Below are 72,089 nucleotides of genomic sequence, written 5' to 3'. Positions count from 1 at the left end.
AGGGAGTGTCTTGTAAGCTGCCAATCATGAAACTCCAAAGGCTGCTTGTCAGTATGAATGATATAAACCAACTCCCATGCCTCTGCGACATTCAGAATGAAAGATATACCTCTTTGGATTTTGGTTGCTAGGGTACTCTGTTTGGTTGCTATGGGGTTACTTGGCAGCTGCTAATGATGAAACTGCAAAGGCTTCTTGTTAGTATAAATGATATAAACCAACTCCCATCTCTATACGATGTTCTGATACAGAGATATACGTTTTGCTAAACGGTTGCTAGGGTACTCTGTTTGGTTGCTAGGGAGTGGCTTGGCAGCTGCCAATGATGAAACTGCAAAGGCTTCTTGTCACTATGAATTATATAAACCAACTCCCATTTCTCTGTGACATTCAGAATGGAAGATATACCTCTTTGGATTTTGGTTGGTAGTGTACTCTGTTTGGTTGCTATGGAGTAGCTTGGCAGACACCAATCATGAAACTCCAAATGCTGCTTGTCAGTATGAATGAAATAAACCAACTCCCATGCCTCTGAGACATTCAGAATGGAAGATATGCCTCTTTGGATTTTGGTTGCTAGCGTAATCTGTTTGGTTGCTATGGAGTTGCTTGACAGCTGCCAATGATGAAACTGCAAAGGCTTCTTGTCACTATGAATGATATAAACCAACTCCCATGCCTCTGTGACATTCAGAATGGAAGATATCCCTCTTTGGATTTTGGTTGTTAAGGTGCTCGACATTGGTTGCTAGGGAGGGGCTAGGAAGTGTTGAGGTGATTCATGATTGGCTGTTTGCTGCCCCGAGTCAACTGAGACCACCCCCATGTTTCTATGACAATTCAGTCCGGAGATATCCCTTTGATCTCTTTCAATGGAAGTCTATGGGACTTGTTGCTAAGGTGCTCTAAATGGTTGCTAGGGCGTGGCTTGATAGCTTCACCATGATCCTGAGAGACTGATTGGTCGTCTGAGTAAAATGAGCCCGCCCCCTTGTCTCTATGACACTGTGATCCAGAGCTACGTTCAATACAAAATCCCTATGCAATGTGTAGGACGGCCCATGAAATGTACATGGGCCTACACCATTGTAAGTCAATGGGAAACTTTGGGACGCTCCTGCCCCCCAGGGGTGCAACTTTTACCCCATTGTGAGGTATGTTTTTACAGAGCCTGTCAGCCTCTTCAATTGTGGCAAATCACACGTTTCTCCGAAATCCTCGCTCAGAGCTACGAGTGGTCAAAGTTCGTTGCAATGTTAAGTCAATGGGACTTTTTTGGCTTTTCGTTCGCACCTGGGGCGAACACTGTACCCCCGATCTCTTAGAAAAGTCAGTGGACACTTCTCCTCAATAGGCCGCACGATTTGACGCCTCATTCATGGGTCTGTGACAAAAGCTGCGGGAGGAGGAGTGCCCCAAAATTTTTCCCGGAATAGTAAGAATGTAATACTAGAAAAATTTCAATGGGGAACCTTTGGGACGCTCCTGCCCCCCAGGGGTGCAACTTTTACCCCATTGTGAGGTATGTTCTTACAGAGCCTGTCAGCCTCTTCAAATGTGGCAAATCACACGTTTCTCCGAAATCCTCGCTCAGAGCTACGAGTGGTCAAAGTTCGTCGCAATGTTAAGTCAATGGGACTTTTTTGGCCGCTTTTTCGCCCCTGGGGCGAACACCGCACCCCCGATCGCTTATAAAAGTCATAGCACACCTCTCCTTAATGAGCCGGTCGATTTGACACCTCACTCAGGGGTCTGTGACAAACGGTGCGGGGCGAGTTACGCGCCAAACTTTTGTCCGGAATAATAAGAAAAATAATAATAATAAGTATGAGCAATAACAATAGTGATGCCTTGCTTTCAGCAAGCACCACTAATAAGTATGAGCAATAACAATAGTGATGCCTTGCTTTCAGCAAGCACCACTAATAACTAGAATGTACATTTCCTGAAGAAAATGTGAAGTGGTGCTTGCAGTGGCAAAACTCACCACTCGGTTGCTAAAGTGCGTTTAGCTAGTTTTTAGCAAGATTATAACAAAATTATCATCATGCTAGCATTATAAGCATGTGACTAACATAATGCTAGCATGTTGCTAGCATGATGCTAAAATGATTAGCATGTTGCTAGCATCATGCTAGCATGTTTTTAGCAAAAGCTAACGTGAATGTAGCTAGCATGATTAGCATGTTGTTAGCATGATGCTAGCATTTTTTAACAAGATGCTAACATGTTGTCCAAATAAATCATAAATCATACCATGATTTACCATGTTCAAGTATGATTTACTATGATTCTAGCATGATTTACCATAGTTTACCATGATTTAGTCAAAAGAGCCAAGTCCCATCTCTATACTATGTTTTGATGCAGAGATATACGTTTTGCTAAACGGTTGCTAGGGTACTCTTTTTGGTTGTTATGGAGTTGCTTGACAGCTGCCAATGATGAAACTGCAAAGGCTTCTTGACACTTTGAATGATATAAACCAACTCCCATGCCTCTGTGACATTCAGAATGGAAGATATCCCTTTTTGGATTTTGGTTGCTAAGGTGCTCGACAATGGTTGCTATGGAGGGGCTAGGAAGTGTTGAGGTGATTCATGATTGGCCGTTTGCTGCCCCGAGTCAAATGAGACCACCCTCGTGTTTGTATGACAATTCAGTCTGGAGATATCCCTTTGATCTATTTCAATGGAAGTCTATGGGACTTGTTGCTAAGGTTCTCTAAATGGTTGCTAGGGCGTGGCTTGATAGCTTCACAATGAGCCTGAGAGACTGATTGGTCGTCTGAGTAAAATGAGCCCGCCCCCTTGTCTCTATGACACTGTGATCCAGAGCTACGTTCAATAGAAAATCCCTATGCAATTTACCATAGTAGGAAAAGCATGTGTGTTTCACGGGACGTTCCTTCCCCATAGTAAGTCAATGGGGCAACTTTGGGCAGCTCCTGCCCCCCAGGGGTGCAACTTTTACCCCATTGTGAGGTATGTTCTTACAGAGCCTGTTAGCCTCTTCAAATGTGGCAAATCACACGTTTCTGCGAAATCCTCGCTCTGAGCTACGAGTGCTCAAAGTTCGTCGCAATGTTAAGTCATTGGGACTTTTTGGGCCGCTTTTTCGCCCCTGGGGCGAACACCGCCCCCCCGATCGCTTATAAAAGTCATAGCACACCTCTCCTCAATGAGCCGGTCGATTTGACACCTCATTCATGGATCTGTGACAAACGGTGCGGGACGAGTTACGCGCCAAACTTTGTGTGGAATAATAATAAAAAGAAGAATAATAATAAGTATGAGCAATAACAATAGTGATGCCTTGCTTTCAGCAAGCACCACTAATAATAATAAGTATGAGCAATAACAATAGTGATGCCTTGCTTTTAGCAAGCACCACTAATAAGTATGAGCAATAACAATAGTGATGCCTTGCTTTCAGCAAGCACCACTAATAATAATAAGTATGAGCAATAACAATAGTGATGCCTTGCTTTCAGCAAGCACCACTAATAATAAGTATGAGCAATAACAATAGTGATGCCTTGCTTTCAGCAAGCACCACTAATAATAAGTATGCAAGAGAACACTAATGATGCCTTGCCTTTGGCAAGCACCATTAATAAGTATGAGCAATAACAATAGTGATGCTTTCAAAAAAGCACCACTAATAATAATAATAATAAGTATGAGCAATAACAATAGTGATGCCTTGCTTTCAGCAAGCACCACTAATAAGTATGAGCAATAACAATAGTGATGCCTTGCTTTCAGCAAGCACCACTAATAAGTATGAGCAATAACAATAGTGATGCCTTGCTTTCAGCAAGCACCACTAATAATAATAATAAGTATGAGCAATAACAATAGTGATGCTTTCAAAAAAGCACCACTAATAATAATAATAAGTATGAGCAATAACAATAGTGATGCTTTCAAAAAAGCACCACTAATAATAAGTATGAGCAATAACAATAGTGATGCCTTGCTTTCAGCAAGCACCACTAATAAGTATGAGCAATAACAATAGTGATGCCTTGCTTTCAGCAAGCACCACTAATAATAAGTATGAGCAATAACAATAGTGATGCTTTCAAAAAGCACCACTAATAAGTATGAGCAATAACAATAGTGATGCTTTCAAAAAGCACCACTAATAAGTATGAGCAATAACAATAGTGATGCCTTGCTTTCAGCAAGCACCACTAATAATAAGTATGAGCAATAACAATAGTGATGCCTTGCTTTCAGCAAGCACCACTAATAATAAGTATGAGCAATAACAATAGTGATGCCTTGCTTTCAGCAAGCACCACTAATAATAAGTATGAGCAATAACAATAGTGATGCCTTGCTTTCAGCAAGCACCACTAATAAGTATGCAAGAGAACACTAATGATGCCTTGCCTTTGGCAAGCACCATTAATAAGTTTAAATAGGATTTCAGTAAGTTGGCTCTCTCAAGCCAACTTAATAATAAGTTTAAATAGGATTTCAGTAAGTTGGCTCTCTCAAGCCAACTTAATAAGTTTAAGTACAATATCAGTAAGTTGGCTCTCTCAAGCCAACTTAATAATAAGTATGAGCAATAACAATAGTGATGCTTTCAAAAAGCACCACTAATAATAAGTATGAGCAATAACAATAGTGATGCCTTGCTTTCAGCAAGCACCACTAATAAGTTTAAATAGGATTTCAGTAAGTTGGCTCTCTCAAGCCAACTTAATAAGTTTAAATAGGATTTCAGTAAGTTGGCTCTCTCAAGCCAACTTAACAATAATAATAAGTTTAAATAGGATTTCAGTAAGTTGTCTCTCTCAAGCCAACTTAATAATAATAATAATAAGTTTAAATAGGATTTCAGTAAGTTGGCTCTCTCAAGCCAACTTAATAAGTTTAAATAGGATTTCAGTAAGTTGGCTCTCTCAAGCCAACTTAATAATAATAATAAGTTTAAATAGGATTTCAGTAAGTTGGCTCTCTCAAGCCAACTTAATAAGTTTAAATAGGATTTCAGTAAGTTGGCTCTCTCAAGCCAACTTAATAATAATAATAAGTTTAAATAGGATTTCAGTAAGTTGGCTCTCTCAAGCCAACTTAATAATAATAATAATAAGTTTAAATAGGATTTCAGTAAGTTGGCTCTCTCAAGCCAACTTAATAAGTTTAAATAGGATTTCAGTAAGTTGGCTCTCTCAAGCCAACTTAATAATAAGTTTAAGTACAATATCAGTAAGTTGGCTCTCTCAAGCCAACTTAATAAGTTTAAATAGGATTTCAGTAAGTTGGCTCTCTCAAGCCAACTTAATAATAATAATAATAAGTTTAAATAGGATTTCAGTAAGTTGGCTCTCTCAAGCCAACTTAATAATAATAATAATAAGTTTAAATAGGATTTCAATAAGTTGGCTCTCTCAAGCCAACTTAATAATAAGTTTAAATAGGATTTCAGTAAGTTGGCTCTCTCAAGCCAACTTAATAATAATAAGTTTAAATAGGATTTCAGTAAGTTGGCTCTCTCAAGCCAACTTAATAATAATAATAATAAGTTTAAATAGGATTTCAGTAAGTTGGCTCTCTCAAGCCAACTTAATAATAATAAGTATGAGCAATAACAATAGTGATGCCTTGCTTTCAGCAGGTACCACTGATAATAAGTATGAGCAATAACAATAGTGTTGCTTTGCAAAGCACCACTAATAAGAAGAATAATAATAAGTATGCAAGAAAACACTAATGATGCCTTGCCTTTGGATGCTAATATGATTAGCATGTTGCTAGCCTCATGCTAGCATGTTTTTAGCCAAATCTAGCATGATTAGCATGTAGCTAGCATGATTAGCATGTTGTTAGCATGATGCTAGAATATTTTTAACAAGATGCTAACATGAATAACATGTTTGCTAGCATGTTTGTAGTAAGAAGATAGCATGATGCTAGAAAAATGCTAATCATGCTAACGTGATGCTAGCTACATGCTAATCATGCTAACATGATGCTAGCATTATGCTAATAATGCTAACATGATACTAGCTACATGCTAGCATCATGTTAGCATGATTAGCATGTAGCTAGCATCACGTTAACATGATTAGCATTTTTCTAGCATCATGCTAGCATGATTATCATGTTGCTAGCATCATGCTAGCATGTTTTTAGCACGTTGCTAGCATGGTTTACCATGATTTACCATAGTTTACCATGATTTACCACGATTTACCATAGTTTACCATGATTTACTATAGTATACCATGATTTACCACGATTTACCATAGTTTACCATGATTTACTATAGTTTACCATGATTTACCACGATTTACCATAGTTTACCATGATTTACTATAGTACACCATGATTTATCATGTTCTAGCATGTTTTACCATAGTTTACCATGATTTAGTCAAAAGAGCCAAGCCCCATCTCTATACGATGTTTTGATGCAGAGATATACGTTTTGCTAAACGGTTGCTTGGGTACTCTGTTTGGTTGCTATGGAGTTGCTTGGCAGCTGCCAATGATGAAACTGAAATCCTATTTAAACTTATTATTATTATTAAGTTGGCTTGGAAAAGCCAACTTACTGAAATCCTATTTAAACTTATTATTATTATTAAGTTGGCTTGGAAAAGCCAACTTACTGAAATCCTATTTAAACTTATTATTATTATTAAGTTGGCTTGAGAGAGCCAACTTACTGATATTGTATTTAAACGTATTATTAAGTTGGCTTGAAATCCTATTTAAACTTATTAAGTTGGCTTGAGAGAGCCAACTTACTGAAATCCTATTTAAACTTATTATTATTAGTGGTGCTTGCCAAAGGCAAGGCATCACTATTGTTATTGCTCATACTTATTAGTGGGTGCTTTCCAAAGGCAAGGCACTCACTATTGTTATTGCTCATACTTATTATTAGTGGTGCTTGCCAAAGGCAAGGCACTCACTATTGTTATTGCTCATACTTATTATTAGTGGGTGCTTGCCAAAGGCAAGGCACTCACTATTGTTATTGCTCATACTTATTAGTGGTGCTTGCCAAAGGCGAAGCAACACTATTGTTATTGCTCATACTTATTAGTGGGTGCTTGCAAAGGCAAGGCACTCACTATTGTTATTGCTCATACTTATTATTATTAGTGGTGCTTGCCAAAGGCGAAGCAACTCTATTGTTATTTCTCATACTTATTATTCTTATTAGTGGGTGCTTGCCAAAGGCGAAGCAACACTATTGTTATTGCTCATACTTATTATTTTTATTTTTATTAGTGTTGCTCTGACTGGTGGATTAGATTGGCCAATCTCAAATGCTATAGCATGGAGTAATTTGACTGTATTATTTTTTTTTCTGACGTAACTGACAACCAGACAAAAAAGCTATACATGTGGGTGGATACCGTTTTGAAACCAATTATTATTTATTGCAACGTTCGCTAACGTAAAAGGATATAATTGCTTTTACATCTAAGTGAATGAAAATTGCCTTTAAAGGACTTGTGGATTGATGTGAACGCCAGCAAGTAGGAATAATGCTTAGAATGCTTGTGGAACCCTCTGGGCTTCTTCGTAAAATAGTCACACTTAGCTTCCTCCCGCCCGAAAACGGGCAAAGCCTTAAAATTTTACTTTACTTTTTCCCAGGATAACCAATCAAATATATTTTTGTTCTATAATGTTTTCTGATTATTATTTAGAATTTTTAGAATTTTTTATTATACTTTATGATAATTTTTATGAGCTATTTTTTCCCATTAGAATTAATATATATATTTTTATTTTATTTATTTTATTTTATTTTTCAATAAATGCAACATTTCACATCAAAATAGAGTGCAGGCCTAAAAAAAACAAAAAATTCAAGTGAGAAGAGCGCCATCTAGTGGCTTCAAAATGTATTAATTTGTGTCATGTCCTATAACCGCCTATAGGCGGCCTATAGCTTTTTTATTTATTTATTTGATTTATTCCCATTCGGAAAGAAAAAAATTCATTACTAAGCAACCACTGAATGGAACAACGCAAATTATATATAATTTTAAAGCTTAGGATCTCAGCTTTTTAATGCATCTAATTACAATAATTATCCTAACGAGTGCTGAGTAATCCCTCTAAAACCGAGTGTACCGCCAGCAGGCGCCACCTAGCTGCGAAAATATTCTTTACCATATTTAAAAAAAAATCTTGCCTTGATTAACACAAAGTTGATGTCATTTGAAAGCTTAGAGTCTGAACTTTACAGTGAATGTATCCACTTTGAAAAACTCTTAAGTATTGCTGAGTTATTTGCTGATAAATATAATTTTTTTTTTTTCATAATCTATAAAATAATGTACTGCAATGTGTCAAAAACATCATACAGCTCATGAAACATTCTCAGATAATTGAAAATGGCACTTCATTTTTTACAGCATATTATTACAATTAAAATGAGCCCAAAATTAACATAATCTATTGCTTTTATGACAAGATATTCTTCATGGAGAAAAAATTGCCCATGAGGGGGTGTCAAAGACTGTACAAAAAGGCTGTCTCTTTTCCAAATGCTGTAACTTTTGATTCCTTTATCCAAAAATTATTATTTTTTTATCCAGATGCAGCTAACATGTAGGGGGACTTCACTAAAAAGAATTTTCCTCCTACCTTATTTCCTTCCTGAGTTATTCCATGACAAATAAGAAAGATATGCAAAATCATAATAAAAATTATATATATATATTGTACATATACAGCTTTTATCCGCTGTTTCTTAGCAGGACAATGTCCAAATGTAATGTAAAAAAATTTAAAAAGAGTTCTTTCAAACGATACCTACCTTTTGACTCTCCTTGCTATAGTTTTGGAGTTATTATGATTATATAATTTTTATATAGTTTGGGGCAAAATTTGCTGTTTCAGTCTTACCAGTTCATTTCTCTGTGTGTGTGTGTGTGTGTTTGTGTGTGTGGGTGTGTGTGTGGGGGGGGGAGGGTGTCTTATTTGCACTCTTGATGTTTTAGAGTGTCACCCCTTCATTGCTGTACACTTTTTTTCAGCACAGTGGCTGATCTGTAGCTTGTACCACCAAAAGTTTCTCTGAGTTTTCCTATTTTTTCGTATTTCCCATTCATTTCCTATGTCGCCCGTTTTCGGGCGGGAGGAAGCTAAGTGTGACTTTTTTTTTTTTACGACCCTTTAACATATCAGAATCATCTCCTTGATTTTTTTGTGTGTTCATATAGGTAATAAAACAAAAGTCACCACGTTTCACCCCCATCCGATGAAGCAAAAAAATTAAACAATTCGAAACGTTCAAGTTTTCGCCCGTTTTCGGGCGAAGAAGCCCAGAGGGTTAAACATCTCCGATGACGTTCATTGCCATGGATTTTATCAGGTTACAAGAAAAGGTAGGATATGGATTTAATTAGGGCCCGAGCACCGATGGTGTGAGGACCCTCTTGGAATTGCTCTGTTTATTATTATTATTATTATTATTATTATTATTATTATTATTATTATTCTCCGCATTAAATTGCATTTTTGAGGGCCTAAACATGCTCGAAAACTCACGAAACTTTGCACACGCGTCAGAACTGGCGAAAATTTACATCTGATATAGGTTTCAGAATTGGACAGGGCAAAATGGCTCGATAGCGCCACCTATAAAAGTTCAACGGAGTGCGCCTCCCGCAACGTTCCACGTATGTGCACGAAATTCGGTACATACATGTAATGACCTAATACCTACCAAAAAGTCTCTTGGAGCGTAGCCCTAAACACAACAGGAAGTCAGCCATTTTGAACTTCCTCTCAGATTTTTGTGCAGTTTTTGCCATTTTCAGGCCTCATACTTTAACGAACTCCTCCTACAGTTTTAATCTGATCATCTTCAAATTTGGTGAGTGTAATCTTAAGGCCTTTGCGACGTTAAATTGCGAAGATCTTGAGTTTTCGTCGAAGGGCGGGTCCTCGGCGGCCTGACAAATTTCGATGTTTCGCCATGAAACAGGAAGTTGCTGTAACTCAGGCATGGAATGTCCAATCTGCCCCAAACTTCACACGTTTGATAAGAGTTCTGTCCTGAACACATGACCATGCTCATATTCAGTTATAGTCATAGCGCCACCTGCTGGCAACAGGAAGTGACATGTTTAACACTGTTATGGACTCCTAATAACATATAAAAAAGTGCCAGCAAGTGCTAAACATGCTAACAACATACTAGAAGCATGCTAAAACATGCTAGCAAACTCTTAGCTAAGTGCTAAAGCATGCTATTATTGCAATTAAATAGGAATTTGCTGTAACTCAGGCATGGAATGTCCAATCTGCCCCAAACTTCACACTTTTGATAAGCGTTCTGTCCTGAACACATCTACATGAGAATATTCAGTTATAGTAATAGCGCCACCTACTGGTAACAGGAAGTGTCATGTTTAACACGTTGATGCCATTCTAGCAACATGTTAAAAATGCCATTGACTTCTAAACATGCTAGAAACATGTTAAAACATGCTAGCAATACTTAGCTAAGTGCTAAAGCATGCTAATTCAATGAAACAGGATGTTGTTGTTACTCAAGAAGGCAATGTCCAATCTGTGCCAAACTTCACACTTTTAATAAACATTCTGTCCTGAACACATGACCATGCTCATATTCAGTTACAGTCATAGTGCCACCTGCTGGCAACAGGAAGTGACATGTTAAACACTGTTGTGGACATATAAAAACATATAAAAAAGTGCCAGCAAGTGCTAAACATGCTAACAACATACTAGAAACATGCTAAAACATGCTAGCAAACACTTAGCTAAGTGCTAAAGCATGCTATTGCTGCAATTTAATAGGAATTTGCTGTAACACAGGCATGGAATGTCCAATCTGCCCCAAACTTCACACGTTTGATAAGAGTCATGGCCTGAACACATCTACATGAGAATATTCAGTTATAGTAATAGCGCCACCTGCTGTCAACAGGAAGTGACATGTTTAACAGTGTTGTGGTCTCCTAATAACATATAAAAAAGAGCCAGCAAGTGCTAAACAGGTTATCAACATACTAGAAACATGCTAGCAAACACTTAGCTAAGTGCTAAAGCATGCTATTACTGCAATTAAATAGGAATTTGCTGTAACTCAGGCACGGAATGTCCAATCTGCCCCAAACTTCACACGTTTGATAAGAATCATGGCCTGAACACATGTCTATGCTCAAATTCAGTTACAGTAATAGCGCCACCTACTGGCAACAGGAAGTGACATGTTTAACACGTTGATGCCGTTCTAGCAACATGTTAAAAATGCCATTGAGTTCTAAACATGCTAGAAACATGTTAAAACATGCTAGCAATACTTAGCTAAGTGCTAAAGCATGCTAATTCAATGAAACAGGACTTTGTTGTTACTCAAGAAGGCAATGTACAATCTACCCCAAACTTCACACGTTTGATAAGAGTTATCTCTTGAACACATGTCCATGCTCATATTTAGTTATAGTCATAGCGCCACCTGCTGGCAACAGGAAGTGACGTTTAACACTGTTCTTGACTCCTAATAACATATAAAAAAATGCCAGTAGGTGCTAAACATCCTACCAACATACTAGAGACATGCTAAAACATACTAGCAAACACTTAGCTAAGTGCTAAAGAATGATATTACTGCAATTAAATATGAATTTGCTGTAACTCAGGCATGGAATGTCCAATCTGCCCCAAACTTCACACTTTTGATAAGAATCATGGCCTGAACACATCTACATGAGAATGTTCAGTTATAGTAATAGCGCCACCTACTGGCAACAGGAAGTGACATGTTTAACACGTTGATGCCGTTCTAGCAACATGTTAAAAATGCCATTGAGTTCTAAACATGCTAGAAACATGTTAAAACATGCTAACAATGCTTAGCTAAGTGCTAAAGAATGCTAATTCAATGAAACATGACTTTGTTGTTACTCAAGAAGGCAATGTCCAATTTGCACCAAACTTCACACGTTTGATAAGAGTTCTGTCCTGAACACACATCCATGCTCATATTCAGTTATAGTCATAACGCCACCTACTGGCAACAGAAACTGACATGGTTAACACAGTAATGCAGTACTAACCACATAATTATTGTGTACTAAGCATGCTAGAAACAGACTAAACATGCTAGCAACACTTAGCTGAGTCATGAAGCATGCTATTATCACCATTATACAAAACATTTTGTAACTGACTTTGACATACTCTTACTATATATACCTCCTTAAATGTACATTTCCCAACCATGCTCTGTCTTCCTAAAGCCACCGAGTGTTGATGGCACGGGTGCGAGGGCCCTTTCATCGCTGCTTGCAGCTTTAATTGCAAGCTGTTTCTATTGTTTTTATGCATGACCATACATGGTAACTGGGTCATTCCTGGTATGCGGTGACATTTTGGCTTCATAAGTGTTGGAAAAAAAAAGTACATGATTTTCATGGTTTTAGCATTCTACCAAAATAGTGGCATGTTTAACTATAAGGAATACATATTGGTCAAGCTCAGGGACTCAAAAAATAATAATTATGGGTAGATTGTTCAGACACTGTCCATGAAAATATTCCACCCTGTTAGGGACATATACATAGTTATCACAACATGTTAATAATGTAAATGTTAAACAATAATGAACTTTTCTTGGGTAGTATATGTCCCTTATGCCATCTTATAACTTTTTTTTCTTCTTGAAACAAGCAAAACAATTTTTGATGAATAGTATATGTCTTGATTATTAAAAACAGGTACTTTTTGTGCCAATTTTTGCAAAAAGTATGGTAAATAATAATTAAAAAAGAATTGGCTCAAAAACATATATATGCTGTTCGTGCTCCTCACCTCACAAAATAAGACAAAAGTATACCAAACATTTAACGTTGCTGTCAAATTATTATTTAAAATGACTTGTCTAACAGGGTGGAAAGGAGCATAACAGGGTGGAACGGAATATAACAGGGTGGAACACCAGTGTTAAAAGGTTCAGTGGATGAGCTTTTTGTCATTGTCCTGCATGGTTTGCCATCAGTAATGTGTGAAACTGCACCTATATAATATTGTTTCAAAATAATAAAATAAAATAAAAATCCAAATTTCCTTTGGGGGAGGGACACAAAAAATAGCTATGTGGTTCCTTATCCCAATCAATAATGGTGGCAAAACAATTCTCTCTTCAGATGGCTAGAGAAATATTTACAAATTAGAGAAGACAGACATAATAAATTACATTTTTATTTATTTATATTTGATTAAAAATGAAGATACTATAATTAATTTGAATTAACTAGATTAACAAACATATACAAAATTCTATTAGAATTTCCACCCTGTTAGTTTCACATTCCACCCTGTTAGGTTTACAGACCTAACAGGGTGGAATCTAACAGGGTGGAAAATTCTGAACTAAGTTAGTCATAGCTCTTTGAGTGATCAACATTTAGCTAGCTAACCTTCTATAGATGAACAGAACTTTTATAACTATGTCAAATTTGTTTTTACATTTTTTTTGATAGGACAAACATTCTCAATAACATAGCCTAACAGGGTGGAACTTTAAGGGTGGGACAAGCAGGATAACATTTCAAAAACTAAAAAAAAAGTTAGGAGTGAGAGTTGAAGCTTACCTCAGTTTGTACAGTTGAATTCAAGCAGGAAAAAGAAATTATGTCACTTCTTGAAAATAGTCTCAATGAAATTGCAGTCGGATTTGGAAGGCAGAAAAGTACATACTAACAGGGTGGAAGATGACTTCAGGGAAGCAGTAATTGAAGAAAATTTAAAGAAAAAGACTTATATTTTCACATGATTTATATGTATGATTAGAGGCAGTTTAGCCTAGTCAATAACATAATTGACCATTTCATGGTTTATATTTCTTGCAGAAGTTGATTACTGTGCACTGAGGACATGATAAAATTGAATGCATACATCAATTAAAATTGTGTAAAATACAAAATAGTATTTTTAATGTCTATTATCTCTGTTTAAATGGTAAAGAATATTTAAATCTACAATTTAAGCCATTTATTATAAATATGTGACTCATTTTAGAGAAAATATGAGTAAATAAATCATTGGGACAGGAAAGTCACCGCATACCAGGAATGACCCAACTGCGTTCGACTCCACTCGTGTCGTGCAACTAGTCTGCTGTCTAACTCACTGCTGTCACTGACAGTCTGGCACTGAGGGAATAATCTGCATTATGAAAAGCAAAAAATAATAATAATAAATACAAACATTTATTTGAGATTATTTACGCTTAACTTACTTATTGCTGGCAAGTTATTTAGTCTCTGCTTGTTTATAGTGCTTTGTTATATGGAACAGTTTGGTAGCCTATTCATTAGATAACTGACTAACTTTAGCCTATGCTATAGGCTGCTAGCTAGCCAAATGAAGTAGATCACGATCTAACGTTTGTCTAATGCATCTTTTGTTTTACACAATTTCTTACCTTCACATTGATGTCTGCGTTTAAAAGCCATCTCAACCATCATTTTCCCTCGAGAGTAATGGGCCATCCTTAAACTCTATAGTAAAAACAACCACTCAACAATATTTGTTTTACCTACACTTTTATTCAGGTATCGTGTGTGTCAGAAATGCTTCGATGACAGTTGTATGACAGTACACAGGCTACACCGTAACTTAAACGCGGCAAACTTTAATGGACAGTAAAGCAAAGGCAGAATACCGTAACTCCAGGCCGGCACAGTAACTTCATATTGATGCATGGCTAAACAAAGGCAGATTACCGTAACTCAATTTGAGCGTTCCAAAACAAAGTCAAAGAGTGGTAACTTGTGTTACGGTCTTCTGCCTTGGTTTCTCCTATGCTTTTGGAAGTTTCTGTTCAGACAACCCATTATTTTCTCGAAAAAACAACGGAATTGACTCAAGATACTTATACACATGATAAAAGGGGTCTTGAATGTGCCAAAAATATCAATAACTCATTTTCGACCAAAAACGAAGTTACAGTCTTTTGCCTTTGCACGGCAGTATATATTTAACATATGAGCAGAAATTGGCGAACAAAAGCTTATTTGATGTGACGGTTGTCTTTTTTACAGTAAAAACTTTATAATCTATCCAAAACTAATCAACAAAATATTGTCTAAACATTCATATTTCATCTGTAAAATATCATTTTTAAGATATATTAGCATATAAATGTCAATTTGCAGTTTAACCTTCTGGGGTCTAAGGTGTTTTTGGGGTCCTTGAGATGTTTTCACATGCCCTGACATTTGTGCTTTTTTCAGTTGCTTATAAACATATTAATGGCAAAGGTGTCATTACACACTATGGTTTCGCTTTATTTTGATGGTCCCTTTAACACGTTCTGTTGACTATAAGTAACGCTGCACCTACATGTCTACTAACTCTCATTAGAGTGTTAAAGTATTAATAGACTGGTAGGGTTAGGGTTAGATTAAGTTGACATGTAGTTGCAAAATTACTTATAGTCAGTAGAGTGTCTGTTGGAGGACCATCACAATAAAGTGTTTGCAGATATTAAGCAGACAGTCTACTTATACTCCAATGAAAGTTAGTTGACATATAGTTGCAAAGTTACTTATAGTCAACAGCACGTTCAAACGGGACCATCAAAATAAAGTGTTACCCACTCTATTTAGCACAAACAGGGCTACCATAATATGTGAGCAACATGTATGTTTGTATTTTTGAGAGAATAATGTTTATGCATGGTTATTGAAAAAAAAACAAAAATAAAGTTTCTGAAATAAGGCCACAAAACACATACTAAATATGTGTCCACAAGGCTTTTTACTAATGGATGTTGTCGCCTAGAGTTTTTGCTTCAAAATGATCTGAAAATCATCCTGCCTATTCACATAAAACAATACATTGATTTAAATTTTGTAAGACACATTTTGTTTGGAAAGGCAATATACATGGGGGCATGAACGATCATGAATAATGATGTGGTTCACACCTGAGAAGACAATGACCCACATAATGAGCCTTTCATTCAGGTGTGTCACTGAGCCACAAGAAAAAATGCAAGACCAAAAGAAATAATATATATATATATATATATATATATATATATATATATATATATATATACATTACATAATTGGTTCAGAGTTGGAAACATCTTGAAAAAAAATTGTCTTTTTCCACAAATTGGAAATTGCTTGCAAATTGTATAATATCCAAGGTAAACATTTCTAGTAATTGTGCAGTTAATTCTCATACTGTATTTTCAGAAAGTTTTGGAATATGTATCCTGTCCCCAAATTTGTCACTAATAAAACAATAAAAACAATTTAAAGAGAAGGCTTATATTGACCTTTTAAGCTTTTGTTTACATCTACCTTGTAAATATATGTTTTGCTATTTTATTCAAAAGGTTACAATTACAACAATTACAATTTTAACAATATTTAAAGTGTAATCTTTCTTTGTAAAAAATAAAGTATACATTTTATCATACGCATTTCAAAGTTAAGGATTCATTAGTTTGAATAAAGCATTGGAACAAACACTATAATAACATCTTAGTTGATGACTTTATTTTTGACAAAACATACTATATATATTTAACATATGAGCAGAAATTGGCGAACAAAAGCTTATTTGATGTGGCAGTAGTCTATTTTACAGTAAAAACTATAATCTATCCAAAACTAGTCAACGAAATCAAATCAAATCAAATCAAGTATATTTGTATAGCGCTTTTCACAATACAGATTGTATCAAAGCAGCTTCACAGTATTAAATTAAAATAAAATAATACAACAAGGTTTGTTTCTAGTGGAATTTATTGATTGATAGAATAAAATTAAATATCCCCAAAATATCCCCAACTGAGCAAGCCAAAGGCAACAGTGGCAAGGAACCGAAAAAACTCCATCAGGTGACCTAATGGAGAAAAAAAAACCTTGGGAGAACCCAGGCTCAGTCGGGGCCAGTTCTCCTCTGGCATTTATGAACTAGAGGCCGGATTGTAGTTTGAACTGTAAGATTAACAATATTATATGAATGCCTGGCCGAAAAGATGCGTCTTTAATCTAGTTTTAAACTGGGAGAGCGAGTTCGAGCAACGAACAGTATCAGGAAGACTATTCCAGAGTTTCGGAGCCAAATGTGAAAATGCTCTCCCTCCTTTGGTTGATCTGGATATCCTAGTTATGACCAAAAGCCTCGAATTTATTGATCTTAAAGCGCGCGATGGATTATAGGGCGATAGAAGATCCGTTAAATAGACTGGAGCTAAGCCGTTTAGGGCTTTATAAGTCAGTAGCAATAACTTATAATTAATACGGAACTTTATAGGTAGCCAATGTAGTGATGATAAAATCGGTGTTATATGATCATATTTTCTTGATCTAGTAAGAACTCTAGCAGCTGCATTTTGAACTAACTGTAGCTTGTTTATTGAGGATGCAGGACAACCGGCTAATAAAGCATTACAGTAATCTAGTCTCGAGGTCATGAATGCATGAACTAACTTTTCTGCATCAGAAACTGATAGCATATTACGTAGCTTAGCAATGTTTCTAAGGTGGAAAAAGGCTGTTTTTGTAACATACGAAATATGATTTTCAAAAGACAGGTTACAATCGAGTATAACACCCAGGTCTTTTACTGTAGAGGATAAAGTAACAGGACATCCTACGATGTCAAAGTTGTATTGTGAGAGGTTCTGTGGGCGTTTTTTTGAACCGATAAGTATTACCTCTGTCTTGTCTGGATTTAGTAAAAGAAAATGACGCGTCATCCAATCTTTTATATCTTTAACACACTCTGTCAATTTGGATAATTTAGCGTTTTCATCCGGCCGTGATGAAATATATATTTGAGTGTCATCAGCATAACAATGGAAACTAATTCCATGTTTCCTTATAATATTTCCAAGTGGCATCATATATATTGAGAATAATAGAGGGCCTAACACAGATCCCTGTGGCACTCCATAGTTTACTGGAGTTATGATCGATTTTTCTCCATTTAAATAGACAAAATGGTAGCGGTCAGATAAGTATGATCTAAACCAGCTTAATGCTTGTCCTTGAACACCAGTATAATTTTGTAGTCTATCTAAGAGTATTGTGTGATCTATAGTATCGAACGCAGCACTTAGATCAAGTAAAACTAGTATTGAGATACAGCCTTGGTCAGAAGCTAAAAGTAAATCATTTGTGATTTTAACGAGCGCAGTTTCAGTGCTATGATGCGGCCTGAATCCTGACTGAAAATTTTCATAGATATCATTTTCTTGCAAGAAAGAGCCCAGTTGAGCGGATACAACTTTTTCTAGTATTTTAGACATAAATGGAAGATTTGAAATGGGTCTATAATTTGCTAGATTATTATGATCTAATTGTGGTTTCTTAATGAGAGGTTTTATAACTGCCAGTTTAAATGTTCTTGGAACATGACCTAAAGATAAAGATGAGTTAATAATATTGAGGAGAGGCTCTTCCACTACAGGTAACACTTCTTTCAGTAGTTTAGTTGGTATAGGATCTAATAAACATGTTGTTGTTTTAGATGAAGTGATAAGTTTATTTAACTCTTTTTGTTCTATAGTTGTAAAGCACTGTAATTGTTCTTGCGGGGTGATAATTGAGGTTGAATTATAAGGCGCGATTGAGGACTGAACGTTTACAATTGTGGTTCTGATGTTTTCTATTTTCTCAGTGAAGAAGTTCATGAAATCATTACTACTAAACTGTAACGGGATATTTTGTTCGGGTGACGTCTGTTTATTTGTTAGTCTAGCCACGGTGTTAAATAAAAACCTAGGATTGTTTTGGTTATTTTCTATTAGTTTGCGGAGGTGCTCAGCCCTGGCCGCTTTTAGGGCCTTTTTATAACGTGACATACTGTCTTTCCACGCGATTCTAAAGACCTCTAAATTAGTTTGTTTCCATTTACGCTCTAAATTACGGGTTTCTCTCTTTAGAACATGCGTAGTATTATTGTACCATGGTGCTTTAATTTTCTCTCTGACCTTTTTTAATTTAATGGGTGCAACAACATCCAATGTTCTAGAGAGAATGGTGCTCATAGTGCTAGTTAGTTCTTCTAGTTCATCTGTTTGTTTGGGTTCAGGCAGCAGCTGAGACAGATTAGATAAGCAATTTGAGAAATTATCTATGGTGGATGGAAGGATTGTTCTGCCTGGTCGATAACGCGGCGCAGCATGACATATTACAGCAGTATGTAATATGCAAGTTACCAAGTAATGGTCAGTGACATCATCACTTTGTGGAATGATATCTATATCGGTTGGATCGGTTCCATATGATATAATTAAATCGAGTGTGTGATTAAGACGATGAGTTGGTCCGGTGACGTTTTGCTTGACCCCAAAGGAATTTAATAAATCTATAAACGCAGCCCCTAACGCATCATTTGAATTATCTACGTGTATGTTAAAATCTCCAACAATTAATGCTTTATCTACATTGACCAATAGATCTGAGAGAAAATCTGCAAACTCTTTTAGGAAATTAGCGTAAGGCCCAGGCAGTCTATATACGGTAGCCAAGGCTAAAGATAATATGGATTTTTTTCTAACATCTAAGAGCGTAACATTTAGTACAAGTACTTCAAACAAAATAAACTTATAACCCGTTTTCTGAGTAACATTGAGAATATCTCTATAGATTGTTGCAACACCGCCGCCACGACCAATCAGACGGGGTTCATGTTTATAGGAGTATCCAGATGGAGTAGACTCATTTAGACCGAAATAATCATTTGGTTTAAGCCAGGTTTCAGTAAGGCAAAGTACATCGAAGCTATTATCTGTGACTATTTCATTTACAATAACTGCCTTAGGTGTGAGTGATCTAATGTTTAGAAGACCTAGCGTTAAAAATTGTTTTTGTTTACTAATAGCAACATTTTCTGTTTTAATAACAATTAGATTTTTCCTAGATCCTGCAGTATAATTATTATTTGATCTCACTAAACGAGGAATAGACACAGTTTCTATGCAATGTTCTACACTAGTATTTATATCATTTAAATTGGTGCAGGAGAGACTATGATTTGGACTATGATTTGGACTATTGGTTACTAGTCATTTAATGGTATTTAACATTTTGGAGATGTTATCCGATAGAAGATCCACTCCGAAATGTCTTTCATATTTCGTCTGTAACATATCGTTTTTATTATATATTAGGGCATATAAATGTTAATTTGCAGTTTAATACGTTGCTTATACAAATACATTTTATTTCAACATATTTCAGTCGATTTTTTCTCATCTCAGTCTAGCAATATAGTTTGGTAAAAGCTGTTCATTCATTCATACAAAGACACGGAATTCATATTTAAACAGTCTTTTTGCGGTTTACAGACACTATTCCATTTCGCGATTAGAACAAAGCACTTAAGAATAAAAGAACTTACTATTCACAATCCTCAGCTGGATCCGTTGCTCCTCGAAGTGAAACTAAACAAGCACTTCTGAGGTAAATTTCCTAGGATTATTCCTCACAGCGAAGCAAGACGCCGTAAAGTACATGAGTCTGATTAAACTTGATGGGCCCTATTTTAACGATCTGAAACGCAAGTAACTTTGTGGGCGGGTCTTGGGTGCTGTTGCTATTATACCGGCGGGATAAATGACTCTTGCGCCCGACGCAAATCTAAAATGGGTTGGTCTGAAGTAGCTTCATTATTCATAGGTGTGGTTTGGGCGTAACGTGAAATAAACCAATCAGAGCGACATCTCACATTCCCTTTAAGAGCAGGCGCGCTTGTTCCATGGTGGTTTGCTATTATAACGGCGGATTTGCCAGGCGCGCGCCAGGAGCGGTTCACTGCCAAGGAGACCGATGTTCTCGTCAGGGCCGTAAAAGACAGAGAAGTGACATTGGGGATGGAAGAAACACACCCAAATTAGCTTCGGTTAAACAGGCGTATGATAATTTGGGTAAATGTGTAAGCTAGATTTATGCCTATTTTTTCACATCTTCATGGACACAACAATGATTTCCCTCATGTGTTAATATTTTTCCTTGTAATAATGTATGGTTTTCTAAAAATGAGAACTGCTGCGTCTGTGTGTAGATGAGATAAGCAAAGTGTATGCGTGTTGTGCACACGCTACATTGATTATGGCCAAGCATGCGCCCTTAAAATAGCATATGAATAACATGCGCAAAATAGGAATGATACATGCGTTGGTGTACAAAGTCAATTGCGCTGGGTGCAAGATAGGGCCCGATGTGTTTTATCCAGCTGATGTGGGCGTTGACACGTTTGCATGGATTGCCTCAGATCATTTGCGATTGAATAGTGCACGCTCTCTGTGGGCGTGTTCACATTAGCAGATAATGAGCTATAATGAGCTGAAATGAGAACGACAGACATCTCTCTCTTTTCATACAGATTACAAAAACTGAGAATATTTGTTTTGTATATAAATGTATTCATTTAAAAGAAGAGAATTCAAGCTTTGTGCCTGTGTGCCTGTATGCCTGTGTGACTGAGTATTTGCTGAGTTACAGTTCATTTTCAGACACATTTCAGAATGGACTTCACTGACAGAGAGAGGGCAGAAGTCGCATCATGTTTATTTTTCTTTATTTGGCAAAAAACACAACACTTTGTTTTTATTGTGAGTATACACAAAGAAAATTGACACGTAACAGAATCGAATGATGTATAACACTTATATGTAAGATCAAAATCAACAGTATTTTGATATTTTGAGTATTTTGAGTCTCTTTTGCACTGAAAAAAAGCAAGCTGGTCACGCCAGCATGATCGCCGACCCCAGGGGGTTAAAATAAATGTGACTTGACTTGAGAAGGTAAAGGTTTTTTTCATTTTTGGGTGTTTGGTTTAAGGAGCGTATGAATTGGGCTGTGCATATAGGTAAAATAGTGTTGAAGTGTGAAAAAGTTTTGAATGTTATGAGAAGTCTGGCTCGGTGTAAGTGGGGTGATAATAGGGATACTATGCTGCTAATTTATCAAGCCATGATCAGATCTGTTTTTGAATATGGGTGCTTTGTGTATGGGTCTGCTTCTAAAACTGTACTGGCTAGGTTAGATGTGGTGCAATCAAGGGCTTTGAGGCTTTGCTGTGGAGCCTTCAGAACTTCCCCAGTCCCTGCACTGCTCATTGAACTGGGAGAAATTCCTTTATGGTTAAGGCGCATTAAGTTAGGGTTACAGCACTGGATACAACTTACTGGGTGTAATCATACCTTCCCAGCAAGGTGTCTGTTACAATAGTTTTGCTGAAAGTAATAAATACAATATATTTGTTGTCAAAGTAAATCAGTGGGCTAAGAAGCTGGGCATGTAACAGGGAGGTATTGTAGAGCATACAAGATGGTTACCTATGCCCTATTGGGTACTGCCTGAACTGAGTATTGAGCTTGCTTTTCTTCAGGAAAAAAGATAAGTGGGAGGTGACATCAAAAATAGTGGAAAATCTTAACTCAATCAGTGAGAATACTATGATTGTTTTTACAGATGGATTTTGAGATCCTGTTAGGGTGAGAGTTGGATTTAGGGTGTATGTGGAGCAGCTAGGGTTGAAAATTGGCCAACACATTTCTACTGGAAGCTCTGTTCTCACTACTGAATTAATGGCAATTCAGACAGTAGGGCATGTTTTCTTGGAATGTAGAAAGTATTGGGCCGAAAGAAATATTTTTTTTTGTTAAACTTACTTTTGTTAAGGCTCTTTCTTTTTCTTTTTCAGTTATTACATGACAAGGATTGTATGTAAGAATTTAGTGCAAACTTTGAGCTGTGGAGGGCAGTAATACGCTAAGCAGCATTTACACTGCCAGAATCATACAAGAAGTACTTCTCATTTGTCCGGTCTAATCTATGTTGTGTTTGCTTGCCTGTCTCTGTATGGATTTACATGTGGATCTGAAGCAGTTATAATTGTTAAAGACTCTTTTGGATCTTTATCTTCTTTGTTGTGCGTGTTACTACACCCAGTGTGACAGAAGACCAGACCTAGTAAAACATACTGCTTTCACTGCCATAGCCAGGGAAGGACTTTCATTCATGGATTATTCCATTAAATTTTTCACCCTACAAATGACCTTAGATGACGGAACCCTGAAGTAGCTATTGTGGATTAGGGCTATTACCACTCTAGAGACCTTCCAGAGATGACAGAGGGAACATGGAGGGAGGCCATTCAACCCTGTTTGGAAAGTCTCTACCCCCAGTCCACACCAGTGTCCACATTATCAAACCCAGAGTCCAGCCAACCAAGACACTGAGATGACGCCAGCGCCCACCACAGATGGGAAGCTTCTGCCTGCCATGAATGAGGAACTTGTGAGGATGACAACAATCACCCCGGTGCCGAAACACCACAGTGAGTCTGACCAGGTGTGTGAGTAGGCAACATCGTTCATCACAGTAGGAGATCGATTGGAGATCAAGAGAATGAATTGGAGCCCCGCCCACACTCCCGCCACTGTGAGTGAGTTCCCTTTCAGTCGCTCACGTTCGATCGGGATCACGCTTAGGGAGCCTGTCATCTTCGAGTATTGTTAAAACTAGCCAATGCACATTGAACTGCATCACACACTCTGCCCCACAACGCGGGTATAAATTCGGAAGTGGATGCATGCACCAGTTGTCCTTCGCTTCGGAGCCGATCGGAATGTCGATGTCTCTGAAGAGTGTTGTTGTTTTACAACACGAGTGTGTAGGTGTTCTTCTGGAAGACTCTCCCAGTGCTGGTGTTTCTACAGTGAGTTGCAGCGGTGATCGCAAGCTACTGAAGCTCTCAACTGCTGTTTTAACAGCATTTCATTTAAGAATGTTTGTTGACGGCCAGTTGAGGGCGGAAGTAGTGATTGCTTCACTGTACAGTGTTGTTGCGGTTGTTCCCCTGTGTGCTCCGGCACTGGTGACGGGTCCTATTTCCTGAAAGAGCGACACGGGTGTGTTTGCGTCTTTTTCAAGATGCCATTCCATCCGTGCGTTTCTGGGTGCAGTAGGGCTCTGTCCCCCTCTGACGGTCACGATAGATGCATCACGTGTTTGGGCTTACAGCACGCTGAAGCAGCTCTCGTGGATGACCCATGTTCCCACTGCGGGAATATGACCATCTCTGTGTTGAGATCGAGACTCGCCTTCGTTCGCAAAGATAGAGTCCCCACTCCCATGCCCCGCTCTAGTGTTTCTTCTGGCCCAGAAGCAGATGGAGGCCATCCGGCACATCCTGTCCCGGCGGCCCGGTGCTGCCTCCATCCGTCCGCCTGGGGCAGGTCCTCCACCTGCTCGTCGCTGAGGGCATCCGTCTGCCGCCGGTTCCCAAAGTGGAGTCAGCGGTACCTACATTTTCAAAGTCCCAAGAGGACCAGACTGGCGGCGTGCAACCCTGTAAAGCCTTGCACCCCTCAGCCACCTCTTGTATCGCCAGCCGGCAGTTGGGTGCAGTTCGAGGACCCGGTCATGCCTTCTCACGTACTCTCTGCCATTATGTAGAGACAGGTAAGTGTTGCACCACACACTCAGACCCCGCTTTGGTAAGCCCATGCTCAGCGCTATTCATTACACTTCGGCACTGGCTTCATTGCCGAGTCCCGAGGTGGCCTTGGCCGAGTGGCACGCTTTGTGTGACAAACACCCTGGCCTGCCACCAAACTCTCAGCACGTGATCAGACCTTTTGTTTCTCCAGGCCAGACACCCCTAGAACAAGTGTCCACTAACACCGGCTGAGGGGCCACGTATAATGGCCATGCAGTAACGGGGGTCTGGGCGAGCCTCCAACTGCATTGGCATCCATTGCCTCGAGTTGCTAGCTGTACACCTTGCTTGATGCCGCTGCTCAGCAAGCCTGTACTGCTCAGTACAGCGACCGTTGCGCTATGCTTCCCTCTTATGTTGCAACTTGCCCGCCACCTCCTCCTGTGGAGTCAGAAGCTTCTGAGGTCGCTTCATCCACTTTAAGTTCCAGCCTGCTCAATCGTGCCTGTGGCCTAGGGAGAGTGGAGACTCCATCCCCAGGTGGTCCAGCTGTTCTGGGATCACTTCAGGCCGCACAGTTACATCTGTTTGCCTCTCCGAATTCATCCCATTGCCAGTTGTTTTCTCCCCTAACCAAGCGGAAGACCCTCAGCTCGGATGCACTGGCACACAGCTGGCCTACGCAAAGTTGCGTTTCCCCAGTGAGCCTTCTTGCACAACACTGTGCTAAGTCAGGAAGGAGAAGGAGCAGGTCTTCCTAGTTGCCCCTTAATGGCCCAACTGGACCTAGTTTCCCGAACTTATGCTCTTCTCGACAGCCCCTTCCTGACCCATTCCTCTGAGACATCTCAGGGACAGGGCACCGTTGGCACCCGCACCAGACCTCTGGAAACTTCATGTCTCGAAGAGGAGGTTCTAGGTATCCCAAAATGATCATAGATACCATCACTTCAGCGAGATCACCCTCTAAAAAATGAGGCTTGCTTACGACCTGAAGTGGTACCTGTTCGTTGAGTGGTGTTCTTCTCACCAAGAAGACCCCCGAAGGTGTTCGATCACTTCCGTGCTTTCTTTCCTGTAAGATGGGTCGGAGTGAGGGCTGTCTCCCTCCGCCCTCAAAATGTATGTTGCATTTATATTAACGCACTTCATGATGCAGTGGATCCAGATCCGTGGGGAAGCATGACTTGATCGTCAGGTTCCTGATGGGAGCAAGGAGACTGAATCCGCTTTGAGCCCCCTCTATACCTTCTTGGGACTTATCTCTGGTGCTACTGCACTCAGAGATAAGCTATTGCACTCCCTTCACATGAAGCCAGTTTCAATGTAAGCCCGGTTCGAAGTGTCGGCTTGCTGCACCATTCCCCTCCTATGGACTGGATATGTGCGCCATTCTTGCTCCAGTGAGTTCCTCTTTAGCCGAACCCTGTTGAGTTCCTCCACAACCTTCGGCATCGGACGTGGCGGAGCGTCCAAGGCCAGGCCTAACACTTGTATGCACGGGTGGAACCTGTGCTAGGCTGGGTCCATATGTTGTGATCCTTACGCTGATCCCATATGTGTATTCTTCCACGGTACGGCTCCCTGCGGCGAGCCCGTGTCTTCCCTTGGCAGAGCCTGCTCTGCCGTCACTGACTGGTTGTTGTCTCCCCCCTCTTATAGACTGAAGCCACCTCAGTGACATTCCATATGTTGTACTGCCCGGTAATCACCCAGTCCATATGTGTTATTCCCCACGTTACCTCCCTACGGGCAGGATGTGGCTTCCGCAGCGTATTCCTTCCAACGAAGGTCAACGCTTTCCCAGTGGTCTTGTGGAACAGCAGTGACTTCCCTGGCCTAAGCACTGTCCTATCTACACCTCAATAATCCAGGGGGATCAGGAGGCTTTGTCTTGGCACTGGAATGTGGCAGCACTAGTGGCGTTTTAATAGGGATCCCGATCAGTCGACGCGTCGACTACGTCGAACGTGAGCGACTGAAAGGGAATGTCTACCCTACATATGTAACCCTCGTTCCCTGAAGGAGAGAACGGAGACGTAGTCCCGTCGCCACTATTGCTGGACCACCGCTGATTCCGGGCACCACTCGGCTCCTCAGCGAAAAACAACTGGTGCGTGCATCCGTGTGATGCAGTTCACACACGCCAATGTGCATTGGCTCATTTTAACAATACTCGAAGATGACAGGCTCCCAAAGCAGTGATCCCAATCAGTCGACACGTCAACTACGTCTCCATTCCCTCCTTCAGTGAACGAGCGTTACATACGTAACCGAGACGTTTCTGTTAGACTGAAGACAGTTGCTTTGAATTTGGAGAGGATATTTTTTTATAACACTGGTGGGGAAAGAGTTAAAATGTATTTCTGGGTTAAAGTGACTCAAAATAATGGAGCATGTCATAATCACACAATTTATGAAACTGTTGTGTTCACAATGTTGCTTAATTAGCCTACTTTACTTTTAATGTAATAGCTGTCACAGATACAGAAGGAGACAACACAGGTAAGTAGAATATCACTGGTATTTATTTGCAGGAACCGGGAGTGATAGCAGGGGAGAGTCAATGGTGAGTATACTGTGGTCATATAGTTAAAATCACACTTAGCTGGTTGATAATAGGTTTCTATATAGAAGAAAACACCCTTTGTACTTTGAGACTTTGGGACCTCATTTATTCTTCTTTTGAAATTGTGATTAAAAAGTGTTTCAGGGTCATTTTACTGAATGTGTCAAAGCATTTATGATGTCCCTGTCTATTTTAATTAGATTTAATGACGTGCATTTAAATCTGTTTGTTGAATAATAAAATTACAAAGTTAATATAAACATGTTATTTTCTCTCAGTATGATTTGGACGAAACCTTTCCCATCATATGCTGTTTTGTATTTTGTTCAGGCTTAAGCAAGATTATATAACATTTAGGGGCAAATATACAGGATAGCAAACCAAAGCTTGAGGCTAAAATGGCAAATATCTCCACAGCTACTGTAAATTTTCCAGGAGAACTAACATAAGAAGGGATGAATGTGATCCATACAGCACAGAATATTATCATGCTGAATGTGATGAATTTAGCCTCATTGAAGTTATCAGGTAGTGTGCGAGCCAGAAAAGCTAAAATGAAGCACAAGACAGCCAGTAGGCCAATATAACCCAGAACAGCTGAGAAACCTATTGTAGATCCCAGACTGCACTCAAGAATGATCTTTTCCTTATAATATTTCATATTTTTGTAGGGAAATGGAGGAGATATTGTCAGCCATAGCACAGAAATTAGAACCTGTATAAGTGTAAAAGCAAGAACACTGAGTCGTTGTTGTGTAGGCCCAAACCATTTCATGACATTACTTCCTGGAAGTGTAGCCTTGAAGGCCATTAACACCACTATTGTTTTCCCCAGAACACAGGAGATACATAGGACAAAAGTGATCCCAAACACTGTGTGACGCAACATACAGGACCACTCAGTGGGCCGACCAATGAAAGTAAGTGAACAGAGAAAACATAGAGTCAATGCGAAGAGCAGCAGAAAGCTCAGCTCTGAGTTGTTGGCTTTTACTATGGGGGTGTCATTCTTGCTGTAAAACAGGATGGCCACCAGCACAGTTAATCCTACTCCAAACAGTGAGAAAAAGACTAGAACTATACCCATAACTTCCGTAAATGACAGAAACTCTACAGCTTTTAACACACATTTATTTTTCTCAGCATTAGACCAGTAATCCCCTGGACACCGCTTGCAGTTATTTGAATCTGGAAAGGAAGTCGTGATTCGCTGTAGTTAGAAATGAAAAGAAAAGGGTATTTATGAAATCCTTTGCTAGAAGTTTGCATGTAGAAAAAAAAAAAAAAAAAAAATCCTTTGAAACAATGAGATTGTCTTAAGATTACCTGTCTCATTACTGATTTCTCCTTCTGCACATGAAATACAGTCATAACAGCAGACAGGTCTTCCTTTCTGTGCAGCCTTCCTAGTGCCTGGAGGACAGCTCTCACTGCACACAGACCTTGGCTTCTACATAGAAAGATACATTGTGCATAGCTATTTTAATGTAAATGTGTAAATATTACTGATATTGAATATTTGAATAATTAAAACATGCAAATATGTTATGGGAACTATTGTGGGCTGATGGACAGTGAACATTTTTGAAACAAAAGTAATTTGAAAGTGTTGTTACAGAAATTCAGCACCAGCACTACCATAGTACTGTCACTTTGCTCAACATATTCCCAGTAATATTTCCCTGTAATAATATTCCTTCTGCTGTTTAATGTTTGATCATGTTTGATCAGATAATGTTTAATCAGATACATCAAGTATGTTTTGTTTTCCAGTATGTTCAGTTGATTCTTAGAGATTTCATATTCATTTATTTTACATTTATTGGTAATCATATAATTTACATACTGAATGCGATATGTGTTTTGTGTAAGCCAAGAACTCAGATCCTGGAGGGCCATTGTCCTGAAGAGTTTAGCTCCATCCTTAATCAAACACAACTAAAAGACCTAACCTAAGTCTTCGAACAGTTTGAACAGGTTAATTTGAACAGGTTGCACTGTTTATTTATTTATTTTTTCCCATCTGGTAACCTTTGTGTCTAGGACTTTTTTTCCCTCAGTCTCAACAAACCCTGTAGTATAAACATGTTATTGCAGTTTACCTCCAGCTGTCCCCCAGCCCAGATTATGTTTTCAGTGTTAAGCACAAAGCTCTGGTGAGGTGGAAGAGAGGCATCATAGTATCCCACTGTTTTAAACTGGACTGATCCATCTGAGACCTGCTGCCAGTTTATGACTTCATATTGAGCTACTGCAGAACCAGTGCCGTCAAACCACACACGATCTCCCATCTTTACAGTGAAATTTACCCTTTTTAGAGCCTCAACAACCTATTGAGAAAAGGGCATTTTGAACATCTCCCTTTCGGTCTATAACTCTCTTTTTTAAAATTGTATTACCTGCTGAGGTTGTATTTTCAGGTCTTTTTGACAACCTTCCTTTTCTTTACACTTGAGTAGGTTGTGTAGTGAATGAGCCACAGCATATATTGCTTTGTAGACATTGCTTGCATATCTTTGTTCAGGCACATCTTCATTGTCACTTTTCAGCAAAAGCAGATCCTGATATATGTTGCAACTTAATGCATATTGAGAAGAATTTCTCTCAACCTGTGAGCATGGAAAATCTGTGTCCCAGAATGATTTTATAACATAATCTGAAAAACCTTCAATATCAATTTTTCTCACTGCAAATCCCAGTGACCCTCCCAAAACATGAAAGCTATTTGGACTGATCAAACTCTTTGCAGTTATCCATGCCTCTACACCAATCATTTGAAGGTTTGTAATGTTGTTAGTACTTAGCTGCTCAAGCAAATTTTCCATTTCAAAACTAGTAAGAAACGCAACAATCACTTTTGCAGTGCTATTTTTAATTGTGTCCACCACTTGGCGAAGTTTTTCAGGTTCTGTTCGGTAGAATTTCACAGAGTACTCCACACAAATCCCCTCTTCCTGAGCTGTATTCAGAAATATGGCCATTCCATTGTTTCCATAGTCATTATCACTGTTCACAGCTCCCACCCAAGACCAGCCAAAGTGCTTGATTATGTATGCAAGTGCTCTGCTCTGGTGATAATCACTAGCAATAGTCCTGAAGAAAGAAGGATAATTTCCCCTGTTGCTGAGACATTCACATGTGGCTGAGTGACTTATCTGAAAAAGAAAGAACAAGAAACAGTGATACCATCATAATTTTACAGACCTTCATTAGACCAACTGTGTAGGCAGACCCTTACCACTGGAATTTTAAAAGGTCCTGTAGTTCTGGAAAGAATCACTGTGGCAGAAGACTCTGTTTCTCCTATGATAGCATGTATAGGAGGCTGTCCATTGCATGTGTCCTCAGATGCAAATTCTTCACCATTCATTAATGATATAGTTGCACTCATAGAAGACAGCCTTGAACCACAGGTATCATAAATTCTATAACCAATTGAAACATTTGGAAGCAAACTTGGACTTTTGTTAATCTCGTGAATGGCAAAGGTCATGGTCTGAGCCATCCGGAAATCTCTTAGATTTACACTGTGAAAACATTTAACAAGTAGGCAAAATACCAAAAAAAAAAAAAAAAGAAAAAAAAAAAGTATTAAACAAATACATGGAAAAGTACAGTACATTTGTATTCTTTTTACATTTTACATTTGTTTCATACATTAAATTTAATATTCAAGATGTCATGGTAAGTTACTGCTATAAATTAATAAACATTAATTGCAGCAAATGTAAATGATCATATTAAACGCATTTTCTTCTGTATTGTTTTTCAACAAGTTAAATGTAGCAAACCTGGAGCATGATAGCAGCTGAGGTTTTAGTGTAAACTCAAATGAAGGTAGTGTTTCTATACTTCGGATTGGAAAAAGTGCTCCAATAGTTACATCTCCATCCTTCGAAAGCAGTGGGTACTTCGGGTCTCCCATCATTCTGCAAAGAGGCTTTTCTGCTTTTGCCTGAAGTTGAATAAAAAGCAGAAGTGTGTAAAGAAAGAAAAGCATCCCAAGGATTGAGCTCAACTGCAGATGTCAAATGCAATTGACCTAAAATAGTTTTTTACTTTTATAGATATATGGATGATTGATTATGGACGTAGCCAATGACCTCACAGGGTAAGACATGAGGCAGGTAAAATTGGAGTGGAACATAGTCTAAATAATATTATGGATTTATTATCTCAAGCAAGAGACTGCAGTAAAATTGTCAAAAGTGAAACATTCACTTTTGTTCTGTGCAATCATATTTTCATTATCGAGTATCTAATTAAGTTTTTCAATTACCTAACCAGTTTGATGCCTCTTACCTCTTACCTCTTATTTGTTTATTATTTTCCTACAGGTTTAGGTACCTTTGTAAATAAAAAATATTCCGGTAGAACAGATGTACATTCTAATTATATTTGGCATATTAGATACTGACTAATATACATGGTCAAAACGTTTATCTTTCATCAGCTTGTTTCTAAAAAAAGATATTCTAGTCCTTGGCTTTTGAAATTCTAAGAGATCCAACAACCATATCATCAAGTTATGTCTTACACATTAACCCTTAGGGGTCTAAGCTGGTTTTGGGGTCCTTGAGATGTTTTGACATGCCCTGACATTTGTGCTTTTTTAAGTTGCTTTTAAAAATATTAATGGCAAAGGTGTCATTACACTCTATTCAGCACAAACAGGGCTACCATAAGATGTGAGCAACATGTATTTACATGTTTGTATTTTTGAGTGAATAATGTTTATGCATGGTTATTAAAAAAAAAAAAAAAAAAAGTTTCTGAAATAAGGCCACAAAACACATACAAAATGTGTCCACAATACTTTTGACTAATGGATGTTTTCGCCTAGAGTTTTTCATTCAAAGTGATGTGAAAATCATCTTGCCAACTCATTCACATAAAACAATACATTGATTTTTTTTATATATATATGTATGATGTATTTATTGAATTTTCCACAACAACGGAGACAAACACTCAATAATAAAAAAAAAAAAAAAAAATATATATATATATATATATAAAAAAAAAATATATATATATATATAAATAATATATATATATAAAAATGTGTGCTGCTAACGACAATACCAGTGCACAACTGGGACAACCAACACTGATAGTGCAGGGTGGGAGGACAGTCAGCCAATTGGGACTGCGTCCAGCTGCAGAGATTTAACATGCTCTAAAAAGGGTAACCAAATTCTTGAAAATTTAACCATGGAACCACGAAGGCAGTGTTTAATTTTTTCCAATTTAGAAAAAAATAAGGCATCTTTTATCCACCGAGTATGAGAAGTGTGAGGACCCTTCCAGTTCATCAAAATACAGCGTCTCGCTAGTAGTGTAAGAAAAGCTACCAACTCAGCGAAATGAGACGGCAACGAGTAATCAGGAGGTAGGACTCCAAACAAGCCGATTAGCGAAGAGGGATGGATATTAACAGATGTGATAGCTGAAAGCGAATCAAAAACAGACTCCCAGAAAAGAGATAAAGCAGGACAAGTCCAGAACATGTGAGTTAAATTAGCTGGTTCTAGATGACACTTGTCACAGCTTGGATCAATGTCAGGGAACATGCAGGCTAACTTACTTTTAGACCAGTGTACTCTGTGGACAACTTTACACTGTAAAACCCCGTGGCGAGCACAAACAAATGACGAGTGAACACGTTTCAAAATTGACTGCCATGTCTCTGTCTCTATCTCTATATTAAGATCCCTAGCCCAAGTAATCCGCAGACTATCAGAAGCCAAGGGGTAACACGTGAAAAAGGTGTTATATATTGTAGAGATGGCCCCTCTTTGATAAGGATTGATATTTGATATGGTATCGAGAATGGTGGAGGGTGGGATCAGGGGGAACCCCCGTAAAATGCTTACGGACAAAGTCCCGGACTTGCAAGTATCTGAAAAAGTGGAACCTTGGTAAGTTAAAAACTTGAGCCAATTGTTCAAAAGAAGCAAATGTTTTGTCAATGTAAATAGTATGGAGGGTAAGCCCAAAAAATAGGCCTTTGACTTCAAGTCATGATGCAAAGGTCCCCTTTGGTATGGAAGTACCTTAGGGTCATACAAATAAATTTATCCTAAGACACAAGTGAGATCACACTTTGTATCAGAAATAAACAGGTTTTTTCAAAAATGGCCGCCAATGCGCCGAAAATACTCTAGAGCCCATATCTTTGCTTCTGTTATCGCTATAATGACAAATTTGGTGTCAAAGTGTACATTTTAGGTGACAGGTTAACACTTTGAGGTTCGTATGACTTTATCATTAAATAGAAAAATGTGGTAGATAACTAATAACTAGCTAGCTAGTAACTAGTTAGCTTCATTATAACTAGGTCGCTAGTAACTAGTTAGCTTCATCATAACTAGCTAGTGACTAGTTAGCATCATTTTTGTTGAAGCAAGCACATAGCCTACATGTTGCTAGCTAGTTAGTTAGCTTCATTATTTGATAGATTTTTACTCTTGCGAATGCTTGTTAATGCTCATGTGGCATATGGGATACACTTAATAGGGCTTAAGCCCAGGCAGTTTGCAGACTACGCCACAATGGGACTTTCACCCAAAGAATTAACTAATTTGTTCAACCAAGGCACTCAAGTTCGTGGATGGATAGCCAGAGACAGTGGTCCAGTACAAAAATAGAATTTATTTTCACTTCGACAATGATTGAGATTTCACAACAAACATGCACTGTACACCAAATCAAATAACACATACACTCAATATTCACTCCACTCACTATACTCTATTCGCAACACACACATACGAGGGAGGAGGGCAATAGGGCGGAATCTTACCAGTGGGAGGCTAGTGGCTCGAGCAATGAGCATCCATGAAAAACACCCCAATCACACGTGTCAAATTTCATACACACAGCAAGAGATATGACCACACTTGGTGAACACGCAGCCACAGCACACCAAGGGACCCGCCACCGCAAGGGGCACTGCTCCCACTGGCAGTTCTCAGCACCTGGACAATGAACAGACACATAGAAATTAAACAATTACAATACACAAGGTCTAATAAGCCACCCGTTCTAAGGCCCAAGGTGATACTGGGGTCAGCAATATGAACAGAGACTCAGTCACACAATAAATCAAAAATAAACAATTAAACATGAACAGATCACATAAAAAAAACAAACAAAAGAAATCAAAATTAGGCCAATCCTCTTGGATATCAACAGCAAGAAAAGGCCTCCATACAAGAGTTAAAAGAAATAAACACAAAACAAACCAATCAAAATGGTGTCAGTCCAAACACACTACACTCAAACACTGATTCACAACAAAGACAAGAAGAATGATCAAACAGTGTTAAACAGGCAGCGATGTAACACGCTAGCCAGCCGCCTGATAACTTGAGCTAATAATTGAGTTCAATACTCCTTGGTCCAGTGTGAAAAGGCAGTCGGGTACGACGTAAATCCGTGAACATGTAACGTGAAGAATACAAGCAAAGCAGCAGATGTTCAGCGTCGATGTAGCCAACTGGCGGCCGCACCCCCGGTTAAATAGCACTCCCTAAAATGCAAAGGATGTCCATTTACAAATATGTCCCACAATAACCATTCAACTCTTACTCAGTATAGCAACATACCTATGATTAACAGCGTTGCGTCACAGGCCCTGAGCTCTGATCACTGATAGCAGGGCGCACACTCAGCTGGTGAAAGGGCTGCTGCCACACCGGGGATTCTATAGCACGAAACATTCCCTATAAGCCCACGTTATAAAGTTAAGGAGTGGAAAGAGAAACGAAGCGAACCATACCTGCGGCGCTACGGTAGACAGATAACCAGGCAGACATCAGGTCTCTGGGCAGGTAAACAAGACAAGTCGCATACCGGTGACATCATTTGTCAAAAGAAAAGTCCCGGTTTATAAAAGGGTATAGCCCTCGCGATTGGCTCAAAGTTAACTGCCCAGAATCACTCACAGCTGCAGCAACTTAAGCGTCACTTAGGGAGGCATGATCCAAACAACTGCATCCTGCTACAATCTGCACCGGTTTTTTTTTTAAATCGGCGCCCCGACGATGACCCCAAGACACTAACCTTCGCTGTGGGACGCTAGTAGAGCGAACACAGAGAGAGGCCCTTGGTACAAGTCCTCTTGCCATTACGGCTACACAAGAAACACTTGGTAAAAGTCCTCTTGCCATGACGGCTACACAGGAAACACGAGACACTTGTTACAAGTGCTCTGCCATGACGGCTACACAAGAAACACGAGACACTTGATAAAAGTCCTCTTGCCATGACGGCTACACAGGAACACGAGACACTTGATAAAAGTCCTCTTGCCATGATGGCTACACAGGAAACACGAGACACTTGTTACAAGTGCTCTGCCATGACGGCTACACAAGAAACACAAGAGATACTTAGTACAAGTCCTCTTGTCATGACGGCTACACGACGAGAAACACAAGATACTTGGTGCAAGTCCCCTGGCCATGACGGCTACTCGGCGAGAAACACGAGATAAACTTAGTACGAGTCCTCTTGCCATGACGGCTACACAATAAACACGAGACACTTGTTACAAGTGCTCTGGCCTTGACGGCTACACAATAAACACGAGACACTTGTTACAAATGCTCTGGCCTTGACGGCTACACAACAAGAAACACTAGAGACACTTGTTACAAGTCCTCTGGCCTTGACGGCTACACAACAAGAAACACTAGAGACACTTGTTACAAGTCCTCTGGCCTTGACGGCTACACAACAAGAAACACTAGAGACACTTGTTACAAGTGCTCAGACATGACGGCTACACCACGAGAAACTTGGTACAAGTCCTCTGGCTTTGACGGCTACTCGACGAGAAACACGAGATACTTGGTGCAAGTCCTCTGGCCATGACGGCTACTCGACAAGAAACACCAGAGCAGGGCCAGGAGCCGGGGCAGGGACAGGGCCTGGGGTCTGACGTAGGCGCTCATTATCCGCTTTCAGCTCAGCTATCAAGTCCCTCAACTCCTGTAACTCATTCCCCTCGGCCACCCCGTTCCATATTTTGGCAATGCACAATCCAATTCACCCTTCGCAAAGACCCGCCCCCCTTAGTTACTGTCGCTATGCCCGACAAGCTACGCTGCTCTCACGCCACACCATGTTCTCACGCAGTGAAAAATACATCGCGGAGCAGAGAGGAGACTGACAACACGCTGACAGACAGGACGGACCAGGTAACTTTTCGGTTACTTTTGATATTAGACATATTAAACAAAGTCTCACCTTTCAAATTTGGTCATTTTTTAAAAGAAATTTAAACGATACATACCGTTTTGTGGCTCTTAAATGTGTTTGACAGATCGCTGTAGAGCATCAGTTAAAGCTGCTCGTGAACCGATCATCTCTTCCTTCTAGTTAATTTATAGCATCAAATAAACATGAATGAACATAAGAAGGAATGTTGTTTTAACCGCGGAAAGGCATCAGTACATTCCGTTTTTCAAGTTCAAATTCTCCCATGTTAATCTGCTATCTCTCCTGACTGCTTTGTCGGACAAAATGGCGGATGGTGGATTATGATTGGTTAGATCGCCTGTCAATCAAGCTCCCTGCGAAGGGTCAATTGGCAAGAAAAACAAAACAAAAAAACAATCCCCACCTTACCTGCCCCGTTACCAGTCCACCAAAGAACAGCTGCTGCTTTGCTTGTAAAGGAAAAAGAAAAAAAACAAAGAAAAACAAAAACAGAATTGGAACACGTCTCTGGCTTTACCAAGCGATCCTGCCGACTATACGCCAAATGTGGCATATGGGATACACTTAATAGGGCTTAAGCCCAGGCAGTTTGCAGACTACGCCACGATGGGACTTTCACCCAAAGAATTAACTAATTTGTTCAACCAAGGCACTCAAGTTCGTGGATGGATAGCCAGAGACAGTGGTCCAGTACAAAAATAGAATTTATTTTCACTTCGACAATGATTGAGATTTCACAACAAACATGCACTGTACACCAAATCAAATAACACATACACTCAATATTCACTCCACTCACTATACTCTATTCGCAACACACACATACGAGGGAGGAGGGCAATAGGGCGGAATCTTACCAGTGGGAGGCTAGTGGCTCGAGCAATGAGCATCCATGAAAAACACCCCAATCACACGTGTCAAATTTCATACACACAGCAAGAGATATGACCACACTTGGTGAACACGCAGCCACAGCACACCAAGGGACCCGCCACCGCAAGGGGCACTGCTCCCACTGGCAGTTCTCAGCACCTGGACAATGAACAGACACATAGAAATTAAACAATTACAATACACAAAGTCTAATAAGCCACCCGTTCTAAGGCCCAAGGTGATACTGGGGTCAGCAATATGAACAGAGACTCAGTCACACAATAAATCAAAAATAAACAATTAAACATGAACAGATCACATAAAAAACCCAAACAAAAGAAATCAAAATTAGGCCAATCCTCTTGGATATCAACAGCAAGAAAAGGCCTCCATACAAGAGTTAAAAGAAATAAACACAAAACAAACCAATCAAAATGGTGTCAGTCCAAACACACTACACTCAAACACTGATTCACAACAAAGACAAGAAGAATGATCAAACAGTGTTAAACAGGCAGCGATGTAACACGCTAGCCAGCCGCCTGATAACTTGAGCTAATAACTGAGTTCAATACTCCTTGGTCCAGTGTGAAAAGGCAGTCGGGTACGACGTAAATCCGTGAACATGTAACGTGAAGAATACAAGCAAAGCAGCAGATGTTCAGCGTCGATGTAGCCAACTGGCGGCCGCACCCCCGGTTAAATAGCACTCCCTAAAATGCAAAGGATGTCCATTTACAAATATGTCCCACAATAACCATTCAACTCTTACTCAGTATAGCAACATACCTATGATTAACAGCGTTGCGTCACAGGCCCTGAGCTCTGATCACTGATAGCAGGGCGCACACTCAGCTGGTGAAAGGGCTGCTGCCACACCGGGGATTCTATAGCACGAAACATTCCCTATAAGCCCACGTTATAAAGTTAAGGAGTGGAAAGAGAAACGAAGCTAACCATACCTGCGGCGCTACGGTAGACAGATAACCAGGCAGACATCAGGTCTCTGGGCAGGTAAACAAGACAAGTCGCATACCGGTGACATCATTTGTCAAAAGAAAAGTCCCGGTTTATAAAGGGGTATAGCCCTCGCGATTGGTTCAAAGTTAACTGCCCAGAATCACTCACAGCTGCAGCAACTTAAGCGTCACTTAGGGAGGCATGATCCTAACAACTGCATCCTGCTACACTCATATTATCTATCTTATGATGTTAAAGCAACTTCATTTCTTTTTTCAGATTAGCCATAATGGAATGCCGTGACTGGAGTTTATGCTTCCTATGTCAGTCCGCCCTAAAGATTGAAAAAAACATTAGATCCCTCTTCATCATTCAAACTGAGAAACAATCCTGAAAGATTGAAATCATGTTACAAAGCAGCTTTAGTTAACATCCAGGAGCTGAATGCATTAGGGGATCTGCCTGAGTTTATAGTGGACATTAGTGGTGGTAGTCAGGATGTAGTTCAGCTGATGATTCAAAATCCTATGGTGTGGCACAAAAGCTGCAGAAATGCGATTGATAAACAAAAAGTTGAGAGAGCAAGAAAAAGAAAAAAGCATGAAGATCTGTGAGCCCAGTAAAAACACAGCGCATGAGTGACAAGTCCACCACACTTGCTTTACCCAGACCCTCAACATCATCATGTGAACCATTCGATAAACCGTGTCTCTTCTGTGGTGAAGTGGGCAAAAAAAGGAACTGAGGAGGGCTGCCACCCTTGGCTTGGATAGAAAAGTGAAAGAATGTGCTCAGGTGGTGGGTGACAGGCATCTATTGGCTGAACTAGCTGCTGGTGACATGGTTGCTATTAATGCTGTTTATCATCGTGCATGCCTGACTAGGCTCTACGGAGGGGGCCCTTGTTCCCTGTGAGAAACCACCTTTGAACACCTTCAAAGGCAGGACGGCGGTCCCACTGAAATTCTTTCAGAGGCTCCTGGGGCATATGGCAGCGGCAGCAGCCGTAACTCCACTCAGGCTGCTCCATATGAGGTCGCTTCAGCACTGGATTCATGGCCGAGTCCCGAGATGGGTGTGGCATCACGGCACTCACCGGGTGACAATCACACCGGCGTGCCGCCAGACCTTCAGCCCGTGGTCAGATCCCATATATTTTCAGATAAGATATATTTTTGATACCTTGGCATTAATAAAAAATAAAAAAAAAAGAAAGAAATTGAAGAGAAGAGTACTTAGGCATGCGCGAACGCACAGGACACAGTCTAAGCACATACATGCTTACTTTAAGCAAAGAGGAGAGATTCGCGATTGCACTGAACACGTTTTAAGTGCAGGCATATTCTCTGAGCGAGCCCAGAGAAAATTCTTACAAGAGCAATGTGTATCTGAGAGCGCGTGCCCAGTTCTCGCGCGCAAGCAGAGAGATTCGCACTCGGCACATTATATTCCGTGCGCGAGCAGAGAGATTCGCGCTCGCGCATTTATATTCCGCGCGCGAGGAGAGAGATTCGCGCTCGCGCATTATATTAATGTACTTTCGCGCTACAATAATGCGCTCTCGACATTTGACTGGATAATAACGCCATAGCTACAGGGCAGAGATGTGCTGGTCCGTACGGACAACACTGCAACCGTGCGTACATCAACCGACAAGGTGGTCTACGCTCCCGTTGCATGTCACAACTCGCCCGCCATCTCCTCCTCTGGAGTCAGAAGCATCCGAGGTCACTTCGAGCCATGTATGTCCCCGGTGTGCTCAACCGTGTGGACAATGAGCTATCATAAGCTGTGTTCCCGGGAGAATGGTGACTCCACCCCCCAGGCAGTTCAGCTGATCTGGAGAGAGTTCGGGGAGGCTCAGACCTGTTTGCCTCCTCAGAGACCTCCCACTACCAGCTGTTTTACTCCCTGACTGAGGGAACACTCAGCACGGATGCACTGGCACACAGCTGGCCCCGGCGCCTCCTCAAATATGCGTTCCCCCCAGTGAGCCTACATGCACAGACCCTGTGCAAAATCAGGGAGGACGAGGAGCAGGTCCTTCTGGTGGCCCCCTATTGCCCCACCCGGACCTGGTTCCCTGAACTTATGCTCCTTGTGACAGTCCCTCCCTGGCCCATTTCTCTGAGGGAGGACCTTCTGACTCAGAGACGGGCACCCTATGGCACTCGCGTCTGGACCTCTGGAAACTCCATCTCTGGTTCTAGGTGACTTACCCCCAGAGGTACTTAACACCATCACTTCTGCATGGGCGCCGTCCACGAGATGTGTGCCTTGAAGTGGAACCTGTTCGTCGAGTGGTTTTCTTCTCGCCGAGAGAACCCCCGAAGATGTTTGATAGGGTCCGTGCTTTCCTTCTTGCAGCAAGGGTTGAAGCGAAGGCTGTCTCCCTCCACCCTCAAAGTACATGCTGCCGCTATTTCAGCTTATAACGACCACATAGATGGCAAATCAGTTGGAAAGCACGACCTGGTTGTCAGGTTCCTTAGGGGGGCGAGACGGTTAAACCCTCTTCGTCCCCCCTCCATACCCTCTTGGGACCTTTCCCTGGTGCTTCAAGCTCTTCAGGATGCTCCCTTTGAGCCTTTGCACTCAGCAGACTTAAAGCTTCTCTCTTTGAAGACTTTGCTGCTGATTGCACTGGCCTCTATCAAGAGGGTAGGGGGCCTGCAAGCATTTTCGGTCGACGAATCGTGCCTATAGTTCGGGCCGGGTGACAACCATGTTGTACTGAGACCCCGGCCTGGCTATGTGCCCAAGGTTCCCACCACTCCCTTCAGAGATCAGGTGTTAGGCTGGGTTCCATATGTGTGACCCTATGGGGATTCCATATGTGTATACTTCCACGGCTGCTCCTAATCGAAGCCCTGTGTCTTTCCCTTGGGCTAAGTTACCCAATATTGCAGTACAACCTTTGGGCTAGTCCATATGTATTTTTTCACATAACTCCCTCGAAGAAAGTGGCTTCCGCATCGTTCCCCTTCCATAGAAAGGGCACGGTTTCCCAGTGTTATCCAATAATCTCGCTGTATGGGTTATCACGGAACAACAGTGACAGATACGCTCTGTGTAAGCCCTTTCCTATCGTCCATCCAGGCAAGAAAGGGTACAGGCTTACACCGGGCACTGGATGGGGTGCAGCAGCTGTGGCTCTTTGGTAGGGATTCCTATCAGTCGGTCACGACATACGTCGAGAGTGACCGACCGATAAGGGAACGTCTCAATTACATATGGTAACCCTCGTTCCCTGAGGTAGGGAATGGAGACGTACATCCCATCGTCACATCTGCTGCTGCCCGTAGAGCTCACCTCGCACCTGCTGCTCATTATATACCTGCGCTGCGAGGCTTAACAGCTGATGCAAATGACTGCATGCCAATGTGGTTTGGCTCATTTTAGTTTTACTCTAAGTAGATTGGCCTCTCTCGCGAGATTCCTATCAGTCGGTCACGACGTACGTCTCCGTTCCCTCCCTCAGGGAACGAGGGTTACCATATGTAACTGAGACGTTTCGCCATTTGGCTGTAAAGAATGTTTACCTGTACAGAAGGTTACTAACGTTTACTCTATTGAAGGTTGGCTTTTTGATAACAGACTGCACACTAGGGTCATCTTTATTCCTTGTGTTGTGAGGACTTTGTGGACAATAAATCTCACATTTGGTTAATTGATTTTGTGTGAATGTACCCTATGTTGCACCCTGACCCCAGTCCACCTAGGGCAGGGTTATTCAATTCAATCATCTCCATCTGGCCCAAAGGCACCCCAACCTCCCTCCGCCTCTTTTCCTGGCGGTGTGGCTACATTTTCCTGGCCGTAGTGGCGTGTGAAGCTGTACGTCTATACGCACTGTGCGTACCATGAGCGCTCCGACTAACCTGAGAAACGTTTTCAGTCCGAATATTTCAGCAGTTATTATGTGTGTCCCGTATTTCTGTCGACTGAACCAGCGATACCAGTCATTTGTGAATGGTGCAAATCTTTTGTTCTATCTTTGGTTCAGTTATTTCCTTTCCATGAATTGGCCAAATGCGCTTGCATAATGGTCTGAAACGATTCAGATTCGTTCGGACCGCTCTGTCACTGAATCATCTGAAGCTGTTTCTCGGTCAGTAACAACAAATATAGAACAAATAGTGCTGTTTTCAGTTTACTTTCAGTTCAACTCGCAGTTTAGTTTACTTTGAACTGCGCAGCACCGCCCAGTGGATAACAGAATATTTTCATTTAAGCCTATAATAATTATAAATAAAATAATTCTTACCAATACCTATGATCTTGTATAATTCATATTTTTGTACATAGCTGTAAATAAGTTATTTATGAAAGACTCATAAATCTGCATACTGTTGGGTACCACATTTCCAAGTAAATACAATACTTTTTTAGGTTTACTTTAGCTTATTTATTGATACTGTTATTATTCAATAGGTAATAAATGAAGAGTTTGGTTCCAAAACGCGATAAACGCCATTTTTAAAAAAATTGAGTTCCTGCAAAAATCTGTATTGTATAGGGTCGGTATTGAAAAGTCCATTTTAAATTTTACGTAAAATGCGATATCCGCCGTGTTATTGTGTCATGTTTTCTCCCTTTCTTTCCAAACCGCGACAAACGCCAGTCTCCTTTCTCTGCAGAATGCGATAGATCCGCTCTCAACCAATCACAGCGCACCATTCCACGCACTGTAAACAGTAACGGCGGCGCTTTGAATACACCCGGCATCCTAGTTTTCCTGATCTACTTTGTACTTTTTGATCAACAAACAAACAAATTGATGAACCTGTGGTGGTTTCTGCGGTAGGGAAGAAACGTAAACCATCGAAATCTAATCATTTACGTGAGGAGATTAAGAAGATGAGGCACGCGGGAGGAAGAGAAATGCCGACTGTTGCTTGTTCTCACACGACAGCATCAAACTTCTGTCACGCTGACACGTTGACCCCAGGGGATCTTTTAAAAAACTTTCAATTGTTTTACTCAAAGTCAACGAAATCCGAGCAGGACATTTTACAGCTGATCGCTGTCAAAAAAGTTCAGGAGGTATTTCCTAGCCATGGCTGATTGAATGTATTTTTAGTGCCTGTATTATAAGATATTGACCGAGTTCAGAGGCTGTCATATGTGGATCAACTTACTTTGTTTTGTATTTTCAACAGTTTCAATATGAAAAATAACTTTCATATTGATTCAATGGATTAATTGCATTTTGGAAAAAAAAGTGTCATGAATTTATTGCATTTTGGGGGAAAGATTACCCGTTTTTATAATAAATCTTTGAAAATCAAAATCTGTATTTGAATTTTTAATGTTATTATAACCTACAGATGCTATGTGAAAGTTTGAAACAGAAAATAGTGGTTTTCATCTTGCCACTTTCTTGGTAAAGAAAACACATTTTTACTCAAATTAATCAAAATGGATTTATCGCGTTTTGGAACCAAACTCTTCAAATAATGTTTCAATAAATAAGCTAACCACTGGCCCTCCTCAACATTCCGATTTAATAATCCGGCCCTCGAATGAAGCTAATTGAATAGCTCTGACCTAGGGGCATAACATTACTCACTTTTTACTTTATTTCACTTTATTTAATTCACTTCATATAGTATAGCAGTACATAAATCAAGTCTCAACTCTTGTTTAAGACATTGTGCATATGCAAAAAAATATGCTTAATCCAATATGGAATGGTAATGCTTGATTTCTCTGATTTGAGGTACAGTGGATAACTTTGGTTATACCAGCTATAATCCTCTAGATAGAAAGGTCATCTTGGACTTAAATTGAAGCTTATAAACTTGGGAAGTTTTTCATGTACATTTGAGGCAGTGATATATATAATAAAATGCTTGAAAATTATCACTTTTGATGACAATTTGTCAGGCGGACAGATATTTTGTTTGTCTTTTGGGGTATGTTGAGGGTGATATTTGACAGCAAAAAGGCAGCAATCCCCAGAATCTTTTTCTGCTAGTTTCCCCTATGTGTCAGGATACACCATGCAAAATTGTAGGGTTATATGGCCATTTATGTAGCTGCAGTACCTTAATATTCACAATTACATCATTCCGCCAAAAACTTTTCCCAAAAAGGGTGTTTTTTGGCCCCTGAGACCAAACGGGGCCTCGTTGGGGGTGATCGTTATCAACTTGTGATGGCCCAAGGTATAAGATGATAGGAAATAATAGTGAAAAAAAGGTAGCAAAAAACATCCTGAGGAGTGGACCTGGCTCCTGGCCTAGATGAGGTCTTGTATGTTCCTGCCCTGAATACCAACAGTCATCCTCATCCAGCCTCCCATCCTCTCATCAATGTAATTGAAGAAGGCTACCAGTGGTTAGAGAGAGTCAGAAACATTCTCGTGAAAGAGAACCTTGAAGCCGGAGAATGGATCTCATGGGCTGCATATTATGCCAGCATCACAGAGGCTACTTCACCTCCCCCATCCAAATCATACATGTTGTGTTTGGCATGCGTTTTTTGATAAAAAAAATGCATACTTCACCTCCAATTGTCATGGTAAGGACAACATTGTTTTTTAGTCTTGGAACCTATTTTTTTGGACTCCTTGACCCCAAAAATTTACACGTTGATACCAATTTTTTCATTATAGATATAACAGAAGCAAAGATATGGGCCTCTCAAGTATGGTTGGCGGCCATTTTTAAAAAATGTGCGTATATAAGATACAAAATGTGATCTCACTTGTGTCTTAGGATAAATTTATTTCTATGGCCCTAAGGTACTTCCATACCAAAAAGGGACCTTTGCATCATGACTTGAAGTCAAAAGTCACTTAACCTCCCTACTAAAAGATGCTTAATGGAAATGATCCCCTGGTCCACCCAGGCAGCAAAAGCCCTATCAATGAGAGAGGGAGGAAAGAGGGGGTTAAAGTGTACTGGGCATAAAAGAGGTGTTGTCTGTAAAGTAAAATGGCGCCTGAGTTGACACCAGATCTTAAGACAATTTTTAACTATAACATTACTGAAGAAGGTTAAAGGTGACAACGAGAGAGGAAGACACAGAAGAGACATAAGCGAAGAGCTGCCACATGCAGCCTCCTCAATCCTCAACCAGGGTGGAGGCTGATCATTGGAACAGCACCAGAGTAACATATTACGAACATATGCAGCCCAGTAATAAAACAAGAAGTTAGGTAGAGCTAAACCCCCTAGCTTCTTAGTTTTTTGTAAAATGCCTTTCCTCATTCTTGGAGTCTTTCCATTCCAAATAAATTGAGAAATAGAGCTATCTAAAGAGTGAAAGAAATGCTTTGGAATAAAAACTGGTATGCGTTGAAGAAGATATAGAAATTTAGGCAGTAAATTCATTTTTTTTTTCATGTCTTAAAGGCAATTTTGAAAGAGGGTAAGCTACGGCTGCAGAATTTATAGGCAAGAGTTCACTCTTATGAAGATTCATTTTATACCCCGAAACCTGCCCAAATTCCTTCAGTAAAGCTAAAACTTGGGGTATAGATCTGTCTGGCTCAGAGAAAAAAAGTAAAAGGTCGTCAGCGTATAAAGACAATTTGTGCAGAGAGCCCCCTCTTATAATGCCCATCATCTGACTAGACCTAAGGGCCACTGCCAATGGTTCAATAGCAATGGCGAACAATAAAGGGGAAAGTGGACAGCCCTACCGAGTACCACGTCCAAGGGGAAAATAATCAGAATAATCATTGTTTGTGTGGACACGAGCCAAAGGAGAAGCATAAAGAAGTTTAATCCACGAGATAAATGTACAGCCAAATCCAAACCTTTTTAATGTATGGAACAAGTAAGGCCACTCCACACGGTCAAATGCCTTCTCTGCGTCCATCGAAATAACCATCTCAGGGGTGGTAGATGTTGAGGGAGAGTACAATATATCAAATAAATGCCTGACATTGTGAAAAGAGTGCCTTCCCTTGACAAACCCTGTTTGATCTGTAGAAATGATTGAAGGCAAAACAGCCTCTAGATGCCTTGCCAGCATCTTAGCTAATATTTTAACATCCGCACATAACAAGGAAATAGGGCGATAATTACTACAGAGAAGGGGATCCTTGCCTTTCTTCAATAAAAGTGAAATGGTGGCCTGTCTTAAAGTAGGAGGGAGTATGCCGCATTGTAAAGATTCGTTAAACATATTTAGCAGTAGCGGGGAAAGTTTATCTGCAAACGCCTTAATTTCAGTAGGAAGACCATCAGGCCCAGGACATTTCCCATTCTGCATAGAGTGTAACACATCTTTAATTTCATCTACCGTAAAAAGCTCATCCATCCTAGAAGATGTCTCGGGGTCAATGGAAGGAATGTTTAGGGGCCTAAGGAAACTGTCCAACTGAACCTCATCAGATGAACACTCAGAAGTGTATAACAAAGCATAAAAATTCCTGAATTGGTCATTAATACCAATTTGAGGGTTAATAGCTGTGCCATTGACAGTATTAATTTGTAAGATATGTTGAGCCGAGGCAGATTGTTGGATTTGGTGAGCCAATATTTTGCCTGGCTTATCTCCAGACTCATAATAACTATGACGAGACTTAAGTAATGCTTCTACTGCCCCGTTGGCAGCCAAAAATAGATCTGAAATAACTATAGGACTATAGAAACAATTGTTAACAGAAGAAAGCAGCTTGTTGTCAATGAGAAAGAGGTCGATTTGAGTAAAAGTACCATGTACGGGAGAAAAAAAAGAAAACTACTTATCACTGGGATTGAAGAAGCGCCATACATCCAAGACTGCATACTGCTCCATAAACAGCTGAATAACTTTAGATGATTTAGATGGAGAAAGGGGCTTATTGGATGAGCGATCGAGTGAGGGATCAAGACAGCAATTAAAATCTCCACCGAGAATAAGATGACTAGACACTATATCAGGAATTGAAAAGAAAGTTTTTATAAAAATCCTCATTATCCCAGTTTGGGCCATACACATTAGCTAACGTCAGAGTAGTGCCAAAAATTTTCCCTGTAACAATAATAAAGCGACCATTGGGATCCGATATGACTTTAGAGACGGACAGAGGTACTGACTTGTGCACTAAAATTGCAGTCTCACGGGTCTTACTAGAAAATGAAGAATGGTTGAGTTGGCCTACCCATCCTCTATGAAGTTTAAGATGATCAGATGGTTTAAGGTGGGTTTCCTGCAAAAAAGCAATTTTAGTGTTTAAACTTCTTAAGTGATCAATCACTTTATTGCGTTTCACAGGTGAATTTAGCCCCTTCACATTCCAGCTGGTAAACCTCAAGCCACCACTAGATGCCAACTTGGCATTATAATTTAACATAGAAAGGATATGTTAGAGGTGATATAATCCAACAAATCTGCACCCATGACAGATTCACAGCAGCACAAAGGAAGTAGAAGGAGGTAGCACACAAAATTGAGAAAACACCACACACAGCACAAGAAACCAAACATGCACACAAAAAAACCCCATACTAACGGTTGCCGTAGAGAACAAAAACAGCAACGAACACAACTCTGATACAACGATCAGCGAGTATTACTACTTCCCTATAACAATCGCACTGCCCCCACAAACAAGTGAATTAAACCTAGAGAGTACAAGTTAAACCTTGTCAAACATCTCAAGTAAAACACATTGAAAGAAACATGGCTTGTACTTATAAGACCCGGGAGGCCCATATAATAGTCAGCAGAAAAGATAACAAAACAGCAATCACCTTACAGCAGGTGTACGGTGCGAGGATGCATCAAAAATCAAAATATACAATACTTAAAAAAAGGGGGGTACCGTAACTAGACATGTGCCGGTATTCGGTAATGCGATAAATCGCGGTAATGAATATGCACGATATTGTTATCGCGGGCACTTCAAAATACCGTGAAAAATAATAGATCCGAATTTAGATTTTTAGAACGCGCATTAGCTTATTTTCCATCAACCGCTTAAAAAACACTGCGTAGGCCTATATGCTGCGCAAAACACGTGTGCACTCAGATGTAAACAATCCCCACATGAAGCACTGTGTGCATGCGGCAGTGCCCACTCTAGTCTAATGTAAACAATCCTCACATGGAGAAGAAACATGGCGGAAGGAGGAACGCTGCCGTCTATTTATCCCTCTTCTAAAAGCAGGGCTGCCAAGAGCAGGCTACTTTTGATATGAAAAAAATTCTCAGCTCTCAGGTTCTGTCCATTTTATAAATAAATAAATACCGTTTTGGCGCTTGTAAATGTGACGTGACAGATCGCTGTAGCGCATCAGTTCAAGTTAACTGATCATCTGTTACATTTTATTTAAAGATACAGTACAACTTACCGAAAGGTATATATGCCTCATACATAATATCGATCAATCAGTGTTTTTCAGCCACGGAAAGAGGTCAATAAAACCGCAGGACAACAATTATGTCACAGAATGTTACATTTACCTCAGGAAAGCCATTTAATGACCAGCATGTTAGTTTACTAGAAAAAAATAGCTATAGAGAGGAGTATTTTGCTAAATATCTGCACTATATTACATATTTATTATATTTTTTACTTGTGTCATTACATAATTGTTATTATAATGAGAACCACATTATATTTAATTTAATTTGTTATTTTTAACCTTTAATAATACCAGCTGATAGGGCTCTCTGTATGTTTACAGCATTATGTGAGGTGTATTTTTTCTATCTACTGTAGCCTACCTAATATTTATCCAAATGAGTCAATATTGAATCAACATTGAAATCAAATCCAAGAATTGAATTGAAATCGTGAAAATTGTGTTAAGCAATAATACAAACAGTAGCCTACCAGTCATTGTACCATGTAAACATCGTAACATGTTGTCACTAAACTTAATACAATTCTGTTTAGTTACCAAATGTTTTGACAATCACAATTACACCTATTGTGATGCAAGTTGTTTTTTTTACATCCCCTCCCCCCCAATCCATCCATTTCTCTTGTGCAATTAAAATATTGTGATAATACCGTATACCGTGATAAAAGCTCAATCAATTAATCGCAGCATGAAAATTTGATACCGGCACATGCTTAACCGTAACATGCATTTACCGTCCGTAATAAGGCGAAAATTACGATGAAAGACAGGAAAAAGGTATGCACCGCCATAGCAGCTTCAGCCGCAGAAACTCCAATCTAATGACATCAGAAAGTGTCAATTGGCCTGTTTACGAGTTTGTGTTTAAGTCCTAGTCCTGGATGAACTTGACAGCATCTGAAGCGGACTGAAGCCATGTTTTATCCCCGTTGGGTAGAGAGTAGCGCAGTCTGGCCGGGTAAAGGAGCGCCGGCTTGTACCCACGCTTGTATAGCTCGGCCATAGGACCTCTGTACTCGGCGCGCTGCTTCAATACGTCGGTGCTGTAGTTGTCAAACAGACGAATCGTATGGCCTTTATAAAGCAGGACACCCCGTTTGCAAGCCTCGCAGATTACCACGTCTTTAACTTGGAATTGGTGGAAACGCAAGATAACAGGCCACGGCCTTCCTCCCGGAGCAGGCTTAGGAGAGAGGCTCCAGTGCGCGCGATCTAACTCGGGGCGAAGTGAGGACCTCCGTGCCAAGAACATCAACAAGTAGTTGAGAAAAGAACGTGGATGGACGAGGACCTTCAATCGATTCGGGTAAGCCTATAATCCAAATGTTTTGCCGTCTGCTGCATCCCTCCAAATCCGCTACTTTGAGTTTGAGAAGCTCATTGTCTTTCTGTAAAACGGAGTAGGCGCCCTCCAGATGCTGAAGTCGTTGATCAACTGAAGTGGCGTTAACTTCCAGAGAGTCAATGCATTGCCCGTGATCAGTAATGGTGGAATGAATGCTGTCCAGTGTAGATGCAAGAGACTCGAATGAGGATTTAAAATCAGCCGAAAGGGCCTCTCTGTGTTCATCCAGCAGTGAGCTAATGTCAGCCATGGAAATGCTAGCCGTCGAAGAGCACTCCTTATCTTTTTCTGCGTATTTTCCTTTAGTCTTAGACATTAATCTTGTAATCTTTCTTTGTATGAAACTGTAATCTTTCTTTCAATGATAACACCACTCAGCCACAACAACCTTTGCTCACGGACACAATCTCGGCTGAGCCCTGCCCACAGAGCTCACCACAGACAGACTGTGACATATTAGAACTGCTCCAAGATTCAGCACCCAAGGACGACTTCCTGGAAAACAGCCAGGGAAGCCAGGACAACATATTACAGCCTCCGGAAACACCAGAGCAACAGCCCCTCTCACCAGACACATCCCACTTCATGCCAGCATCTCCACTTCTGTGCTTCTCAGAGAAAATGGAAGAACTGGTGTATGCTGGAACCAAACTATCCCACTCTTTTGCTGCGAGCCCCCAGATATCAACCAAAAAACAACAGGCCCCGCAAACACCAAAGCCTGCAGGCCCAGCTCGCCCTCCTCCTGTGAAAGCTCTTCGGCCTCTGCCACAACACCGGGGCCCACACCCTCCTCCATCTGCTCGGGGTGAACCAAAAACAACTCATACCAGCACTCAGTGATATGTGTCGGGTCCCCACTATGATAACAGTGGTAACTTTCTCAAATGTTTACAGAACAAGGGGGAACTCAGTGTGCCTGTATCTTTCTCTATTTATGTTCTATTACATGATAGAAAGTCTAAGGCCTTTAAAAGCCGTACAGCAAACCCAACTAATCTAGTGCCTATTACAAACTAAGATTTCTGTGGGGACAAAAAGTAAGACTGTTAAGTTAGCACTTTTAAACATCCGCTCACTTAAAAATAAATCGGTAACACTTTAGAATAATGGTCCGTAGTTAACAAGTAGCTATGCAGGAAGTAATAGGTAGTACTGCATTAACACCGAACTTAATACTATTAACTAATATGGAAGCAATATTAACTAAGCAGTAAGTAATATCTCATTTAGTACAAAGGTAGTTCCTTGGTAGGTATTTGATTATTACTAAAGAAAAATATCCTCATTGAGAACTACTTGCGAAACTAAGAAAGAATAACCAATTAATTACTAATCACAAAAGTAACATGTCTAAAAAGTGAACAATTGTGGGTGTTTTTTTTTTACTCTTAACATGGTCATAACATTTCAGAAGCTTGTGCCTCAAATGGGTTCTTTGTGGAAACCAGTTTATGAATATTATATTCCCCCAAATACATTAGCTACAGGTTGAGATTGTGACTACTACTCTTTCCAAAGGATGGACGTATGTTCTCTGTTTATTTCAAACTTAAACATAGAATAATACTTATAATGATAATTTGTTTAAAATTTTAAATAATTAGGAAGTGATGCTGACACTCATGATTGGATTAGTTCACTATTATGAGCTCTATTGAGTGTCAGTTCAATATGTCTCAGACTCCAAAGACCTACCTTTATGTTACAGTAGCTGCCTGAGGAGGACTTCTCTTTAGGATATGAATATAAACATTGATGTTCTCTTGTCAAAAACAATTTGCATCCTTAATGAAGAAATTGGCTGCATTTATGTTGCGATAATCGCAAAACCACATCTTCCAGATTACAATGTTTGTTAGAATATTACTAGTGCCTCACAGAAATATATGCCTGTACAGTATGTGTCAAATATAAAATTAAATAACTTGTATTACTTGTGAAAAACATGCTAACTCCTCACTAATACATCCGGAGTCCCTCAAGTCTCAATTCTTGTACCACTCCTGTTCAACCTGTATATGCTCCCACTGAGCCAAATATTGAAAAAGAACCAAATTGCTGTGCAATACCAGAGCTGCATACCACAGCTATGCAGATGACACACAGCTCTAACGATTACAGCCCCATTGACTCCCTGTGCCAATGCATTGATGAAGTCAACAGTTGGATGTGCCAAAACTTTCTTCAGTTAAACAAAGACAAAACTAAAGTCATTGCGTTTTGAAACAAAGATGAAATTTCTAAGGTAAACGCATACCTTGACGCTAGGGGTCTAACAACTAAAAATCAAGTCAGGAATATTGGTGTGATTCTGGAATCAGACCTTAGTTTCAGTAATCATGTCAAAAAAGTAAATCAGCATACTATCATCTCCAAAATATTGCAAAAATTAGATGCTTTGTTTCTAGACAAGACTTAGAGAAACTTGTTCATGCTTTCATCACCAGCAGGGTGGATTATTGTAATGGACTCCTCACTGACCTTCCCAAAACGACCACAAGACAGTGGCAGCTCATACAGAACGCTGCTGCCAGGATTCTGAGCAGAATCAGAAAATATGAACATCACACCAATCCTCAGGTCTTTACTCTGGCTCCCAGTTACATTTAGGATTGATTTTAAAATATTATTACTGGTATATAAATCACTAAATGGCCTAGGACCTAAATACATTGCAGATATGCTCACTGAATATAAACCCAACAGATCACTCAGATCATTAGGATCACATCAACTAAAAATACCAAGGGTTCACTCCAAGCATGGTGAGTCTGCTTTTAGCTACTATGCCAGCCACAGCTGGAACTAGCTTCCAGAAGAGATCAGATGTGCTCCTACAGTAGTCACATTCAAATCCAGACTCAAAGCACATATGTTTAGCTGTGCATTTAAATGATTGAGCACTGTGCCACTGTGAGTCCGACTGATTACACTGTATTTTATGTCTGCATTCTCCTTTTGATTCTAAACTACTGTATTCTTCCTTTTAATTCTAAATTGAACTCAAAGGCGGACCCGGAGGCGGGATGGAGGGCCAGGCCCATTGAGCGGAAGAGGGCCTGGATAATGCAGCAGGACGGGAGGCGAGGGCGGAGCAGGTTGTGCAGGCAGCCAGGACGGAGCAGGCTGTGCAGGCGGCCAGGGCGGAGACAACCCTTCAGGCGGCCATGACGGAGACGACCCTTCGGGCGGCCATGGCGGAGCAGACAGTTCAGGGGACCCACTGACCCACTGCCCCACTGCCCCCCAGGGCACGGGCTCGGCAGGACTGACGTGAAGCTCGGGCTCGGCAGGACTGACGTGAAGTGACTCGGACTCGGCAGGGCTGACGTGAAGTGACTCAGACTCGGCAGTCTGTTAAGATAAGTGTCTGTGACCCATTCAAATACCTCAAAAATGTAGATTTACATGTGCAAATAGCAGCATAAACAACAGAACATGAGGATTCACACACCGTCACATCAAGCACGCGCAGTGCTTCTGTGAACACAGTAAACCAGAATAAAAGTGTATATATAACTGTATATATAATAAATAGGCCTACTCAAATGAACAATTAACAAAACTAAAGTGCAATAAATAGTACACGCTTTAGGGTCTGTTTACACAACATCATTTTCAACTGAAAACGGAAAACTTTTCATGCGTTTTCATGCAATGCAAGCTTTTGAAATGCAAGCTTTTGAAAACGAGTTTCAAAGTTCAAGGTTTAGAAAACGATGCCTTTACCATCTGCATGTAAACAACATAAACGTGAATTTGTGAAAATGGTACGTCATTCCAACCCGGTCAAACTAAATGCGTCTCTATAGCATGCATTGTGTTTATTGTGCAATTTATATGCGAAAAGGAGTTTTTACGTGCATATGATACGCATGGGTAGGTTTAGTAGTGGTGTTCAGGGGTGTGAAGTAACAAATTACAAATACTCACGTTACTGTAATTAAGTAGTTTTTTTCAGAAATTTTACTTTTTTGAGTAGTTAAAAAATTGTGTAATTTTACTTTTACTTGAGTACATTTTAAGTGATGTATCGGTACTTTTACTCCGCTATTTTCCTTCTGTTTGTGGTCGTTACTCGTTACAAGCTTGTTTTAATTTGATTTTTATCCATCAACGTGATTGGATCGAGTAATCAGTCTCGTGACTGTCATCAAATCAAATTAAGCATAGAAAACTTTAACCGCCTATACCTGCTGTTACTCGTGACTGCTGTGGTGAAGTGCATTCTTCAAGCATCAATTCAATCCAGATATTAGCGTCTTCCTCTAATATGCTAAGGTACATTTCACATTTCTGCTTACTATGATATTTATATAGGCTGGCCTGTCTACAGGGCCTAACATTTGGTGTGAGGTTGGGGGTATTGCGTGACGAGTTCATAATGCGGTGAATTCCCGCTCCCATTTACTTCACAATCACATTATAGAGAGACGCATGTCACGATCTGTGCACTGCTGCGTCTCGCGCTCGTCATGCAGCCAGATTCAGAATCAGTGCACCTTATTAACCATGGCGTTAACTTGAACTGCATTTCTGTCAGTGCGTGACTACAGCTCGTTAATAAACAACGTTTTTTTGATCCGCCTTCATTTGGCAAGTGCACTTGCGCAAAAACATTTTTCATGTTCAACTTTTGTTTTTTTTGTGTGTGGATGCTGCTGATAAAACAGCTTCGCTGAGACTACAAAGAGACATGCATTTGTTTGTTTGTTTGTGTGTGTGTGTGTGTGTCTGTGTGTCTGTGTGTGTTTGTTTCTTATGTAAAAGTTTCCCGGATATAACTTCCCTATTTAATGCACAATTTTCCTTACAAATTATATTATCAGCATTACAATGTGAGCAAATGTAGCCGTGTAAAGTGTAAGGGATGATGCCACCCTTCTAGATCAATGTGCATTTACGTTTAAATTGTAACATATTTAATGGCATGGAATTACAGTGTAATTAGTGTTAGGCTACTATCTTAGCCTTTTTCAGTGCATTAGGTGAGGTACCGTTTTGGAGAGAAATTGGGTATTTTTTAATCTCTCTATTTAACCCATCTTCATGGTGTGTGATGCTGCTCTATCATATGAGTTTCTAAAGATTTTTGAATTCTTTGCAGTTATGAACATTGATATTTTATGTGCAACAATAGCATGCTCAGGCTCAGTGGCCTTTCGCCTAATTTTAAATGCATTTTTTTTTTTTTAAACAATATGATTTAAATGGTGATGAATGTACTGATTTGATGCATTTTAAAAAGATGGATGACAGATATTCTTCAATGTTTCTGACAAAGAACAAAATATAATGTGAATTACAGTATGTACAATGTTTTTTTAATTTATTAATTGTAGTGCACATTGTTTATTATAAGGGGGTAGAATCCACAGCTCAGTACTCACTACTCACTACTCATGAGTACTTTAAAATAAGCTACTTTTTTACTCTTACTCAAGTAGTTTTTTGGACAGGTACTTTTTACTCTACTCACACTACATTTTTTGGAATGTAATGGTACTTTTACTTGAGTATGTTTTTTCAGTACTCTTTCCACCACTGATTTTCATCATGTTGAAAAAGTTTGGTGTGAATAAAATAAACCAGTTAGGAGGAGTAGCTAAAAACTCTGAGTCTGAAATATCCCAAAAATCCACATTCAAACCAAAATATCCGACTTCCTGTTGCTCGGAGCTAATGACTGTAAATTAGAAAGTTGTCCGGCTCGATGAGACCAATATACGTACTGATTTTTCTAACTGTTGGTAAAACTAAAAGTTTCAAGAGTTTTTGAGCACGTTAAGGGCCCCAAAAGCCCCTGAAACCTTGAAAAACAAAGATTAAATGGAATAGACAAATCCCAGGAAATCTAGGAAAAACTAAGCCCCCATTTTTGACTAAAGGTGGCGCTACTGAGCCCCTCACCACGCCCATTTCTGAAACTTTGCACATGTCTACTGGATAATAAATGTGATGTGTCTGTCGAGTTTCATGCATTTTCAAGCATGTGAAGAGTCTCAAAAGCATCCGAAAAGAATATTAAACTTTGATGCGTTGCCACGGCAACAGTATCTAAGATATCAAGAATCATTTCACAGGTCTACATCTGCCGTGTGTCTACATTATACACATAAAGTTTGAAGCAAATCGGGTAAAAATAAGAGAGTGATTTAAAAGCATTTTGAAAGTGACACACTTCCTGCTGCCAGTTGGTGGCGCTAAAACTTTGACTCAGAATAGTCACATCCATGTGATCGGCCTCTTACAACGAACACGCTGCGGAAGTTTCATCAAGATCAGTTAATGTATGCTGAAGTTATAATACACTTCCTGTGTCCCTTATTCGCCATAAATTCGTTTCCTCGCCACGGCCAAACTGTTCGAGATATCAAAAATCTGTCTGCAATTTAGCATTCTCAATGTCTTGACTTCATGCTGACCGAGTTTGGAGGCGATTGGATGAATTCCCTAGGAGGAGTACATCAAATTCCACAGCAGTTTCCAAACAACCCATAATAGCCGACTTCCTGTTGGGCTGGCGTAAAACTAAGAGCACGAAAGTTGTTCGGCCCGATGAGATATATATGTGTACCGAGTTTCATATTATTACATGCAAGTGTGTTTGATTTATGGACAAGTGTTCGGATCCCGTTCCAGGGAGTGCTGTCGAGCCCCCCTGCCATGCCCGGATACCAGCTTCAGCCCGGCCCTGATGGCCGTGGGTTCTGACCTGTGTGCAAAGTTTCAAGAGTTTTTGAGCATGTTAAGGGCCCCAAAAGTGTCCGAAAGTAAAAAAATAAATAAATATATATATATAGCTGCGAGCAGCGATGAAGGGCCTTTAGGTAACTAAAGGCACCGGGGTTGCGGTGCCACCGGCTTGGGCCCGTAATCAGAACCCAGGTCAGAGGTCAGAACCCACAGGTCACAGGTCAGAACCCACGGCCATATACAGTGAGGAAAATAAGTATTTGAACACCCTGCTATTTTGCAAGTTCTCCCACTTAGAAATCATGGAGGGGTCTGAAATTGTCATCGTAGGTGCATGTCCACTGTGAGAGACATAATCTAAAAAAAAAAATCCAGAAATCACAATGTATGATTTTTTAACTATTTATTTGTATGATACAGCTGCAAATAAGTATTTGAACACCTGTCTATCAGCTAGAATTCTGACCCTCAAAGACCTGTTAGTCTGCCTTTAAAATGTCCACCTCCACTCCATTTATTATCCTAAATTAGATGCACCTGTTTGAGGTCGTTAGCTGCATAAAGACACCTGTCCACCCCATACAATCAGTAAGAATCCAACTACTAACATGGCCAAGACCAAAGAGCTGTCCAAAGACACTAGAGACAAAATTGTACACCTCCACAAGGCTGGAAAGGGCTACGGGGAAATTGCCAAGCAGCTTGGTGAAAAAAGGTCCACTGTTGGAGCAATCATTAGAAAATGGAAGAAGCTAAACATGACTGTCAATCTCCCTCGGACTGGGACTCCATGCAAGATCTCACCTCGTGGGGTCTCAATGATCCTAAGAAAGGTGAGAAATCAGCCCAGAACTACACGGGAGGAGCTGGTCAATGACCTGAAAAGAGCTGGGACCACCGTTTCCAAGGTTACTGTTGGTAATACACTAAGACGTCATGGTTTGAAATCATGCATGGCACGGAAGGTTCCCCTGCTTAAACCAGCACATGTCAAGGCCCGTCTTAAGTTTGCCAATGACCATTTGGATGATCCAGAGGAGTCATGGGAGAAAGTCATGTGGTCAGATGAGACCAAAATAGAACTTTTTGGTCATAATTCCACTAAACGTGTTTGGAGGAAGAAGAATGATGAGTACCATCCCAAGAACACCATCCCTACTGTGAAGCATGGGGGTGGTAGCATCATGCTTTGGGGGTGTTTTTCTGCACATGGGACAGGGCGACTGCACTGTATTAAGGAGAGGATGACCGGGGCCATGTACTGCGAGATTTTGGGGAACAACCTCCTTCCCTCAGTTAAAGCATTGAAGATGGGTCGAGGCTGGGTCTTCCAACATGACAATGACCCGAAGCACACAGCCAGGATAACCAAGGAGTGGCTCTGTAAGAAGCATATCAAGGTTCTGGCATGGCCTAGCCAGTCTCCAGACCTAAACCCAATAGAGAATCTTTGGAGGGAGCTCAAACTCCGTGTTTCTCAGCAACAGCCCAGAAACCTGACTGATCTAGAGAAGATCTGTGTGGAGGAGTGGGCCAACCCTCCTGCAGTGTGTGCAAACCTGGTGAAAAACTACAGGAAACGTTTGACCTCTGTAATTGCAAACAAAGGCTACTGTACCAAATATTAACATTGATTTTCTCAGGTGTTCAAATACTTATTTGCAGCTGTATCATACAAATAAATAGTTAAAAAATCATACATTGTGATTTCCGGGTTTTTTTTTTTTAGATTATGTCTCTCACAGTGGACATGCACCTACGATGACAATTTCAGACCCCTCCATGATTTCTAAGTGGGAGAACTTGCAAAATAGCAGGGTGTTCAAATACTTATTTTCCTCACTGTATATATGTGTGTGTGTGTGTGTATATATATATATATATATATATATATATATATATAAAAGACAGAAACCTTATTACTTTATTCTGATTTTATGATACACTCAAAATATTCCACAACAAATCTTTTAAATTTAATGTAAAAATAAAAACGAAAGTAAGCAGTGTTGGGCTCACGTAACCCTCTCATTAGAATCAAAATGTTTCACAATTTGCGATGTATTTGGATGCTAAACTATTCTTTATTATTATTGTACTTCACTCATGTTCCAATATCGACAGAAAAAATCATCCTCTTCACACGTGCAAAAATGTGCTTGGAAACATCACAGTGGAGCGATGCTTACCGTGAATGGTACAAATTGTACTACTGACTATTTAAACAGAGCAGTGTAATTTTTATAAGTTAGGTTGACTATTTTATTATTATATTTTATTATGGCTATAATGAACAAGCTGCGATGTCAAGATTGCAATGCTGGAATGTGTGTATGTGGCGCAGGCACGATTGAACAGTGGAGACATAAAAACATGCTCCGTCATTTTGTTCATACAGGACATCATTCAAACTGCAAAGTGTTAACTTATATTTGTGTACAGTCGCAATAAAACACAACATTGTGCTTTTGTAAAATAAATTCAAGCAATCCACCCCGAAATGACGTTAATTTTAAAATTAAACTAAAATGCTCACGGCTACACGGGCATTCATAATGGTGCGCGTCCACGGCGATGAACGAGCAGAGAAGAGTGAACGTTAGTAGTAACTATGATATAGCTTATGTCAAAATGATTAATGGCTTTGACCTTTGACCTTTTGACAGGTTGAACTTCCGGTATAGGGGTCAGGGATTAACCTTTGCCCTTCCTAGCCATCGATCATGTGGTTTAGACAGGTTGAACTTCTGGTATAGGGGTCAGGGATTAACCCTTGCCCTTGCTAGCCCTCGATCACATGTTTTTGACAGCTAGTTTGACCTTTTTAACCTTGCTAGCCCTAGATCATGTGGTTTTGACAGTTAGTTTGATCTTTTTAACCCTGCTAGCCGTCGATCATGTAGTTTTGACGGATGTTTGAAGCCGGTGTCAATAAGGGTTATATGGGTGTCAAGAAGGGTTATATGGTGTGTGTCACACGCAAGCATTGCGCGCCTTCCCACCCTCCGCATTCCAGAGCAGCGTATATAAATGGGGTCAGTGTGTTCTACAACAACCAGAAAGAGAAACATGAGCTACATGAGCATGGATGGTTTATCCTTCCCTAAATCCCCAGAGGTGGGGCTGAGCAGCAGGATGATGGACAGTCTGACTATGGCACCGAGAAAACCTTTTGGCCACATCTGTTTGACAAATTTTCTCCATGAAATTTCGGACTGGACTAAAGGTGAATTTCTGATGTCTAGTAACCGTGTATTCGGGTACAAATTTCACAAACCAACCAGAGTTGTTATGCTGTACACCGCTGACGGCGTCGGCGAGTTTCAGGCTGGGGAAGACGTGTGTGTGAAAGACTGGGCTCTATTTTACAAATTTGTCTGGAAGGATCTGAATGACGGCGGCGAAGAGCCTTTGTACGTTGCGGAATGGGACGGGGCAACCCCGAATGTCCGGTACCACGTGGTAGGTGACCATACTAAAAAGAAGCCGAATGATTCTTTTTACATATTCTGCTGTAAAGACAAGACAAAGCTGAAAAACACTCGATCAGGGGCCGTCCTGCATAACGAGCATCACGATCTGTATGAAATGCAATTTTTGTTCAAGTGGTGCGTTCTGGATCTGCTGACTAGTGTTTTTTCAGTCATAAACAAAATGTTCAAATGGTGCAACATGCATGACGGATACAACAAAATTAAAGTGCAGCTGTTCCACCCTGAGATATGCGCGTGCAGCAGTACATACGCTCTGCTGTCCACGCCCATTCACTACAGCCATCATAAAGCTCGACGAGATGCTCATGTGTGTAGCTGCGGTATCTCTTTCGGCAGCATTCTCGACTCTCCTGACGACAACGCAAGCAACCATAGTCTGACTTCCACCCCTGGACCATCGGACCTCTACAAAGACGAATGCGACTGCAGTCCGGCTAACCCCCACAAAGACTGGGAATTGGACCTCCAAAACGACTGGGGTCCGGATAACGTTATCAACCCCCACAAAGACTGGGGATCGTTCATCGAATGCGACTGCGGTCCGGCTAGAACTTGCGACCGCGGTACAGCTAAAACTATCAAGCCCGACAAAGACTGGGAATCGTACATCGAATGCGACTGCGGTCTGGCTAGAACTTGCGACCACAGTCCAGCTAAAACCATCAAGTCCGACAACGACTGGCTCTATAAAATTGGCTCAGACCTTGGATCTCGCAACCTGACTTACCTGCGTAGCGGTTTCGACGCTACAGACGGACGTTTCAGCGACGTTGGATTCAAAATCATAAAAGCCGCGACCGTGGTTTTGCTGCAACATCTCATCGGCAACAAGCTGAAGGCTGAATGTGAGGGTTGTGCGATTAACCATCCTAGCCAGCTGCAACATTCCTGCCTGTTTGACCCTCCTAACTACTTCTTCGACACACACTTTGACGAACTTTCAGGCAAGCTGTTTAAACCCTTTTTTCATTCCATCATTGCTACTCTCCTAGAACGGTGTGGGTTAAAATCTCAACCCCACCGTATTCAAGGAACAGTCGGGACTATTCTGCACGAATTTAAAGACGAACCATTCATCGCCGCTAAGCTAGAAGAAATCAGGGTGAGACTTCTGGACAAACCCTGCAAAGAGATAGTCAACGACGTCGTTGATCTCTGGGAAGGTCTTCCAATCGTAAATGGCGAGTGACCAAGCCACCTCCAACATGGGTGCAGCCTGTAGCCTAAAGTGCTGTATGGAATTCATGTTTAACCCTCATGTGGTGTTCGGGTCATTTTGACCCGGAGAGAATTTTCTTTTACCCCAAAATACTAGTTAATGTTATCGCTTTGGACTGAAACTTAGTGACTCTATTCACAGATGGTATAACTACTTCTCAAATGTTTTTTGACAATTTTCTTACTTTTTTAAGGGGGATTTTGTCACCTTGTTACACTTGTGGTCTTCCCGGTCAAAAATGACCGGACTACAAAAAATTGCTTATAAATCACTTGTTTATGCAATATTATCACCCAATATTGGATTCAATCTTTTTGTCAGCTTTCAATTAGGACTGGTTTTATATTTCTATTGCATCTGATTAATCGTAGGCCTCATTTATTTGACAGTAGGCATCTCATTTTTTGAGTAAAAAAACATTATTTTTGAATAATTTTGGAAATTTTAAATAAAATCTGAAGAAAATTGGCACTGTTGATCACACTAGTGTACTTTAATTTTTCACTAGGAATTTTGTTTTGAAAAACTTTTATTTTGTACAATATGGCACAGAGTTACACTTGTGGTGTTCCACTGGGCCATTGAGGGCCATTGTTTCAATGGGCCATTGAAAGTGAATGGGAGAGACCAATGCAAACAATGAATGGAACAACACAAAATAGGTAACATTTTAAAGCTTAGAATCTCAGCTTTTTAATGCATCTAATCACTTTGATCAACTCCTAACGAGAGCTGAGTTATCACTCTAAAACAGAGTGTCCCCCCCGCAGGCGCCACCTAGCTGCGAAATAAATAATCATAATATTTTTCAAAACTATTACCTTGATCAACTTAAAATAGGTGTCATTTGAAAGCTTAGAGTCTGAAATTTACAATGAATGTAGCCAATTTGATAAACTCCTAAGTAGTGCTGAGTTATTTGCTGATAAATAGAAAAAAAACAAATTCATAATTTATAAACTACTTTTTTGTACTATATTCAGCAATATGTCAAATGCATCATACAGCTCAGATAGTCCTGTGTCATATGTCATTTGAAAGGTCTAAATGAGTAGAATACAACAAGCATAATTGTTTCAGGCTTTTTACTAAACTTGAGCGAGGTTTTTGTAAAAGAAGCCCTTCAAGAGACCCATGTGTAAACCATATATGGATGATGGAATTTTATACACATTTCCGCTCGTAACTTCATGAAACATGCTCCGATTGTGGAAAATGACACATCATTATTTACAGCAGATTCTTACAATTATCTAAAAAATGAGTCCAAACTCAACATAATCCATCACTCAGAACTAAAGATATTCCTCATGGAGTTCTAACACAAAAAATACTACAGACACACAGACTCACATAGCCAAGCAAGGTAGCTTAGACTTGGCCTTTTTACTCGTATCTTCATGAAACATACATCGATCATGAAAAATGACACATCGTTATTTACAGCAGGAGCTCACGATTAAAAAGAGCCCAAACTCAATATATTCCATCAATAAGATCTAAAGATATTCCTCATGGCGTTCTAACACAAAAAATACCACAGACGCACCTAGCCAAGTATATACTCATGAAGCTCTCACGTTTGGTTTTCGCTCATAACTTCACGAAGCATGCACAGATCGTAGAAAAATGTACATCATTATTTTCAGTAGACTATCACAATTAAAAAGAGCCCAAACTCAGCATAATCCATCACTCAGATCTAAAGATATTCCTAATGGAGTTGTAACACACAAACCCCCACAGGCGCTCACAGAGCCTTGAATATAGATGTAGCCTAGCACTTATGTCGCGTTTTAACTCATAACTCAATGAAGCATGCATAAATTGTGGAAAATGGCACATCATTATTTACATGAGATTAAGATTAAAAAGAGCCCAAACTCACCATAATCCATCACATGCACATATGTGTACATAAACAGTGAACATGCTCCTGAAAACTTCTCAGTCTCTTCCATTCACTTTCAATGGCCCATTGAAACAATGGCCCTCAATGGCCCAGTGGAACACCACAAGTGTAACTCTGTGCCATTTTGTACAAAATAAAAGTTTTTCAAAACAAAATTCCTGGTGAAAAATTAAAGTAGACTAGTGTGATCAACAGTGCCAATTTTCTTCAGATTTGATTTAATATTTCCAAAATTATTCAAAAATAATGTTTTTTTTTACTCAAAAAATGAGATGCCTACTCTCAAATAAATGAGGCCTACGGTTAATCAGATGCAAATAGAAATATAAAACCAGTCCTAATTGAAAGAGAACAAGTTGACAAAAAGATTGAATCCAATATTGGGTGATAATACAACATAACAAGTGATTTATAAGCTATTTTTTGTAGGCCGGTCATTTTTGACTGGGAAGACCACAAGTGTGACAATGTGCCATTTTGTACAAAATACAAGTTTTTCAAAACAAAATTCCTGGTGAAATATTAAAGTAGACTAGTGTGATCAACAGTGCCAATTTTCTTCAGATTTTATTTAATATTTCCAAAATTATTCAAAAATAATGTTTTTTTACTCAAAAAATGAGATGCCTACTGTCAAATAAATGAGGCCTACGATTAATCAGATGACGATTAATCAGATGAGGCCTACGATTAATCAAAAAACGATTTAAAGACGCCGTCTTAAAAGATAGCGGGGTCCGTCTAAGCGATAAACAGGTTTCAGAATGGCTGGCTGGTGAGGATGCTTACACATTACACAAAATAGCGCCTATAAAATACAAACGAAATAGAGTGGTTGTGTACGGGTCGATACGCAGTTCCAGGCCGATCTTGTCGACATGATTGCCTACGTCAAGGATAATGACGGCAATAAATATCTGCTGACGTGCATAGACGTATTTAGCAAGTACGCCTGGTCTCGCGTGTTGAAGAGTAAGAGCGGCGCCGAGGTTACTAGAGCGTTCGAGTCTATACTCGAAGAGGGTCGTGTGCCGCAGAAATTGCAGATGGATCAGGGAAAGGAATTTTTTAACAAACAATTTCAAGATGTAATGAAAAAGCACGAAATTAATCATTTCGCTACCGCTACCGATTTGAAAGCCAGCGTTGTGGAACGATTTAATAGAACATTAATAAGTCGTATGTGGATATTTTTAACGGCTACAAATTCCTAACGATACATAGATGTTTTACAAGACATTATGCAGGGGTACAACACCAGTTATCACCGAAGTATCAGAATGAGACCTGTGGACGTCAACAAAGTAAACGAGGGTCAAGTGTTTCAAAACTTGTACGGCGATATAAAGAAGACCGAGAGACCTGTATTTAATTTCAAAGTCGGCGATGTTGTCAGGATTTTTAAAGTGAGAGGTCCGTTCGCCAAAGGTTATGAACAGAACTACACGGAAGAATTTTTCACCATATCCTCGTGTATTCCGCGTCAACCCCCAGTCTACAGACTCACGGATTATGAGGGCGATGTCATCGAGGGTTTTTTTTATGAAAAAGAGTTGCAAAAAATAATTGTCAGTAAAAACAAATCTTTTAAGGTGGAAAAGATTTTAGGTCAGAAAAAACAAGGGAAATCTACGCTTGTTTTAGTGAAATGGCTAGGGTGGCCTTCAAAATGTAATAGTTATATAGATTAAAAAAAACTCTGGTGGACTTACAATCTCCTTAAAACACGCTGACGTTTAACGGATGTGTCACGTTCACCGTCTATCTCTGCACTACATTCCCCAGAATCCTCTTTGGCGCACCTGCAATTACTCTCCCCTGAGTATAATCACCTGCACCTGTTCACAATCAGCAGCCTCATCAGCAAGCTCTATAAAATACTCACCACAGCCTCAGTTCAACGTCAAGCCTCCAACAGGAACAGACTATGATCCATTGTCTCCTGAGTCTCTGATGCATCAAGATTCCGAGAAGTAACGTATACTCACCTGTGAAACACTAACCTCTGTATCATTGTTCTGCTGTCTCCAGAAATCCTGTTCGATTCCATGTTACCTGTGATCCTGCTTTCTCTCAAGATTCCTGTGTTTACTCCGAGCTTGCTTGCTTGCTATCGACTGCATCTGAAAGAGAAAAGACAAGTATTTATGAACTGTGACTGTTTGGTATCTACAAACCTGAAGTGAACATGCTTACCTGCTGTCTGCCCTGCACCGAGTGATCTTCACTGAATCTGCATTTGAACTCACTGAATACTCACCTTGCACTATTGTCAACTTGAATAAAGCTGTGTTTGGATTCACTTACCTCTGTCTCCGTGCCTGTATCCTGACAGGATGAGATCATACAAGCGAAGGACCGCCATGGACGACCACGGGTTCTACGTCACGTTGCCGTGCAATGCATCGTCGTCGGTTTATCCTGAAAATCGCATATCCAGCTATACAACAAGGTTAGCAAAAGCTATAAACTTGAAAGGACAATGGGAGGTGGGACTCGCCGAAATAGAATATCCTAGAAGTTGGTATAACTTTAAGGATGAAGACGGGTATTTCACCCTACATACGGCCCCCGGACCCACGAATAGCGGAACCCCCGAAGACGCGGAACCGTTTAAAAAAGACTTATCCGAGTTTTTTGTATCGAGGAAATTATACATAAGCAGCGGGTACTACGCAAACATTCGTGCGATACTCCGTGTGATAAATCAAGTTCTCGCACCCGCGGCCGTATTGAATCACGATGAATTAAAAAACAAAGTGTTTCTGGCCGCGAAACCCAATGTTTCAGTCAGCTTCCAAGGGAGACTCGCCACTATTTTAGGAATGATACCGGATGATGCTCTCGGACGTTCGGCCTACCATGAAGGGGCCGATTTTACCGCGAGCGTCATCACGTACGCTCCTCATCAAACCGATATCAACGCCGGGTTCTACACATTGTACGTTTACACAGACATTATCCAATATCAAGTGGTCGGTGATTCTTACGTCCCCCTTTTGAGATGCGTACATATATCGGGTAAAAGCAACGACGCGGTCATTGCTAGATACGACACCCCCCACTATGCATCGATCAGCAAGGATCACATCAGCGACATCACCATAGAGTTGAAGGACGATCAAAACCACGAATTACCATTTTCTTACGGGAAAGTCATCATAAAACTACACTTTAAACCAAAAAATGGTTTATTATAGACCTGGAGAGACCGCGGACTATGTAAGCTACTACCAAAATCAGGTCGGCGGGGCTTTACCAGGCTATGCCGGGGGAGGGGTTATGTATGGCGCGGGGTTAGGGGGTCTTGTCAGAGGTCTGTTCAGGATGGCCATACCTCTGTTAAAAAGAGGATTTAGCATTGCAAAACCCCACCTAAATTCGGCCGCTAAAAATATAGTATCCGACGTCGTCTCAAATGTATTGACGCGTTCGCATAATGATAAAGCTCAAGATGGATCCGGTCTGATGGTCATGGCCCGTAAGAGAATGTCTAAACCGCTGGGTGTGAGGAGGCGGGGTCAATGGGGAAAGAAGAAGAAAACAACGAGCGGATCAAACAAGCGCTCACTCGTACGTAGAAAGCGTAAGAAGTCTGTTAGTCGAAACGTGTCGGTCAAGAGAGCCGTAAAAAACATATTCTTACATGGCGTTACTGCATCGTATGTCGGGGGAATGCATCAAGTCCGAGTTGGTCTTATTTACGGTCCCAGTGACACAGACCGTTATTGAGAAAAACGGCTATTTAGAAGTAGCCCCATTATCGGCCATATCGGACTCTGCACCATTGGAGTTTTTTATCGCAGGCAACGGCGATGATTATGTGGATCTCAATAACACGATGCTCTATTTACGGGTGAAAATCACGGGGCCTAACGGGGCCGAGATTGCGAACCCTCCGAAGGTGGGGCTAATAAACTACCCGGGAGTGACTATATTTTCACAAGTCGACGTGACCCTCGGCGATCGTCTGATATCTCAGAGTTCGTGCACTTACCCTTATCGTTGCATCATCGAGAGTCTGATCAACTACGGTAAAGATACGCTGGAATCTATTTTCTCCGCCGGACTGTTTCACAAAGACACAGGCGGTTACATGGATGTGCATGACCCTGCAGGCCATAACGTGAGGTTGACAAAGAGATCGACCTACACCAGCCAAAGCAAGGAGGTGGAACTGCTTGCCCCCATACACAGCGATATATTCTTTCAGGAGAAACTTTTGATAAACAGCGTCGACATCAAGATACGCCTTATTCAAGCAAAAGATGAATTCTGTCTGATGAGGTCCGACGATGTGGCTTACAAATTAAATATAGTGGCGTCGTCCCTATTTGTCAAGAAAGTTTCTGTATCACCGCCGGATGTTACTCTCGACAACGGCCAAGTACCCCGTTGATAGGGTCGGTCTAAAATCGTTCTCCATACCAGCCGGGTTTCGTGTTTCGAATCAAGAAAATCTGTTTTTAGGAACGCTGCCAAAGTCTATCGTCATTGGTATGGTCGACAACGACGCATTCACCGGTTCCTACACAAAAAATACATTCGCGTTCAAACATTACAATCTGGAATTCCTAGCCATCTACGTCGACGGTCAACAATATCCCGCCAAGCCTCTACAATCTAATTTCGAAGCTGGTTTGGCTGTACGCGAATATTATCAGTTGGCGATGACAACCGGGAGACACCTTAAAGATCAACCGCTCTGTATCGGCAGGAATGATTTCCTGAACGGATACACGCTTTACGCATTTAACCTCATGCCCGATGAAGACTGCGGTCATCACATTTCCCTCATTAAGTCCGGGAATATCAGAGTCGAAGCTCGTTTCAGACAACCGTTGCCGAATACCATTAATTTAATAATTTACGCCGTATTCGACAACATCATTGAAGTGTCTAACCGTAGACAGGTACTGATCGATTACTACTGAGATGAACACGCTACAACTCACCGCTATCATGGATAAAATTACATGCAGGACTCATTTTCTCGGCGTTCTACCGAGCGATCAACTACCCAAAAAACCCCTAAGGATCTTACAGTCGAACTGCGTCATTAATACCCACCCGGCTCGATTACCGGGGGAGCATTGGATCGCCGTTTATTTAACCCAAGAGGGGCCGGCTTGTTTTTTCAACAGATTCGGCAATCCGCCCAACAGCCCCTGCTTTCCAATCGCCATCAATAACTTTCTAGCCACCAACGACGTTGACGTATTATATTCTGACAGACAAGTCCAGGATTATTCATTGGATACCTGCGGGCAGCACTGTGTGTTTTTTCTATATCATTTAGCCAGAGGTTACGACTATAACTATGTGATGAAACTATACACTGATGATTATATTAAAAATGATAAAATGGTGTCCTTCTTTGTGAAGAGATTAAGGCCGTATGTTTGTAATGATACAATGTTATCCTGCGTTCACTGTGTGCAGACATGTTTGACGTATAAATAAAAAGCTTAAAACCATTATATTTTTTATCGTCTTTTATTTAATCATAAGATACACATTAATGTACACACAAAATAGAAGGATTGGTTAAAATTCCAACCATGCTCTTCGATCGATAGTCGGTGATTTAAACACCGAGTTTTCGGACTCTAGAACCATGGAGCGTGAATATCTTCGTGCTTTTTTAGAAGGTCTAACACGGGGTGGGCTGGGAGTGTCGGGTTAACTCTTTAGAGAGTTAATCGTGCGTCTGACCTGCTGATTCGGCACTGTAGAAAATTGGATGTTTAATTCGGCAAAGGCGCGTAGAAACTCTGACCATCCTGGAGGTCTCCGGTCATCCCTAACCTTTTGCGGGCCCGTAACATTTTTTAACAAATCGACCATGTGTGAACCTTGTACGGCTTTACCCCTGAACACAAACTCCCCCGATTCGTTCCACGCGCTTAGTCCTTTATCTTTAGACATCTTGTCTAAAATGTATCTGCTGTTTTTCACACTTCTCGAAGGTACATTCTTCAGAACTTCATCTACAATGTCCTCCCCCTCAGCTCTGCCATCTTCAATGTTAGCAGCCAGTGGTTCATCTTTATGACCGGGATCAGTATTGGGTAACGAAAGCGTTAAAACACTGCTCTCACGATCGCCTTGTTTAACGATGGTCAAAAACCTGCTCAGGGTATGTGTGTAAAGTTTGACTTTTTCGTCCGGATTCAAATCAGTGCGGCGTAAAATATTTCTTATGGCATCATCCAAATCGTTCTCTACGGTCTGCTGAATGTTCTCGTGAACGTTTTCACTCTTCATCTTATCCAGTTGATGGTGCGGGACTAAATACATCTTCTCAGCATACTCCATCCTATTGATTTGCTATCAAGCTCGAAAGAAAGGGTATGACGATGCTTAGGAGCGGTAAAAGGAATCCGCCCTTCTGGTTGAAGACTCGTTTCTTGGCCGCTATACCAATTTTTTTTATCGGCTACAAATTTGATTTCGGCTTTTCTCTTTTTCAGTTTTCGGTACTGTTGTCGATTGACCGGGATCGTGCCGTAGAGGATGTTAAGCGCCACTTCACACAGCGTTAAAATGAATTTGTCGGACACCAATTGTAAAATAAGACGTCGTTGTTTAGGAGTGGCTTTATGTAGCAGTTTTAACACCGGCAGATGTTTACAAAGTCTGGCGGACATGGTGATTTATCACGTTCTTCTTTTTTTTCGGGATATAAACCACTTGACGGTTGGAAAGCAATCCTGTTCTGAGATGGTACTGCTCTGGAGTTTTTGCTTTATAGTCTATCATTAGGTAACCAAAAGGTCGGTCGACCGCGTCGTGATAACACTCCATAAAGTACAGGGTACATTTGACGTCCTAGCATCACTACTTTATTGACGTCCCGAGGATTTTTAAACAGAATCATATAATTGGCGTTTAAGCTGATGGTTCGGCTGGACTTACAAATAAATTTTGCACTATATAAACAGCGCTGAGATTACGGTGGTGCGAATACTGCGTAAAAACACGTTGAAGTTCCACGTTGGCGCTAGCTTGTTCCATTAAGTCATCCACGACTAAAAGATTTGTCATGGTGACAGGTAGTAAATCATCATCATTCAGACTCTGGGGTATTCCTTTCACAAATTTAATGTCGTACAATTTAAGTAAATCATCGTACAAAGTCTGCCAACAATCATACAACCAAACAATGTTTTCAATTTTCTTGGAAATTATATTCAAACATTTTTCCAACAAAAGTTTCACAAAATAAGACTTTCAGAATTGGACGGTCCGCTTATAATACAACTAAATGGATGTTGAAGTCTGAAATCAAAATCGGAAACATCCTGAGACCCTCTGTGCATCATCTGATCAGTAGCCATAAGGAAGCATGAAATCGGGCAAAAGTCTGCGTTTATTATACACCTTTTAACGACTGATTTGTTGTGCAATGTTAGAGACTTCTTATTTCTGACAATGTTTTCCATCTGAGCCAGGATGTATTTGGTTCTATCATGCGACGTCACATAGTTGTCAACCAGACCAATCAGGGATTCGAGACAGATAGCTTGGGAATTTTTAACATTCAGCGTTATACTCTTAGCTTTCATGCACACTTTACCTTTGGCCGTGCAAAAACCATAAGACTTGGGTCCGCTCGATAAAAATTGTAATGATGTAAATATAAATAAATAATTAATATAAATAATTGTAATTAATATGATCCCCATCGTCAATTTCGCTGGTCAGCTCCCCCAAATGATCACCCAGAGGCGTCTCCCAGTCGCCGTCCCTAGACACGAATACGACGCTGTCTGTGTCAGAGTATAGGAGTCGATCGCCAAGCCTGTCCATCAATTTGTACAATTCCAGTCGGGCGTGCACCATGGTAAACGCACCTATAAACACATTAACGTCACGCGCCTTACAAACATCCTCTTTGGCGGGTGTATGCTGGACGAGAGCTAAGTCGTCTGAGACGACTGAGAAGTACGTCAACGTGTCGGTATTGCCAAAAACGATTCTGGTGAAATCTTCGGGGTTGTTCACCAGAGTCGTTTGAGGTAAGTTCTGTCTTAACCCTCTGGGCTTCTTCGTCCGAAAACGACCGAAAACTTGAACGTTTCAAATTGTTTAATTTTTTTGCTTCATCGGATGTGGGTGAAACTTGGTGACTTTTGTTGTATTACCTATATGAACACACAAACAAATCAAGGAGATGATTCTGATATGTTAAAGGGTCGTAAAAAAAAAAAGTCACACTTAGCTTCCTCCCGGTCAAAAACGGGCAACATAGGAAATGAATGGGAAATACGAAAAAATAGGAAAACTCAGAGAAACTTTTGGTGGTACAAGCTACAGATCAGCCACTGTGCTGAAAAAAAGTGTACAGCAATGAAGGGGTGACACTCTAAAACAAAGTTTTTTAGTGCAAATAAGACACCCCCCCCCCCCCCCCCCACACACACACACCCACACAGAGAGAAATGAACTGGTAAGACTGAAACAGCAAATTTTGCCCCAAACTATATAAAAATTATATAATCATCATAACTCCAAAACTATAGCAAGGAGAGTCAAAAGGTAGGTATCGTTTGAAAGAACTCTTTTTAAATTTTTTGAAAATATAAATTACATTACATTTGGACATTGTCCTGCCAAGAAACGGCGGATAAAAGACAATATATATATATATATAATTAGGGCCCGAGCACCGATGGTGTGAGGACCCTCTTGGAATTGCTCTGTTTATTATTATTATTATTATTATTAGGGCCCGAGCACCGATGGTGTGAGGACCCTCTTGGAATTGCTCTGTTTATTATTATTATTCTTCTCCGCATTTAATCGCATTTTTGAGGGCCTAAACATGCTCGAAAACTCACGAAACTTTGCACACGTGTCAGAACTGGCGAAAATTTACATCTGATATAGGTTTCAGAATTGGGCGGGGCAAAATGGCTCGATAGCGCCACCTATAAAAGTTCAACGGAGTGCGCCTCCCACTGTGTTCCACGTACGTGTACGAAATTCGGTACATATATGTAATGACCTAATACCTACAAAAAAGTCTAAACCCAACAGG

At 40.4% G+C, this 72,089-nt stretch overlaps 1 protein-coding gene and 2 long non-coding RNA genes across 3 annotated transcripts; all 3 read right to left on the bottom strand.

Moving 5' to 3' along the window:
* Positions 1-27,283: 27,283 nt before the first annotated feature.
* On the bottom strand, positions 27,284-31,009 carry LOC311089089 (extracellular calcium-sensing receptor-like; the record flags this gene model as incomplete). The annotated part of the gene is made up of 6 exons (XM_084123539.1): positions 27,284-28,197; positions 28,336-28,459; positions 29,112-29,339; positions 29,409-30,164; positions 30,248-30,536; positions 30,801-31,009. The coding sequence occupies 6 exons, from the start codon at positions 31,007-31,009 to the stop codon at positions 27,284-27,286; spliced, it is 2,520 nt and encodes an 839-aa protein (XP_083979665.1).
* Positions 31,010-33,635: 2,626 nt separating this feature from the next.
* LOC311089105 lies at positions 33,636-35,141 on the bottom strand. Its single transcript, XR_014607634.1, has 3 exons — positions 34,793-35,141; positions 34,620-34,717; positions 33,636-34,543 (listed from the first exon to the last, which is right to left on the bottom strand). It is a non-coding gene; the product is annotated as an uncharacterized lncRNA (long non-coding RNA).
* Positions 35,142-36,065: 924 nt separating this feature from the next.
* On the bottom strand, positions 36,066-38,187 carry LOC311089106. Its single transcript, XR_014607635.1, has 3 exons — positions 38,073-38,187; positions 37,900-37,997; positions 36,066-37,823 (listed from the first exon to the last, which is right to left on the bottom strand). It is a non-coding gene; the product is annotated as an uncharacterized lncRNA (long non-coding RNA).
* Between the last annotated feature and the right edge of the window lie 33,902 nt (positions 38,188-72,089).

This window comes from Abramis brama, assembly GCF_963993115.1.
Source record: "Abramis brama genome assembly, chromosome: 9".
NCBI lineage: Eukaryota > Metazoa > Chordata > Actinopteri > Cypriniformes > Leuciscidae > Abramis > Abramis brama.
The sequence above is the reverse complement of the archived record's forward strand: the minus strand, read 5'-3'. Positions and strand labels throughout refer to the sequence as shown.